At 51.8% G+C, this 62,448-nt stretch overlaps 1 pseudogene across 1 annotated transcript; it reads left to right on the top strand.

Annotated features, from left to right (window-relative positions):
* The first annotated feature begins 16,505 nt into the window (after positions 1-16,505).
* On the top strand, positions 16,506-47,755 carry LOC147096313 (zinc-binding protein A33-like; annotated as a pseudogene). The gene is made up of 6 exons (XR_015074884.1): positions 16,506-18,246; positions 18,338-18,433; positions 18,526-18,759; positions 19,918-19,940; positions 20,038-20,153; positions 45,283-47,755. The product of XR_015074884.1 is annotated as a zinc-binding protein A33-like (transcript).
* The last annotated feature ends 14,693 nt before the right edge of the window (positions 47,756-62,448 follow it).

Here is a 62,448-nt window from a genome sequence, read left to right as displayed (position 1 = left end):
CCCAAGGCCCGCCAGCTTCACTCGCTCTCAGAAGGAACCGCATGAAGGTTCCGTCAATGACCAATTCCTGAGTCTGTTCCGCGACCCGTCTGCGTGCGATTCACAGGCTGAAACAGAAGAGCCCGTGTCCAGTGACAATGACCTGGTCATTGGCCGGAGAGCCTGTCACTCAGTGAGGGGGCGGGTCTCTCCCGGGGGAAGCGGATTGGCCGGAGAGCCTGTCACTCAGTGAGGGGGCGGGTCTCTCCCGGGGGAAGTGGATTGGCCGGAGAGCCTGTCACTCAGTGAGGGGGCGGGTCTCTCGCGGGGGAAGTGGATTGGCCCGAGAGCCTGTCACTCAGTGAGGGGGCGGGTCTCTCCCGGGGGAAGTCGATTGGCCGGAGAGCCTGTCACTCAGTGAGGGGGCGTGTCCAGTGACAATGACCTGGTCAATAGTCAGTTCCAACCCTCAGCTTATCAGCTCCGTCTCATTTTAATCGGGGTTTCACTGCAGAGCAGAGGAGCGCTGCAGAGTGAGTGAAGGCGGCTGGAGAGCGGGGAGGGGGGAGCTCGGGAAACGCCTCAGAGCCCCGGGACAGACCGGCTTTAGAAAGATCCAGAGTCCAAATTCATCGGTGGAGGGTCCGGGGGACACTCGGGGACATTTCCCGATAGTCAGTCCGCCTCTGAGGGCAAGTCCGCGGGCCGGATGAACCTGTTCCAGGGTCTGATCCGACACCCTGCTGAAAACAGATGTTTCCTCTTACGATCCAGATGCTGTCACGTTTTTCCATTTGCTCCTCACAGCAGCGCACATCTGGGGCACTAACAGATGCCTCAGTGGCAGTAATTTACTGACTGAATTCAATCTAGTCTCCTCCTACAGTACTAAAGTCTCTATAAATAGCAGATATTATCACACAGACCGGAGGGTTACAGATTGAATTGACTGATATATTAGATAAAATTAATCAGTGGTGTGAGAAATTCAAATTTGGCAAAGCCTAACGGTGCGATTTATATAAAAATAGTTGCCAGGATAAAGTTACTCACGGCTCAGTTGACTCTGGTAAGATTATCTGGAGATTCAATATATAAACCAGTGTAGTTTAGCATCAAATCCCTGGGCTGGGACCTTCCACCCTCCCTCTGGCAATGAATGGACACAGCTGGGGGGAGTGGGTGGAAATGAGGCTCTGGGCGCAGTCCACCGATTTCACCGCCCATTGGATTTCCTGCCACACACGGGCAGGCCCATTGAAATAATATTCAATGCACAGAATTACTTCAGTTTCAAATACAAAAACAAAATACTGTGGAAGCTGGAAATCTGATGTAGTATCAGAAAATGCTGGAAATACTGAGCAGGTCAGGCGGCATCTGTGGAGACAGAAACAGAGTAAACGTTTCAGGTCTATGAGATTTCAAATATTGGGACTCGGTCTTCATTGGAATGTGACTGCCGAGTTGCATGAACCTTCTGTGCATTGCCGGGTATGTCCTGGGGTCGGGGGATGCAATTTGGAGGGAGCGACACTGATCAGTAGAGGGAGGAACAGTGATCAGGAGAGGGAGGGGGCAGTGATCGGGAGAGGCGGGGCAGAGATCGGGAGAGGGAGGGGCAGTGATGTAAAAGTATCCTCCGGACTCAAAGGAAAACCATAAACAATGCATGCAGGGCAGAACTAGGCCAATATCCACTAATAATTACTATCCAAAAAAGAGCCACCAAATTTTGGAAACACCTAAAAATGAGCAACCCCCACTGCTATCATTATGAAGCCTTGAAATGCCAAGACAGGACCATAAAGAAGAATACCCTCAGTCAACTAGTCCTGGGACTCAGTGAAGCAACCACTAACACTACTAACAATAACCAGCCCCAGGACAGTGACATCGTAGCACAGAGAATTCGACCCAACACAATTGTCACTAAGCAAAAGGAAAAATACCTGTCATATTGGGCAGAAACAACAAAAACCCAAAACAAACTCAATTGCTACTTGGCCCTAAACAGACAATACAACATGACTGAATACCTGACCACGGTAAAGGATAGCAAACTGAGAAAAACCTTGACAAGGTACAGACTTAGTGAACATAGCCTGGCGATCGAAAAAGGCAGACACAGACAGACCCGGCTGCCAAGAGAGGACAGGATATGCTCTCACTGCAGTCAGGGAGTGGTGGAGACAGAGATGCACTTCCTCACAGCTTGTGGAAAATATCAGGGCATCAGGGAGAATTTCTACCAAAAATTCTCACAAATATGCCCTGAATTCAGAAATTTGAATGACGACCAAAAACTCCCATACCTACTAGGGGAACAGAGAAACTGTGTAACCTTAGCGGCACACTATGTTACAGCTTGCCATAAACAGAGGGACAACCAGTAAACCTAAGAAAAGAGTATATACAAATTATACGAAGGTATATTTATACACTCAGGGATATAACTGTTTATACACTGTATGAATAGATCTGCGTTTATGTGTTCAACCATAAATGTTTTTCGATGCTTTGGCAGCATAAGATGTATCTTATCATGCCAATAAAGCGATTTGAATTGAATTGAATTGAATTGATGGGGAGAGGGAGGGGCAGTGATCGGGAGAGGGAGGGGCAGTGATCGGGAGAGGGAGGGGCAGTGATCGGGAGAGGGAGGGGCAGTGATGGGGAGAGGGAGGGGCGGTGATGGGGAGAGGGAGGGGCGGTGATGGGGAGAGGGAGGGGCGGTGATGGGGAGAGGGAGGGGCAGTGATGGGGAGAGGGAGGGGGCAGTGTTTTGCAGAGCCAGGGGGCGGTCAGGATGTGCTGAGCAGGGCTGGCCCAATCTCTGCCGTTGAGCCGGAACATAGGAACTTGGGGACAGGAGTGGGCCATTCAGCCCCTCGACCCTGATCGATCATTTAATGAGATCATGGCTGTTCGGTATTCCATCTACTGCCTTGGGTCCATATCCTTTCATAACCTTGGTTAGCAAAAATCTACCGGCCTCAGAAGTGAAATTATTAATTGAGCGAGCATCTACTACTGTTTGTGGGACAGAGTTCCACACTTCTGCCTCCCCTTTCCATGAAGAAATGTTTCCTGACTTCTCCCCTGAATGGTTTGACACTCAGGTTACATCCCCTTGTCCTGGACTCCCCACCGGTGGAAACATTTTCTCTCAATCGACCCTATTAATTCCTTTCAAAATCATAAAAACCTCAATCAAATCAGCCATTAACCTTCAATATTACAGGGAATACAAGCCTAGTTTCTGTAATCTCTCCTCATCATTTAACCTCTGGGGCCCTGGTGAATCTCCGCTGCCCTCTTTCCAAGGCCAATATCTCCTTTCTAAGGTGCGCGGCCCAGATAAGACTGGAGTCCTGTCTTATCAAAGGCATCAAAACTTCCTCCACTTTATATTCTAGCCCTCTACTTATAAATGATCACATTCCATTAGCTGTTTGATTAATGTTTGTACCTGACCTGCGACATTTTAGTGATCTGTGTGCATGGACCCCGAAATCTCTTCGGACCTCCACTGCGGGAGATTCTGGTCAATTCACTTGTTAAGTTCTCCAGTAAAACTTATTTTCTTTATACGCAGTTACTGATTTGTTTATTAATACTGATACACAACATATATACAATTAGAATTAGCTTACAAGGTAAAGTAAACAGCTCAGCGAGAAGACTGATGGGAAAAGCACTGATCAGTTTGACATTTTATCGCAGTCGACTATCGCTGAATAAAACACAGTGAAAAAACAGGAAGTGACAGAAGTTGAAAAGCGAGGAGTTTAATAACTTGAGTAAACAAGGCACAGCTGGGGCTGGAATTCATGCAACCACAGAAACTCGACTGATAAGAAGGGGCCCGTGTGCCACAATAATATCTCCTGTAATCGGTGTTGTTCAGTGGACAGGAACAGAAGGTGAGGGACGGTGTGAGATCAGAGGAGGAGAAAGAGGGCCTATCAGGGGAGGGAGAGAAATTGTGTGACAGATCCGAGGGACGCTACATAGGTTTGAATTGAAAGAAATGGTTTAAGAAAGGGACACCAGCAGTGGTTAAATGTAGAAGAAGACAGGAGGATTCATATAATTCTCAGAGATGTTCAGAGGCGAAAAAGGTCCTGACGCACGGCCAGACAACACTTAATGTGACTTTTTTCCAAAGGGTTAAGCGGGGTTGTATAACTCTTAATTATACCTTGTAAACTGCTGATTAATTTTATTGTTTCTTGCTTGTGCTGAATAAATGTTTAACCACTGCCACCAATCCGGGTCAATGTCGAATCATTTGGAATCAAAGATCTCACAAAGAGATTCTTGCAACTGTTCCAGCTTTTCACCATTTAAAAAAATCGGATCTATAATTTTTTGGTCCAGAATTGATGATCTCATTGAAATCCATCTGCCACAGTTTTATCCACTCACTTACTCTTTCAATGTCTCTTTGTAATTTTAAGTTCCCATCTACACGACTTACTGCACCAACAATCTTTGGATCGTTGGCAGAGTTAGATAAATGGCTCTCTATTGTGTTATCCAAGGCATTACTAAATATAATGAATAGTCGAGGCCCCAGCACCGAACCTTGTGGGATACCCACAGTCACCTCCTTCCCATTCGATTACATATTCTTTATCCCTACTCTCTGTATTATCCCGCATAACCAATCTTGAAACCAGGTCAATAATTTGCCTTCAATTCCATGCATTCTCCTTTTTGCTAACAGTCTCTTATGTGGAACATTATCGAACGCCCTCTGATGTCCACATGAACTACATCCATACACATCCCCCTATCTACTTCTTTAGTTACTTTCTCAAAAAATCAATCAGCTCCGTTAGACATGGCCTACCCTTTACAAATTCATGTTGGCTCTCTCTAACCAGCTCAGAGTTCTCTAACTGCTCAGCCACTCTGTCCTTAATTATAGATTCCAATAACTTGCCCACAGCGGATTTTAGACTAACAGATCTAATATAAAGGGTGAGCTCCCAAATAACAGGCGCAGTGCAGTCTGGGCAACGTCAAACACTCCTTTCTTATTCAACAGAGGAAGAAGAGACATGAACGGGAATCTGACGTCACAAACGTTAATAAAGGCACAAATACGAGTAACACATACTTCCAAATCTTTTCACTGAAAAATTCTTTCACTTGGTGTAAAAGCTGACTGCGTTGAATCTGATTATGAGCACCGTGGGATATTTTGTTCACTATTGATTCTATGCTCTGTGAGCACCGAAGGAGAGGTTTCCGTAGTGTAGCGGTTATCACGTTTCCCTTACACAAGAAAGGTCCCCGGTTTGAGCCCTGGGAAACATTCCATTTCTCAGGATTTTATTCTGTGCAGTGACCAGTCCTGTTAATTTTAACAAAAGTTGCCCCAGATTTCTGCTTTCATATACAATGAACATTTTAAACAAGACACCTAAAATAAGTTGTGTAAAATGAGATATGGGTAACAGATCATCACATACAAAGGGCAAAATGCATTATTGAAGTGCGTTTCGCCTTTCTTTCATTCTGTAATTTATGGTAATCGTTTATTTAATGGTGATTGTAAATAATTCAACTGCAAGTCCAATAGTGGCGGCAAAATGAGGACTCGTTTGTGATTTGAACCGCGGATTTCTCGGAAATTTAAACAACCACCGAAGCGAAAATCGGACCCCGAGAATGCTGGTTCAAACCTAGCCGAGTGAGCAGGTAACCATTGTAAAACCACTTAGTATGTGGCTATTCTAGATGAGCTGTTAGGAGGTCAATGTATCCGGGCTGCAGGAGGACACCCCAGGCGCAGCAGAGGAGTCTCTGCATTAGTTCTGCGAGGAAACAGTATTTTTCCCTTCTCTCTTCCTCTTCTCTATATCCCTGTGTTTTGATTTCTCTAGTTATTCCCACTGTCTCAGTTTCCTGAATCATAACACGGTGCTGTCATTTTTGGAGACGCGCATTCTTTGTTACTTATTGAAAGGACACCCAGACGGAGCGATTGAAACTGCAATTTGAATCCTGTCGCTGACCCTGTGTTTTCCGATTAATCTGTGTTGTTCTGCTTCCACATTCTCAATGAGAAAGTTCCCAGCCTCAATTTTTAAATAAAATAAGTCCCACCTCTTCAAATAGAGAGACGCGAGCGGGAGATTCCCTAAATCAGCGACACATTTCCCCAAATCCTCCTTAAAGTACCACAAGCCAAACTGTGTCCTATATGGGAAATATCATTGAGAATTACTTCACTCACTGTAATGCTGCCATTTGAATGGCATAATTCGCCTGATAATTCCCATTTTATTTATACTTAAACAAACATGTAAATTATTCCAGTTTTCATATTTACTAATCTTGAATGGGTAAAAGGTATTAAATTGCCTCCACCCACTTTCGAACCGTTGAGTTTTCGTGTGTTAGCGGAATGCGATAACCACTACACACCGCAAACCCTTCAGCACTCGGATGCACTGCAGCGACTCCATAGGATCAGGAGGAGGCCATTCAGCCCCTCGAGCCTGCGCCGGCATTCAATTAGATCAGGTCTGGTCTGTTTCTTCACTCCATCTACGCGCTTTGTTTCCGTAACCCGTAATCACCTTACCCAACAAAAACCTATCGACAATCTTGAGCCTGAAACCAGCTGCACTCCTGGATCCAGAGAGAAAAGGCTTGTTACTGACGGCCACCCTGCAGATCAATTAATTACATTTCTGAACTTCAGGGCTTCAGAGATTCCAGGGTTTAAAAGATGAAATGGGCCTCACTGTGGATCACTTTACTCTCACTGAAAGGTATCTGATTAGTGAAGTGAAATAAAGAACAATTAAGAAGCCGCTGTAGCCCTATTACCAGGAGAATAAACTACACATACATCTCTCTCATTTCCCAGCTCTAATGAAGGGTAATCGAATTGAGACATTCACTCTTTTTTTATCCACAGATACTGCCTGAACTCTTGAGAATTTCCAGCATTTTCCGTTTCTAGTTCACATTTATAGAATTTGCAGTAACTTTCTTCTACTCATGTTGAAGTGAACCCGCTGGTTGTTCATCCACAGCAAGTTTAATCAATAATGTTCCATGCCCAGGATCGAACCGGGAACTTTTACGCGAGTAAAGCGAACGCGATATCCACTACACTACGGGAACCACTTTGTGCACCTTTTCAACAGAGGGGAACTGACCACTGAACTCCCTCTGTGCTGATTGGTTCACCTTAAACAGCATCACACAATATAAAGGATGAGCTCACAAAACCAGCCGCAGTGCAGTCTGGTCAACGACAGCCCTCCTTTCTTTATCAACAGAGGAAGAACAGACATGAACGGGAGTCAGACGCCACAAACTTTAAGTAAAGGTACAAATACGAGTAACACATACTTCCAAATCATTTCACTGAAACATTTTTCACTTGATGTAAAAGCTGACCGCGTTGAATCTGAAAATGAGCACCGTGTGATATTTTGTTCACTATTGATTCCATACTCTGTGAGTAGTGATGCAGAGGTTTTCGTAGTGTAACGGTTGTCACTTTCGCCTCAAGACGCGACAAGTACCCGGTTCGACACCTGGTGGAAAAGTTACATTTGCCAGCATTTTTAAAAAGAAAGTTGCCCCAGATTTCTGCTTTCATAAGCAATGAATATTTTAAACGAGGGACGGATGTTGCCTGACTTGCTGAGTTTTTCCAGCATTTTCTGTTGTTATTCCTAAAATACAATGTGCTAAATGAAAAGTGGTTAACAGTTCATTACTTACAAAGGGCAAAATGAGTTATTGAAGTGTGTTTCGCCTTTCTTTCATTCTGTAATTTAAGGTAACCGGTTATTTAATGGTGATTACAAAAGATTCAACTGCAAGTCCAATAGTGGCGGCAAAACCAGCGCTGGTTTGTGATTTGACCCGCGGATTTCTCGGAAATTTAAACAACCACCGAAGCGAAAATCGGACCCCGAGGACGCTGGCTCAAACCTAGCCGAGTGATGAGGTAACTATTGTATAACCATTTTCTGTATGTGTCTATTCTTAATGAGCTGTTAGGACGTTAATGTATCCGGGCTGCAGGAGGCCACCCCAGGCGCAGCAGAGGAGTCTCGCCATTAGATCTCCGTGGAGACAGTATTTTCCCCTCCTCTCTTCCTCTTGTCTATATCCCTGGGCTTTTATTTTAGTATTTATTCCCCCTGTATCAATATCTTGAAATATAACAAGGTGGGGACATTTTAAGAGACGCGATTTCTATGTTACTTATTGAAAGGACAGGCAGACGGACCGATTGAAACTGCAATTTGAATCCGGTCACTGACCCTGTGCTTTTCTATTAATCTGTGTTGTTCTGCTTCCACATTCTCAATGAGAAAGTTCCGAGCCTCAAGTTTTAAATAAAATAAGTCCCACCTCTTCAAGGAGCGACACGCGAGCCGGAGATTCCCGAAATCAGCGCCAACATTCTCCTGTTCCTGGGACTAGGGACAGGGTCACTGGCAAGGCTTGGAAGCTAAGCAGAGCCAGGCCTGGTTAGTACCTGGAGGGGTGACCATCAGTGGAAGACCAGGTGCAGAAGGTCACGGAAGGAGCCCCGAGGAGGGGCGGTTGGTGAGAAGGTCACGGAAGGAGGAGCAGCTGGTGAGCAGGCCCGGGCGTTGGGCTGAAGATTGTCGGACAGGAGGAATGGTGGAAATGGAATGGCGGCGCGCACCAACGCAGCGGCTTTGCTTCTCCCAGTCATGGGAGCTTGCAAGATTACATTTCATTGTTCATGTACTTGTGCAATGACAATAAAGTTGAATTATTATTATTATTACAGTACCGCAACCAAAACTGTGTCCTATATGGGAAATATCATTGAGAATCACTTCACTCACTGTAACGCTGCCATTTGAATGGTCTAATTCGCCGGCCAATGCGTATTTTATTTATACTGAACCAAACATGCAAATTATTCCAGTTTTCATATTTACTAAACTTGAATGGAGAAAAGGCAGTAAATTGCCTCCACCCACTTTCGAACCGTTAAATTTTCGTGTTTTGGCGGAGTGCGATAAACACTACCCACCGGAAACTCTCCAGCACTCGGTGCATTGCAGTGCAGCGACTCCATAGGAACAGGAGGAGGCCATTCAGCCCCTCGAGCCTGTTGCACCATTCATAGAAACATAAAAGATAGGAGCAGGAGTGGGCCATTCGGCCCTTCGAGCCAGCTCCGCCATTTAATGAGATCATGGCTGATCATCCAATTTCAGTACCCGGTCCCTGCTTTCTCCCCATACCCCTGGATCCCTTTAGCCTTAAGAAATATATCCAACTCCTTCTTGAATATATTTACTGAATTGGCTTCTACTGCCTTCTGTGGTAGAGAATTCCACAGGTTCACCACTCTCTGGCAGAAGAAATTCCTCCTCATTTCAGTCCAAAATGGCCTACCACTTATCCTTAAACTGTGATCCCTGGTTCTGGACTCCCCGAACATCGGGAACATCATTCCTGCATCTAGTCTGTCCAGTCCTGTCAGAATTTTATAAGTTTCAATGAGATCCCCTCTCATTCTTCTAAACTCCAGCGAGTACAAGCCCAATCGACCCAATCTCTCCTCATACGTCATTCCTGACATCCCAGGTATCAGCCTGGTGAATGTTCACTGAACTCCTTCCATGGCAAGAACATCCTTCCTCAGATAAGGCGACCAAAACTGCACACAATACTCAACATGTGGTCTCACCAAGGCCCTGTACAACTGCAGCAAGGCATCTTTGTTCCTGTACTCGAACCCTCTCGCTACGAAGGCCAACATACCATTTGCCTTCTTAACCGCCTGCTGCAGCTGCATGCTTACCTTCAGCGACTGGTGCACAAGGACAGCCAGTTCTCGTTGCACTTCTCCTTCTCCCAATCTATTGCCATTCATATAATCTGCCTTCCTGTTTTTGAAACCAAAATGGATAACCTCGTATTTATCCACGTTATATTGCATCTGCTATGCTTTTGCCCAATCACCCAACCTGTCCAAATCATCCTGGAGTTTCTCGGCATCCTCCTCACAGCACACACCCTCACCCACAAAAATATTAACCGCAGAATTTAAGCTTGTAATGAAAAGGAGAAAGAAATGCTCACAAACCAATCACTTACCTGCTTCCTGGTGATGTCACACTTGGATTACTTTTTACCTCTCTCCCCTGCTGTTGAATTGGTCGGGCCTCGCCTCGCTGAATCATCCGCCGCTTTTAAACTTCCGCCGGTCACTGCTCCCTCACAGGTCCGATGCTCTGGTCGGGTCTCACCTCGCTGAATCAGCCGCCGCTTTTAAACTTCCGCCGGTCACTGCTCCCTCACAGGTCCGATGCTCTGGTCGGGCCTCGCCTTGCTGAATCAGCCGCCGCTTTTAAACTGCCGCTGGTCACTGCTCCCTCACAGGTCCGATGTTCTGGTCGGGCCTCGCCTCGCTGAATCAGCCGCTGCTTTTAAACTGCCGCCGGTCACTGCTCCCTCACAGGTCCGATGCTCTGGTCGGGCCTCGCCTCGCTGAATCAGCCGCCGCTTTTAAACTTCCGCCGGTCACTGCTCCCTCACAGGTCCAATGCTCTGGTCAGGCCTCGCCTCGCTGAATCAGCCACCGCTTTTAAACTTCTGCCGGTCACTGCTCCCTCACAGGTCCAATGCTCTGGTCGGGCCTCGCCTCGCTGAATCAGCCGCCACTTTTAAACTTCCGCCGGTCACTGCTCCCTCACAGGTCCAATGCTCTGGTCAGGCCTCGCCTCACTGAATCAGCCACCGCTTTTAAACTTCCGCCGGTCACTGCTCCCTCACAGGTCCAATGCTCTGGTCAGGCCTTGCCTCGCTGAATCAGCTGCCGCTTTTAAACTTTCGCTGGTCACTGCTCCCTCACAGGTCCGATGCTCTGGTCGGGCCTTGCCTCGCTGAATCAGCTGCCGCTTTTAAACTTCCGCTGGTCACTGCTCCCTCACAGGTCCGATGCTCTGGTCGGGCCTCGCCTCGCTGAATCAGCCGCCGCTTTTAAACTTCCGCCGGTCACTGCTCCCTCACAGGTCCGATGCTCTGGTCGGGCCTCGCCTCGCCGAATCAGCCGCCGTTTTTAAACTTCCGCCGGTCACTGCTCCCTCACAGGTCTGATGCTCTGGTTGGGCCTCGCCTCGCCGAATCAGCCGCCGCTTTTAAACTTCCACCGGTCACTGCTCCCTCACAGGTCCGATGCTCTGGTCGGGCCTCGCCTCGCTGAATCAGCTGCCGCTTTTAAACTTCCGCCGGTCACTGCTCCCTCACAGGTCTGATGCTCTGGTCGGGCCTCGCCTCGCTGAATCAGCCGCCGCTTTTAAACTTCCGCCGGTCACTGCTCCCTCACAGGTCCGATGCTCTGGTCGGGCCTCGCCTCACTGAATCAGCCGCCGCTTTTAAACTTCCGCCGGTCACTGCTCCCTCACAGGTCCGATGCTCTGGTCGGGTCTCGCCTCGCTGAATCAGCCGCCGCTTTTAAACTTCCACTGGTCACTGCTCCATCACAGGTCCGATGCTCTGGTCGGGCCTCGCCTCGCTGAATCAGCCGCCGCTTTTAAACTTCTGCCGGTCACTGCTCCCTCACAGGTCCGATTCTCTGGTCGGGCCTCGCCTCGCTGAATCAGCCAGCGCTTTTAAACTTCCGCCGGTCACTGCTCCCTCACAGGTCCGATGCTCTGGTCAGGCCTCGCCTCGCTCACAGCCGCCGCTTTTAAACTTCCGCTGGTCACTGCTCCCTCACAGGTCCAATGCTCTGGTCGGGCCTCGCTTCGCTGAATCAGCCACCGCTTTTAAACTTCGGCAGGTCACTGCTCCCTCACAGGTCCGATGCTCTGGTCAGGCCTCACCTCGCTGAATCAGCCAGCGCTTTTAAACATCCGCCAGTCGCTGCTCCCTCACAGGTCCGATGCTCTGGTCGGGCCTCATCTCACTGAATCAGCCGCCGCTTTTAAGCACCCCGGAGAGGTTCGATCTCTGGCCCTGTGTCCTGGGATCGGCGGGATTCACATCAGGGAGACACTACTGGGAGGTGGAGGTGGGTATCAAAATGTTGTGGGGTCTGCGAGTGGCCCGAGTGTCTGCCGAGAGGAAAGGGACATTCACCCTGAGCCCGGAGCTCGGATACTGGACTGTGAGGCTGAGACTCGGAAGTGTCTATTTGGCCAACACCTCCCCCTGACCGACCCCCCTCACCCCGAGTGTGGATCCCTGGAAGATCGGGGTGTACCTGGACTATGAGGGCGGACAGGTGTCATTTTACAATGCGGACAACGTGTCCCATCTCCACACTTTCACCCACCCTTTCACTGAGAGAATCTTTCCCATCTTCAATCCGGGATCGAATGATGGCGGGAAAATCTCCGCCCCACTGACAATCTGCGGGGGTTAAGGTCACTAACAGGTCCATCCCATAATTTCACCCTGCCTCCTGCCAGCTGCAAACTGATGGGTGTCGGTCTCAGTCACAGGTGGTGCGGATGGTCCAAATGTCACCTGAGGTCAGGGCGGCTACAACCAGTGACAATGTCTTGTTGGTGAGATTTGTTTGTTTAATCAGTGCAGGGGAACAAACTCGTGGCAACTGCTCCAGAGACTCCTGTAAAATTAAATAAAAACCTCAAGAACATCGAGAATCATCGGGGCCCAGAGACAGAGGAGAATTAAAACAGGGGCGGTGCTCCCTCAGTACTGCACTGAAGTGTCAGCCTGGATTATGTGCTCAAGTCTGTGAAGTGGAAGAGACAAGAGTGTCCGCACTGAGTGAAGGCTGTCAGTAAGACAAGGCACACTGAGTGAACGGGGCTGAAATAACTGAGGAGAAAGCTGAAAGAGACCTTGGAGAGTAAACACAATGTTAATTATGGCCAAACAATGCAGAGCAACAATCAACAAGTTAACAGGATATTGACCCGCCCGATGTCTGGAGGGGGAAACCAGAGCGGCTGTAGCAGAGGCTGGTTTTGGGGAGTCTGGGGGAGCGCTCCCGCTCCTCCCGGTCCCACAGTAATGAAGGGGAACTTTCCTTTGGGATTCTCTTTGGCCGGGCTGCCAGCTGAGAGTGTTCGGAGTGTGCACGGTGCAATCTCTACCCAGTTCAGTCAAAGTGGCAATCGATGTCTTGTGTACATCTAGAACAGCTGGGCTTGTTCTCCTTAGAGCAGAGAAGGTCAAGGGGAAATTTAATAAGGTGTTCAATATCAGGAAGGGCTTTGATAGAGTAAATAAGGAGAAATTGTTTCCAGTGGCAGGAGGGTCAGTAACTAGAGACCGCAGACTTAAGGTAATTGGTAAAAGAACCAGAGGTGAGATGATTAGAACATTTGTTTACACAACGAGTTGTCATGATCTGGAATGTTCCCTGAAATGGTGGTGGAAGCAGATTAAATAATAACTGTTAAAAGGGAATTGGATAAATCATTGGAGCAATAAAATTACAGGGCTATAGGAAAGAAGAGGATTATGGGTCTAATTGGTTGCTCTTTCAAAGAGCCAGCACAGGCCCGATGAGCCGAATGGCTTCCTGTGCTGCATGAGTCTTTAATTCTATATGATCCTGATTTGCACTTTGAATGAGCCGATCACCTGATTCGGGACTGCACCAGTCCCAGCGATCGGTCTGGGGAAATGTTGCCGTGGCCACAGCACCGAGGTGGTGCATCACTGCCCAGCATTTTGGGGCAAAACCACCTTGTTTCTGCCAGTGGGAGGCCTGAAAACTTTCCCCAAAGAGTCATCAACATGTGGAGTGAAGTTCCAGAGAGAGCAATGGAGACAAAAACCCTGGAATCATTCAAGAAACTATTCAACACTACAATGGCGGGAAGTTAAGATCTCTTGGTGGATCAAGTTGGTCAGAATGGCCTTCCTCATCTGTAATTATCTTGGTCTCTTGGTTCTTCTGTATGTTTCCAAGTGTCAATGGGACTAACTTCATGTCAATGTCCATAACTACACAGAAATGTAACTTTCCAGATGTATCTTGTTTCTGTCATTGTCACAGCAAGAATATTGAGGCGTTGATACTCTTGCAATCACTTTGATATGATTGGTCTTGCTACAACTAGCCTGACAATCTATTAAGCTCAGAACACTCAGTGTGAGCGGAGAGCTGTCTGCATTAGATTAGAAGGCAGCTTATCAGAACAGGAAGCAATACATGCTCTTTGCAGAAGTTTTATGTAACTCAATAATTTACCGACATGATTACTATCCCATTTTATTCTGCCAACTATCTCAAATTAATAATCAGTGACTATAAAAAGAAAGACTCGCATTTCTATAGCGCCTTTCATGACCTCAGGAAGTGCATCACAGCCCTAGATCACTTGATAGGTCACAGAAACAACTGTCCAGTGCTGGTCAGTTCTGCAATTTGACCAGAGGAAACCCATTAATTGGGATTGTGCTTGTAAACGCTCACTGTGAAATTGCAGTGAATAGCAATGACGTTAGTGATAGACTAGTAACCAGCGCTTGGACTCCCTGCTTTAGAGATTTTGCCTGACAAGACTGTTGTTTTCTTTTCATTTGCTTTATTTGAATTGTTAGATTAATGGAAGTAATAAAGATGGTGAGACTGCTCTAAAATCATGTGATCGCAGGTTGAATGCATTTTCATGAAGAACAGAAAAATCCAGGAAGGAATTCTGGGTGAAATTGGTCGTGGGCGGTAATGCAACATTTCCAGAACATTGGGCGGGTGTAAAACTGCCGATTCACCATCGCCTGTTTTATGCTCCCGCCCAAAGACCCATTTTACGCCCGTCCAGTCTGGTTTCCTGGGAGTGATGTGAACTTGAGGTGAAATTTCCAGGAGTCCCTTTCACCAATAGTTCGAAATAGAAGCAGAAAATGCAAACAAAATGCAGAGATATTCGGTATTAAAAATGTGAGCATTCTACAAAAATGGTGCAGTGATGTATGTAAATATAATCAATATTATATCATATAATAGACAGGTTAGCATTTCAGGTCCACACCCCGGAGCGGAACTGGGAGCTGAACGATCAGCAAGGACCTCTGTAGGGCTGGGGGAAAGGAGGGGGGAGAAGAAACAAATGGTAGGAGGAATAAGGAGGCCTCAGACTCCTGGGGAATAAGAATCTAAATGGGTTCGAGGAGCAAAGGGATCTCGGGCTGCAGATTCACAAATCATTAAATGTAGCAACGCAAGTTAATAAGGCCATAAAATGCAAACACCGGGGTTCATGTCCAGAGGAATAGAATTGAAAAGTAGAGAAGTTGTGTTAAACTTGTATAGAAGCTTGGTTAGACCACACTTGCTGTGTACTAAGCACAGTTCTGGTCTCCATATTACAAAAAGGATACAGAGGCCCTGGAGAAATTGTCAAAAAGATTGACCCAGATTATAGCAGATCTGAGCGGTTATACCATCAGGAGAGATTAAACAGGCTGGAGCTCTTTTCTCTAGGAAAGTGAAGACTGAGAGGCGACCTGATAGAGATTGTGGTCGAGGACGCTGTGATGGTCAGTAACAGAGGGGAGGTAATGTGTGGGACTATTATTGATGGGGAATTGGGGTTGTGTTCACTGGTACCTCAGTCGGATGATTCTATCACGGGGAGCCCGGGAAGAAAGGAGCTGTCTGGGTTGCCTCTTCCCTTCCGCTTCCTCCTCTTCTGCTTCCTCCTACATCTCTTCCTCCTCCTCAGCTGGTCGCTGTATGGCTGGTGGAAAGGCTGTGCCCTCATGATACCGAGATTGTGGAGCATGCAGAAGACCATGGCGAATCTTGAGACCCGCTCTGGTGAGTACCGCAGGGCTCCTCCAGAGTGGTCCTGACAGCGGAAGCGTTGATGAAGGACACCAATGGTCTGCTCTATCAGATTCCGTGGGGCAGCATGGCTCACATTATATACACGCTGCCCACGTGTAGTGTAGCAGAGTCAAGAGCTGGGTGTTCAGTGGATAGCCCTTGTTGCCCAGTAGCCACCCTCTGCTTTGTCCTGGTGGCTCAAAGGCTGATGGTACAGCAGACTGCCGCAGAATGAAGGCAACATGGCTGCTGCCAGGATACCGAGCATTGCCTTGCATGATGCGCTGAGTATGGTCGCACACCAGCTGGATATTGAGGGAATGGTTGCGGTAAATATCCAAATTGAGATGCGCTGCCCGCAGAGTGACGTGTGTGTCAGTCACTGGCACCCTGCACCATGGAGCCTGTTATCCTGGGGAAGCTGCATGCTCGCTCCGCCTGCTTCTCTCTGGAAAGACAGAATGAAATGTAACTGCCCAGCTGTGGAAACCAGCTGTGCATTCCCAGGTAGCTCCTAGGGTCGGGGAATTGATTCGGAGGGAGAGGGCCAGTGATCAGGAGAGGGTCGCTTGGACACAGCACAGGAAGGAACATGTGGTGCAGTGGAACATACGCTGATAACAGAACCAGTCTGAGTTTCCTGACAGTGATTTCAATAGTAATATATTTTGGGTTCCGCTTCTGCCCTCCTCCTTTTTCCCTCTCCCGATTCCCAGACTCAGTTAAAATTCCCGTTAGTCTCTCAGTCTGATGATGGGTGCACCCCGAAACATCACAGACTGTCTTTTCTCTTTGTAAATGCGATTCTATTTCATTCAGATGTGAACAGCACTTGCAGGGACTCGAGTGATCTGTGACTGGGAACCGGGTCTGGATCCACCCACAGAACCATGACACCAGCAGATTGAATCAGCAAGTACTGAAACTGATCCAGACAGCTCCTTGACATTTATGGCACTTTGTGTTTCAGGGTGAGCGGCTGCAATCATTAACACAATTCAGTTTATGGATCCATATCTCACACCGTCTGTCACCAGAGTGAGTTTGGTCTGGATCAAAGTGCCCTGGAATCTCGATCCTTGTGCACCAGTCGCTGAAGGTAAGCATGCAGGTGCAGCAGGCGGTTAAGAAGGCAAATGGTATGTTGGCCTTCATAGCGAGAGGGTTTGAGTACAGGAACAAGGATGTCTTGCTACAGTTGTACAGGGCCTTGGTGAGACCACATCTTGAGTATTGTGTGCAGTTTTGGTCGCCTTATCTGAAGAAGGATGTTCTTGCCATGGAAGGAGTTCAGCGAAGATTCACCAGGCTGATACCTGGGATGGCAGGAATGACATATGAGGAGAGATTGGGTCGATTGGGCTTGTACTCGCTGGAGTTTAGAAGAATGCGGGGGGATCTCATTGAAACTTATAAAATTCTGACAGGACTGGACAGACTAGATGTAGGGAGGATGTTCCCAATGGTCGGAGAATCCAGAACCAGGGGTCACAGTCTAAGGATAAGGGGTAGGCCTTTTAGGAAAGAAATGAGGAATTTATTCACCCAGAGAGTGGTGACAGAAGGCAGTAGAGGCCAATTCATTAAATATATTCAAGAAGGAGTTGGATATATTACTTAAGGCTAAAAGGGTCAAGGGGTATGGGGAGAAAGCAGGTTCCGGGTACTGAACTTGGATGATCAGCCATGATCGCATTGAATGGCGGAGCAGGCTCGAGGGGCCGAATGGCCTACTCCTGCTCCTATCTTCTATGTATGTTTCTATCCCCGCCCATCTCCGGCTCCTCCCTCCTCGCTCCCTCCCCCCACTGCCAACGCCTCACGGACCTGCAATCTCCAGGCCAAGGTTCAATTATTCCCCTCCGCCCTCTAACACTGTTTGTCCTTTATACTGCTCTAGGTTTTATCTCCCTGAGTAAAAGTCGATTGGACAGAGACTAGTTTATATTAATAATAATTCCCTGAGTATTGCCGTGAATTTCATTGGGGAAGTCGCTGAACTGAGGCTGTTCGGCAGCGCAGTAAACACGGAGACGGAAAGCGGTTTGAATCAGGAAGTGCTGAGGGTGAACATGGCTTCCAGACAGGAGGCCGAGAGTTTGACCGAGGAGGCAATTCGTCCCATTTGTCTGGATTTCTTCACCGATCCGGTAACACTGGGGTGTGAGCACAACTTCTGCCGCTCCTGTATCACATGTTGGGAAAAGGAGGAGACAAATTCTTGCCCGGAATGTAGAGAGGAGTTTCCGGAAATAAACCTCAAGGTTATTTGGGCCTTAGCGAATCTGGCCGAGAAAGCTCGAAAATTAAAGCTGAATCCGAAAGGGAAGGAAAGTAAACTTCACTGTGAGGAACATCAGGAAGAACTGAAGCTGTTTTGTGAAACTGACCAGAAATTGATCTGTGTGATTTGTAGAGATGCGCGGGAACACAGAGAGCACCGCTTCATGCCCATTAAAGAAGCTGTTGGAATCTACAAGGTAAAAGGGAGCAGATTTGATCACCTGATTATTTTATCACATTTTCATGGTCTAACACTTTTATTCTGTGATTTTTCTCTCCCAATCCCAGGATCAGGTGAAATCTTCCTTAGATTCTCTCACAGAGAAGAAATCGGCGGTTCTAGACACGGAGCGGCGGCAGAAACAGAAGATTTCCGAAATTAGGGTAAATCGTCCTGTGCTGATTTTCGAAGTTTGATTCGTTTTTTTTTGGTTTTAATGCGGAAAACGTGTTATTTTTCCCATTTCATTTGGTAGGAACAGTCGAGCAGTCTGCAGACCCGCATCACATCCGAGTTCGCTAAAATGCACCAGATTCTCAGTGAGAAAGAGCAGCGTTTAATCAGAGATCTCAGGGAACAAGAGGGGAAGATTCTAGAAACAATGGAGAAAAACCTTCGACAGATTCAAGTGAATTTAAATTCTATTCGGGAGAAACTCTCAAAGTTGCAGAAACAGATGGAGCAAAAAGACGGGCTGACATTTCTGCAGGTGAGGATTATATTTCAGTTTAGTTCAGTGAAAGTTCACAGTCACAAGTTGACGGGTGAGAATTTTGACACAAATGCAGCATTTTCCCAATAATTCGTCACTGATTTAAACCGATCGATTGTTTTGTCTATCCGGGGCGGATCTGCTATTTTCACCGAACTAATCGACCTCCCACAAAATCTACAGGATCCCGGGAATACCTGCAACCTCCCCGGGAATGAGTTGCCGTGATCTTGATATTTAGTCTGTAATTATTTCTGTGGTGCCCAAGTTTAATAATCTCCTGAAACTCCCATTCCAATCCAGTTCCAGTCCCATGTTGTGAGTGTGTGGGTGTGTCTGGTAGGGTGGGTGTGAGAGGCACTGTGTCTGTGAGTGACACTGATGTTGATTTCTAGTATCTGATACTCTAATGAGATTTTTCAACTATATCCTGTTTCTATCAGAAGCATTTAATAATTTTTCGTGTAATTTCTGATGGCCTGTTTTCAAATATGCCGCTCATAGAATTACACAGAATTTTACAGCACAGAGACCGGCCATTCAGCCCATCAGATCAATGTCAGTGTTTATGCTCCACACGAGCCCCCTCCCACCTTACTTCATCTCACCCTATCAATATATCCTTCTGTTCCTTTCTCCCTCATGTACTGATCTCGCTCCCTTTTAAATACATCTGTGCTATTCTCCTCAACTTGTGGTAGCGAGTTCCACATTCTAAACACTCTCTGAGTAAAGAGATTTCTCCTCAATTCTCCTTTGGATTCATTACTGACTCTCTTATATTTATGACCCCTCGCTTTAGACTCCCCACAAGTGGAAACATCTTCTCTACATCTGCCCCATCGAATCCTTTCATAATGTTAAAGACCTCGCTCAGGTCTCCTCTCAGTCTTCCCTTTTCTAGAGAATAATCTTTCCTGTTCACTCTTTCCTGTTAGTTGTACCCTCGCAGTTCTGGTATCATTCTTGTAAATCTCTTTTATACGTTCTCCTGTGCTTCTGTATCCTTTTTGTAATATCCTCTTTCTACCTGTGTGTGGGCAGCAGTGAGAATTGGGAATTATCAGCAGCTTGTAACAATCTGGGTGTAATTTCTGCTGTCCGGATATAGACGCTCAGTCTCTGTCAACTCAGATTGTGTTTTATTTATTTCAGGAAGAAACTCGTCAGAAGAGGAGGTAGGCCATGCTCTTTACTGAAACTCTGCACAGTTTGGTGAAATAGCTCAGAAAAGTGTTTATGGTCAATTTATAACCAATTGTTTGATATTTGCAGGATTAGTGAGGACGAGAATAAACTGACATTAGCAGATGCCGCCCTGTCTATCGAAAAATTCAACGGCCCTTTACCGTACGCAGTGTGGAGTGAAACGCTGGATTCCATTAACACCGGTAAAGCTCATATAAGTTCCTTTGGCCTGATTTATATCTCATAATTTGATTCGTTATACATAAAAATATCATAGACAGCATCTTTTAGTACTAAGTAGTTGCAAATGAACGTGGTTAAAAGCGGGCCTGGATGGAGTTAAAGTGTTATTCATGCACCAAATCCATCTTCTAAAAAGCATCAACTGGTCAGCTGAAAATGTCAGCTCCCCGAACATGACCAACACAGGGACCCGCAGATGAACCACAGCCTCCAGAACCCATCGATACTTTGCACACTTCAGCAACAGGAAACACCGCCCTTCCCAGCTGAACCTTTCCTCCTCTACAATACTCATCTCCTGATCCATCTCCATCTTGTGTGTCAAACTCATGTCCGTGACCAAGGTCTGGACAGGAAGCCTGGGAGCGAGGCTTTCTCTGCCTGTTGAGGGAGGAGTGGTGAGGGGTTTGGAGTTAGCTGGTGCTCACTGTGGACCTGGGGAGCAAGCACTGGATTGCAATCCACTTCCTGAAAGTGTCACCAAGGCTTATTCTCTCAATTGTCTTGAGGAATCAGTCCAGTCGCCCCAGACAAATGTCTCTTACACATTCAGGGAGAGTATCAGGGTAGAGGTATGACAATGGTGCATCACATTGAATAACCGCTGGTGTTTTGCCTCCATATGCGGCCCCGTATAAAGCCTGTAGGTTCAGATGGACCAGGCCAAAGATATCTGGAGTTTATGATATTGGCCAGTATTTTCTACTCTGCATCGAGGAGAGATTTATTTTGCTATGATTAGCAATGGAGATGACCTTTCTGTCCATATGTATTAACCTGATTGTGACTAAGTTAAGTGTGTCTGTGTCCTTGTCTCCAGCACATGGTGCGGGGTTTCAGTAGGGGGAGAGTAAGCTCCGCGATTAGGGCCTTGTAAAACCCGGTAGGGTACCTATTAGTTGGTGTGGGACCAGGTCACTACTTTACCCCCAAATTGCTCCGGCTGCTTGTCCTAGTGCCCTGAGTCCACTGGAAGCTTGTCCCGTTGGGAGTGAAGAGCACAGTTTAGGTCTCCACTCATGGTTACTGTGCTATCCATACATGGGGCGAGTGTGGGGATTGCTGATGTGGGGAATGTGGGGACACCTCATTCAGAATCTCTTCTCTCTTAGGCATTCCCTCGGAACCGAGGATGACTCGCTTCCACATTAAATATTAGTTCTCAGGTGACTGATGATTCCAATGCGGGACCTACAGACTCTGTCACAGGTGGGGCAGACGGTGGTTGAAAGGGCTGGTGGGTGGGGTGCTTGGGTTGATGTGCGCTCCTTGCGCTGCCTGCGCTTGGCTTCCGCTTGCTCCTGGTGAAGAGACTCGAGGTATTCTGCACCTTCCCTGATGCTTCTCCTCCACTTTGTGCGGTCTTGGGCCAGGGATTCCCAGGTGTCGGTGGGGATGTTGCACTTTTTCAAGGAGGCTTTGAGGGTGTCCTTGGAGTGTTTCCTCTGCCCACCTGGGGCTCTCTTGCCATGTCAGAGTTCTGAGTAGAGTGCTTTTTTGGGAGTCCCGTATTGGGCATGCGAACAATGTGACCCGTCCATCAAAGCTTCGATGCTGGGGATGTTGGCCTGAGCGAGAACACTGACGTTGGTGCGCCTATCCTGCCAATGGATTTGCAGGATCTTGCGGAGGCAGCGTTGGTGGTACCTCTTCAGTGCTTTGACGTGCTTGCTGTACATGGTCCATGTCTCTGAGACATACAGGAGGGCAGGTATCACTACTGCTCTGTAGACCATGAGCTTAGTGCCGGGTTTGAGGTCCTGGTCTTCAAACACTCTCTTCCTCAGGTGACCGAAGGCTGCACTGGCACACTGAATGCGGTGTTGGACTTCGTCATCGACATCTGCCCTTGTTGACAGTAGGCTCCCGAGGTAGGGAAAGTGGCCCACGTTGTCCAAGGCCTCATCGTGGATTTTGATAATTGGGGGGCAGTATTGTGTGGCGGGGGCAGGTTGGTAGAGGACGTTTGTTTTACGGATGTTTAGTGTAAGGCCCATGCTCTCGTACGCTTCAGTGAAGGTGTTGACCTCCGAATGTGCACAGACGTAAGCGTCGTCTGCATACTGTAATTCGATGACAGAGGATGGGACGAACTTGGATCTGGACTGGAGGTGAAGGAGGTTGAACAGTTTCCCGAAAAGTTTACAGTACTGAAGCATCACTTTGTGTTCTCCTGTTATTTGAGATTCTTTAGGATGGAGCGGCCTCCTTCTCCAGGAATGCCTGTCTCAGAGTAATGGGAAGGTTCCTATTGATTAGTGTGACTATCCTCTGCACTTGGGTCAGTAGAAGGCGGCCAGCATTGGTCCCACCCACTCACTCACAAACTTGGTGTGTTCTGAGGGCGGTGAGGAGGACCTCCTGTAGAAATGGTGCTTCCACCTATTCTTTTATGTCGATCAGTTTTGTTTTGTCTGATTATGTGCTGGAGTCTGTTGAGATTCGTGGACATAATTTTGTTGATGGACTGTATTCAGGGTGATGTCGGTTTGCTGTTTCCTCTTGTGGGTGTCTCTGAATCTGGGGCCTGCCCAGTTGTACCAGTTTTGCTTCAGTTCCTCTCCAAGCTGTTCATCCTGATCGAGTTGTGGGCCGCAGCTCTACTTTTTCACTTGAATTATTTATTCACTGCCCTGACTTACCTTTTCCCCTGTGGCAGCTCTTTTCCTCCCTGCATCTGCGGGATGTGTTCCTGATCCTCTTAGGTGTTTGTCCCCAAATACGCTAAACATACATTGGCTTCTTACAGAATAATCTGTATCCAGACACCTTTAAACGAGCTTGAAAACTTGGAAATAATGAAAGGTCGGTTTAATACGTTTCAATCATATTAAACCACCCACCACATACAGTGACTAAAATTACTGGTACAGACAGATCATACAGTGACCGTGAGATTGCTGGTACAGACAGATCATACAGTGACCGTGAGATTACTGGTACAGACAGATCATACAGTGACTGTGAGATTACTGGTACAGGCAGATCATACAGTGACCATGAGATTACTGGTACAGACCGATCATACAGTGACTGTGAGATTACTGGTACAGACCGATCATACAGTGACCGTGAGATTACTGGTACAGACAGATCATACAGTGACTGTGAGATTACTGGTACAGACCGATCATACAGTGACTGTGAGATTACTGGTACAGGCAGATCATACAGTGACCATGAGATTACTGGTACAGACAGATCATACAGTGACCGTGAGATTACTGGTACAAACAGATCATACAGTGACCATGAGATTACTGGTACACACAGATCATACAGTGACTGTGAGATTACTGGTACAGACCGATCATACAGTGACCGTGAGATTACTGGTACAGACAGATCATACAGTGACTGTGAGATTACTGGTACAGGCAGATCATACAGTGACCGTGAGATTACTGGTACAGACAGATCATACAGTGACCGTGAGATTACTGGTACAGACAGATCATACAGTGACCGTGACATTACTGGTACAGACAGATCATACAGTGACCGTGAGATTACTGGTACAGACAGATCATACAGTGACCGTGAGATTACTGGTACAGACAGATCATACAGTGACCGTGAGATTACTGGTACAGACAGATCATACAGTGACCGTGAGATTACTGGTACAGACAGATCATACAGTGACCGTGAGATTACTGGTACAGACAGATCATACAGTGACCGTGAGATTACTGGTACAGACAGATCATACAGTGACCGTGACATTACTGGTACAGACAGTTCAGTTCAGCTTTCAGTTCAGTTCAGTTCAGCTTTATTTGCCATATATAACCAGTACAAGTACAAGTACAATGGAATGCTTGTTCCCCGTAGGGATGCGTCAGCTATACATACAGCGCCGCGTTCAGAGTCAATACGATGTCCCTCAGCCGCTCCGTCCTCCTCCTCACCGCGGCCTCCTCCTCACTGTTGCCGGCTCCACGTGAGACTGTGAGATTACTGGTATAGACAGATCACATTTTCTGGAATGGCTCCCACGATTGGAAAGTAGGTAATGTTTCCACACTATTTAAGAGGTGGGAGAGAGAAAACGGGGAATTACAGACCAGTTAGCCTGACGTCAGTAGTCGGAAAAATGCTGGAATCTATTACTAACGACGTGGTAACAGGGCAGTTAGAAAATAATAATAGGGTTGGTCAGACTGAATATGGATTTATTAAAGGGAAATCGTGTTTGACAAATCTGTTATAGTTTTTTAATGTTGTAACTAGCAGAATAGGAAAGGGGGAACTGGTGAATGTGTTGTATTTGGATTTTCAGAAGGCATTCGATAAGGTGCCACACAAGAGGTTATTAACCTAAATTGGGGCTTATGGGATTGGGGCTCATATACTAGCATGGATTGACAGAAAACAGTGAGTAGGAATAAACGGATCATTTTCGGGTTGGCAATCTGTAACTAGTCAGGTACCGAAAGGATCAGTGCTTGGGCCTCAGCTGTTCACAATCTACATCAATGATTTGGATGAGAGGACCAAATGCAATATATCCAGGTTTGCTGATGATACAGAGCTGGGTGAGAATGTAAGTTGTGAGGAGGATGCAAGGAGGCTTTAAGTGGATATAGACAAGCTAAGTGAGTGGGCAGCAACATGGCAAATGAAATATAATGTGGACAAATGTGAAGTTATTCACTTTGGTGGGAAAATAGCAAAGCAGAGTATTTTATAAATGGTGATTGATTGTGAAATATTGGTGTTCATTGGGACCTGGGTGTCCTTGTACACGAATCACTGAAAATTAACATGCAGGTACAGCAAGCAACTAGGAAAGCAAATGGTATGTTGGCCTTTATTACAAGAGGATCTCAGTATAAGAATAAAGATGTCTTACTGCAATTATATAGGGCCCTGGTGAGACCACACCTGGAGTATTGTGTACAGCTTAGTTCTCCTTACCTAAGGAAGGATATACTTGCCATAGAGGTAGTGTAGCGAAGGTTCACCAGTCTGGTTCCTGGGATGGGGGGATTGTCCGATGAGGAGAGATTGAGTAGACTGGGCCTATATTCTCTAGAGTTCAGAAGATTGAGAAGTGATCTCATTGAAACATACAAAATTGTTACAGGGCTTGACAGGGTAGATGCAGGGAGGAGGATTCCCCTGGATGGGAGTCTAGAACCAGGGGTCACAGTCTCAGAATAAGGGGTCGGCCATTTCAGACTGAGATGAGGAGAAATTTCCTCACTCAGAGGGTGGTGAATCTTTGGAATTCTCTACCCCAGAGAACTGTGGAGGCTCAGTCGTTGAGTATATTCAAGACAGAGATCGATAGATTTTTCAATATTAGTAGAATCAAGGGATATGGGGATAGTGCAGGAAGGTGGAGATGAGGGAGCTAATCAGCCATGATCTTATTGAATGGTGCAGCAGACTCGAAAGGCCAAATGGACTACTTCATCAGGGAGGGGGCGAGTTACCTGGACGCAGTGTTCCAGGAGGCAGTCACACCCCTTAGATTAATTCATTCAAATTTGGTCCGTGGTCAGTGACAGTTGGGTGTGACTATGAGCGAGGCAGGTATGGGGAACCAGGAGTTAGTGGTGGATGAGACTCAGCCCTTGTTCTTGTCCAATAGTTATGAGGTTTTACTCTCTGTGTGGGTGAGAGCAGGGACTGCAGTGAGGATGAGCAAACTGACCACAGCACCATGGTACAGGGAGCCATTCAAGTGGGGGGAGCAAAAAGAAATGTGGTAGTGGTAGGGGACAGTATAGTTAGGGGGATAGACACTGCTCTCTGCAGACAAGAGCGTGAGTCCCGAAGGCTTTGTTGCCTGCCCGCTGCAAGGGCCCAGGACGTCTCCTCTGGGCTAGAGAGGAACTTAGAGTGGGAGGGGACAGATCCAATTGTCGTGGCCCATGTAGGTACCAATGACATAGGTAGGACAAAGAAAGAGGTTCTGCTGAGAGAGTATGAGCAACTAGGGGCCAAATTAAAAAGCAGAAGCACAAAGGTAATAATCTCTGGATTACTACCTGAGCCACATGCAAATTGGATCAGCGAGATGAACGAGTGGCTCGAACATTGGTGTGGGAGAAATGGGTTTCTATTCTTGGGACACTGGCACCAGTACTGGGATAAGAGGGAGCTGTTCCGTCGGGACAGACTTAATTTGAACCAGGCTGGGGCCAGTGTCCTGGCGAATCAAATAACTAGGCTGTAGATATGGCTTTAAACTAAATAGTGTGTTGGGGGGGGGGGGAGGCTGGTGGGGTGCATACGCTGAGCAGAAATTTAAAAAGTCTGTAAAAAGAAAAATGAGAAGGCGAAAGTGCAGGGTAGCGATAGGGGTAATGATAACCAGAGTGTGACAGGAAGGGACAGAGCGTATACACATAAGAGTGCATCAGAAAGTGGGGTCAAAGTAGGGAAAAATGGTAAAAAGACAAAATTAAACGCTCTATATCTGAACGCACGCAGCATTCGTAACAAGATAAATGAGTTGGCAGCTCAAATAGAAATAAATGGGTATGATCTGATAGCCATTACAGAGACGTGGTTGCAAGGTGTCCAAAGCTGGGAACTGAATATTCAGGGGTATTTGCCATTTCGTAAGGATAGGCAGAAAGGAAAAGGAGGTGGTGTAGCTCTGTTAATAAGGGATAAGATCAGTGCAGTAATGAGAAATGATATTGATTAGAAGATCAAGGTGTAGAATCAGTTTGGGTGGAGATAAGAAATAATATGGGTAAGAAGTCTCTGGTGGCAGTGGTCTACAGGCCCTGAAACAGTATCCACACTGTAGGACACAGTATAAATGAAGAAATAATAGAGGCTTATAAGAAAGGTATGGCAATAATTATTGGAGATTTTAATCTTCATATTGATTGGGCAAAGCAAACTGGCAAAGGTAGACTTGAGGAAGAGTTCTTAGAGTGTATACGGGATGGTTTCTTGGAACAATACGTTGTGGAACTAACCAGGGAGAAGACTATTTTATATCTGGTAATGTGTAACGAGGCTGGATTAATTAATGATCTCGTAGTGAAGGATCCGCTTGTGAAACATAGAAGCATAGAAGATAGGAGCAGGAGTAGGCCATTCGGCCCTTCGAGCCTGCTCCGCCATTCAATGAGATCATGGCTGATCATCCAAATTCAGTACCCTGTCCCTGCCTTCTCCCCATATCATAGAAACATAGAGATAGGAACAGGAGTAGGCCATTCGGCCCTTCGAGCCTGCTCCGCCATTCAATGAGATCATGGCTGATCTTCGTCTGAGATCATAGCTGATCTTACCAGTTCAGTACCCCGTCCCCGCCTTTTCTCCGTAACCCTTAATCCCCTTAGCCTTCAGAAATATATCCAATTCTCTCTTGAAAATATTTATTGAATTAGCCTTCGCAGCCCTCTGTGGCAGGGAATTCCACAGGCTCACCACTCTTTGAGTGAAGAAATTCTTCCTCATCTCTGTTTTAAATGATTTGCCCGCTATTTTTAGACTGTGGCCCCTGGTTCTGTGCTCCCCGGCCATTGGAAACATTCTCTCTGAATTCAGCCTGTCCAGGCCTGCCATAATTTTATATGTTTCGATGAGATCCCCTCTCAATCTTCTAAACTCCAGTGAGTACAAGCCCAAACTATTTAATCTCTCTTCGTAGGTCATTCCCGCCATTCCAGGTATCAGCCTGGTGAATCGCCGTTGCACTCTTTCCATGGCAAGAACATCCTTCCGCAGATGGGGCGACCAAAACTGTACACAATACTCCAGATGCGGTCTCACCAGCACCTTGTACAGCTGTAGTAAGGTATCCCTATTCCTATACTCGAACCCCCTTGATATGAAGGCCAACATACCATTTGCCTTCTTAATCGCCTGTTGCACCTGCATGCTCTCCTTCAGTGACTGGTGCACAAGAACACCCAGGTCCCTCTGCACTTCCCCATCTCCCAATCTATTGCCATTTAGATAATAATCTACCCTCCTGTTTTTACCCCCAAAGTGGATAACCTCGCATTTATCCACATTATAGTGCATCTGCCACGTATCCGCCCATTCCCCCAACCTGTCCAAATCGCACTGTAGCCTCCTGACATCCTCATCAGAGCCCACCCCTCCTCCTAGTTTAGTGTCGTCAGCGAATTTGGAAATATTGCATCCAATTCCCTGATCCAGATCATTTATATATATTGTGAACAGCTGGGGTCCCAGGACAGATCCTTGCGGCACCCCACTGGTCACTGCCTGCCACTCCGAAAACGAGCCGTTTATTCCAACTCTCTGTTTTCTATCCGCCAGCCAGTTCTCTATCCACGTTAATACTTTGCCCCCAATCCCATGAGCCTTAATTTTGCATGATAATCTTTTGTGTGGAACTTTATCGAAGGCTTTCTGGAAGTCAAGGTACACCACATCCACTGGCTCTCCCCCATCTATTTTACCAGTTACTTCCTCAAAAAATTCCAGCAGATTAGTCAAACACGATTTACCCTTTGTAAATCCATGTTGACTCTGTCCGATCCTTTCCCCATTTGTCAAGTGCTCCGCTATTTTATCCTTAATAATGGACTCTAGCATTCTGCCCACAACCGATGTAAGGCTTACTGGTCTATAATTCCCTGCTTTCTCTCTACCCCCCTTTTTAAATATTGGGGTAACATTAGCTACCCTCCAATCCACGGGTACTGTTCCCGAGTCAATGGAGTTCCGGAAGATGATCCTTAGAGCATCTGCTATCTCCAGGGCCACCTCCTTAAGTACCCTAGGATGTAGTTTATCAGGCCCCGGGGATTTGTCGGCCTTCAGTCCCCTCAACTTACCCAGCACCATATCCCTAGAGATACTAATTTCTGTCAGCTCCTCCCTCTCATTAGTCCCTATGTTTGCCGATATTCCTGGGAGGTTATTTGTGTCCTCCTTTGTGAATACAGAACCAAAGTATGAGTTTAATTGGTCTGCCATTTCCTTATTCTCCATTATATATTCTCCCGAATCGGACTGCAAGGGACCGACTTGGGATTTTACCAGTCTTTTCCTCCTGATATACCGATAAAAGCTTTTGCAGTCTGTCTTTATGTTTGCTGCAAGTTTACTTTCGTATTCTATTTTCCCCTTCCTGATTAATCCCTTTGTCCTCTTTTGCTGTATCTTGTACTGCCCCCAATCTTCCGGTCTGGTGCTTTTTTTTGCCAGTTGATATGCCCTTTTTTTTGATTTTATGCTGTCCCTAATTTCCCTCGTTATCCACGGTTGAGTCACCTTTTTAGGTTTATTTTTGTGCCAAACCGGTATATCCCTTGATCCATTTAGCCTTAAGAAATATATCCAACTCTTTCTTGAATATATTTAATGAACTGGCCTCCACCGACCTCTGTGGCAGAGAATTCCACAGGTTCACCACTCTGGGTGAAGAAATTCCTCCTCATTTCAGTCCTAAATGGCTTACCCCTTATCCTTAGACTATGACCCCTGGTTCTGGACTCCCCGGCCATCAGAAACATCCTTTCTGCATCTAGTCTGTCCAGGCCTGACAGAATTTTATAGGTTTCGATGAGATCCCCTCTCAATCTTCTAAACTCCAGTGAGTATAAGCCCAATCGACACAATCTCTCCTCATACTTCATTCCTGCCATCCCAGGTATCAGCCTGGTGAATCTTCGCTGCACTCCTTCCATGGCAAGAAAGTCCTTCCTCAGGTAAGGCGACCAAAACTGCACACAATACTCCAGGTGCGGTCTCACCAAGGCCCTGTACAACTGTAGCAAGACATCCTTGTTCCTGTACTCGAACCCTCTTGCTACGAAGGCCAACATACCATTTGCCTTCTTAACCGCCTGCTGCACCTGCATGCTTACCTTCAGCGACTGGTGCACAAGAACACCCAGGTCTCTGCACTTTCCCTTCTCACAATCTATTGCCATTCAAATAATAATCTGCCTTCCTGTTTTTGCCACCAAAGTGGATAACCTCACATTTATCCACATTATAGTGCATTTGCCATGTTTCTGCCCAATCACCCAACCTGTCCAAATCGTACTGGAGTTTCACTACATCCTCCTCACAGCATACCCTCCCACCCAGCTTTGTGTCGTCTGCAAATTTGGAGATATTACATCCAATTCCCTCGTCCAGATCATTAATATATATTGTGAACAGCTGGGGTCCTAGGACCGATCCTTGCTGTACCCCACTAGTCACTTCCTGCCACTCGGAAAACGACCAGTTTATTCCAACCCTTTGCTTTCTGTCCGCCAACCAGTTCTCTATCCAAGTCAATACCTTGCCCCCAATCCCATGTGCCTTAATTTTGCACGCTAATCTCTTTTGCGGGACCTTATCGAAAGCCTTCTGAAAGTCCAAATACACCACATCCACTGGTTCTCCCTTATCTATTTTACCAGTTACGTCCTCAAAAAATTCCAGTAGATTAGTCAAGCATTATTTACCTTTTGTAAACCCATGTTGACTTTGTCCGATCCTGTCACTGCTTTCCAAGAGTGATCATAGCATGGTAGAATTTCAAATTCAGTTTGAGGGTGAGAAAGCTAGGTTCAGACTAGTGTCCTGAACTTAAATAAAGGTAATTACAAAGGTATGAAGGCAGACTTGGTTAAAGTGGACTGGGAAAATATATTACAGGGTAAGACTGTAGAAAAGCAGTGGCAAACATTTAAGGAGATATTTCATAACTCTCAGCAAAGATATATTCCAGTGAGAAAGAAAGACTCTAAGAGCAGGATGAACCATCCATGGCGAACTAAGGAAGTAAAGGATGGTATCAAATTGAAAAAAAAGCATGCAATGTTGCAAAGAATAGTGGAAGGCCAGAGGTTAGGGAAATTTAAAAAAATGAGCAAAGGACGACTAAAAAGCTGATAAAGAGAGACAAGATAGCTTATGAGAGTAAGCTAGCAAGAAATATAAAAACAGACAGTAAGAGCTTCTACAGGTATATAAAAAGGAAGAGAGTAGCTAAAGTAAATGTTGGTCCCCTAGAGGATGAGTCTGGGGAATTAATAATGGGAAACAGGGAAATGGCAGAGACTTTGAACAAATATTTTGTATCGGTCTTCATGGTAGAAGACACTACAAGCATCCCAATAATGGATAATCAAGGAGCTATTTGGGTGGGCGGGGGACTTAAAACAATCACTATCTCTATAGAGAAAGTACTAGGCACACTAATGGGACTAAAGGTGGACAAGTCCCCTGGACCCAATAGCCTGCATCCTAGAGTCTTAAAAGAGGTGGCTGCAGAGATAGTGGATGCATTTTTTGTAATCTACCAAAATTCCCTGGATTCTGGAGAGGTCCCAGCGGACTGAAAAATCGCAAATGTAACGCCCCTATTTAAGAAAAGAGGGAGACAGAAAGCAGGCAACTATCGACCAGTTAGCCTAACATCTGTCATTGGGAATATGCTGGAGTCCATCATTAAGGAAATGGTAACAGGAAAATTAAAAAATCATAATATTGTCAAGCAGAGTCAGCATAGTTTTATGAAAGGGAAACCACGTTTGACAAATTTTTTGGAGTTCTTTGAGGATGTAACGAGCAGGGCTGATAAAGGGGATGTCGTGTATTTGGATTTCCAGAAGGCATTCTATAAGGTGCCATACAAAAGGTTACTACATAAGATACGAGCTCACAGGGTTGGGATTATATATTAACATGGATAGAGGATTGGCTAACTAACAGAAAACAGACAGTCGGGATAAATGTGTCATTTTAAGGTTGGTAAACTGTAACTAGTGGGGTGCCGCAGGGATCAGTGCTGGGGCCTCAACTATTTACAATCTATATTAATGACTTGGATGACGGGACCGAGTGTAATGTAGCCAAATTTGCTGATGATACAAAGATAGGTGGGAAAGCAAATTGTGTGGAGGACGCAAAGAATCTCCAAAGGAATATAGATAGGCTAAGTGAGTGGGTAAAAATCTGGCAGATGGAGTATAATGTGGGAAAATGCGAGGTTATCCACTTTGGTAGGAAAACTAAAAAAGCACATTATTATTTAAATGGGGAGAGATTACAAAATGCTGAGGTACAGAGGGATCTGGGGTCCTTGTACATGAATCACAAAAAGTTAACATGCAGATACAGCAAGTAATTAGAAAGGCAAATGGAGTGTTGGCCTTTATTGCAAAGGGAATGGTGTATAAAAGTAGGGAAGTCCTGTTACAACTGTACAGGGCATTGGTGAGACCACACCTGGAGTACTGCGTACAGTTTTGGTCTCCTTATTTAAGGAGGGATATACTTGCATTAGAGGCAGTTCAGAGAAAGTTCACGAGGTTGATTCCTGAGTTGAAGGGGTTGTCTTATGAGGAAAGGTTGAGCAGGTTGGGCCGATACTCATTGGGGTTTAGAAGAATGGGAGGGGATCTTATAGAAACATATAAGACGCTGAAGGGGCTTGACAGGGTAGATGCAGAAAGGATGTTTCCCCTCGTGGGGGAATCAAGAACTAGGGGGCATAATTTCAGAATAAGGAGTCCCCGATTTAATACTGAGATGAGAAGGAATTTCTTCTCTCAGAGGGTCGTAAATCTTTGGAATTCTCTTCCCCAGTGAGCTGTGGAGGCTGGGTCATTGAATATATTTAAGGTGGAGATAGACAGATTGTTGAACGAGAAGGGAGTCAAGGGTTACGGGGAGTGAGCAGGGAAGTGGAGTTGAGGCCAAGATCAAATCAGCCACGATCTTATTGAATGGTGGAGCAGGCTCGAGGGGCCAAATGACCTCCTCCTGCTCCTATATCGTATGTTCTTATGTTATGTTCAGAGGGACCCTGGTTCCAAATGATTCGAGGTTGACCCGTATTGGGGACAGTGATTTAACTTTATTCAGCACAAGCAAGACTTCATTCACTACAGTATTCAAGCAGCAGTTACAGTGTATAATTGAGACTTATATTACCACTCATACTCTGGGTACAAGCCGCAACTGTGAGTAAGCTGCACCCTGTGTCTCTTGTCTCTCATCTCTTCTCGTCTCCCGGGTGTCTCCTTGTTTCTTCCTGAAATCTTCTACTGTGTCTCTGAAACGTCCTACTCCTGGAATCTCCTACTCCTGGAATCTCCTACTCCTGGAATCTCCTACTCCTGGAATCTCCCACTCCTGGAATCTCCTACTCCTGGAATCTCCTACTCCTGGAATCTCCTACTCCTGGAATCTCCTACTCCTGGAATCTCCTACTCCAGAAATCTCCTACTCCAGAAATCTCCTACTCCAGAAATCTCCTACTCCTGGAATCTCCTACTCCAGAAATCTCCTACTCCTGGAATCTCCTACTCCTGGAATCTCCTACTCCAGAAATCTCCTACTCCAGGAATCTTCTACTCCTGGAATCTTCTACTCCTGGAATCTTCTACTCCTGGAATCTTCTACTCCTGGAACCTTCTACAATTTGAGGCTGTTAAGAACTCCTTCTTATACCCATACTCTCATTCAAAACCCATGGCGCCCTCCTGAACCAATGATTGACTGACACCCAAGCCCAAAATCCAATCATGAAGATGCAACGTTGGTAGCACCCTGGCTTACTCAGGCTTTTGGTCTGATGACACTCTTACATCATCTGTTTCTGACCATCAAGACTCTTTTTAAATTTCTCTTATGCAATGTGGGCATCGCTGGCAAGGCCAGCATTTATTGCCCATCCCTAATTGCCCTTGAGTAGGTGGTGGTGAGCCGCCTTTTGAACTGCTGCAGTCCGTGAGGTGAAGGTACTCCCACAGTGCTGTTCGGTCAGGAGTTCCAGGATTTTGACACAGTGCCGATGAAGAAACGGCAATATACTTCCAAGTCAGGATGGTGTGTGACATGGGTGGTAACTTGGAGGTAGTGGTGTTCGCATGCGCCTGCTGCCCTTATCCTTCTAGGTGGTAGAGATCGCGGGTTTGCGAGGTGCTGCCGAATAAGCCTTGGTGAATTGCTCCAGTGCATCTTTCATATGGCACACACTGCAGCCACGGTACGCCGATGGTTGAGGGAGTGAATGTTTAAGGTGGTGGATGGGGTTCCAATCAAGCAGGCTGCTTTGTCCTGGATGGTGTCGAGCTACTTGAGTGTTGTTGGAGTTGCACTCATCCAGGCAAGTGGAGAGTATTCCATCACACACCTGATAGATGCTGGAAAGGCTTTGGGGAGTCAGGAGGTGAGACACTTGCCGCAGAATACCCAGCCTCTAACTTGTTGCCACAGTATTTATGTGGCTGGTCCAGTTAAGTTTCTGGTCAAGGGTGGCACTCAGGTTTTGATGCAGGGGGGATTCGGCGATGGTAATGACATTGAATGTCAAGGGGCGGTGGTTAGACTCTCACTTGTTGGAGATAGTCATTGTCTGGCACTTGTGTGGCGCGAATGTTACCTGCCACTTATCAGCCCAAGCCTAAATGTCGTCCAGGTCTTGCTGCATGCAGGCATGGACTGCTTCATTATCTGAGGAGTTGCGATTGGCACTGAATACTGTGCATCATCGCTGTGAATATCAGCGAACATCCACATTTCTGACCTTATGATGGAGGGAAGGTCATTGATGAAGGAGCTGCAGATGCCCTGATGATCTCCTGCAGCGACATCCTGGGGCTGTGATGATTGACTTCCAACAACCACAACCATCTTCCTTTGTGCTAGTTATGACTCCAGCCAGTTGAGAGTTTTCCCCCCGATTCTCATTGACTTCAGTTATACTAGCCCTCCTTGATGCCACACTCGGCCAAATGCTGCTTTGATGTCAAGGGCAGTCACTCTCACCTCACCTCAGGAATTCAGCTCCCTTGTCCATGTGTGGACCAAGGGTGTAATGAGGTCTGGAGCCGAGTGGTCCTGGCGGAACTCAAACTGGGCATCAGTGAGCAGGTTATTGGTAAGTAAGTGCTGCTTGATCGCACTGTCGATGACACCTTTCATCACTTTGCTGATAATTGAGAGTAGACTAATAGGGCGGTAATTGGCCGGGTTGGAGTTGTCCTGCTTTTTGTGAACAAGAATTACCGGGGCAGTTTTTGACATTGTCGGATAGATGCCAGTGTTGTAGCTGTAATGGAACAGTTTGGCTAAAGGCACGGCTAGTTCTGGAGCACAAGTCTTTAGCACGACAGCCGGGATGTTGACAGGGCCAATAGCCTTCGCTGAATTTAAAAAAAATCATTTTTATGGGATGTGTGCGTTGCTGGCAAGGGCGGCATTTATTGCCCATCCCTAATTGCCGTTGAGAAGCTGGTGGTGAGCCGCCTTCTTTAACCGATTCAGTCCTTGGTTGGGGGAGTGAATGTTTAAAGTGTTAGAGGGGGTGCCAATCAAATGGGCTGCTTTGTCCTGTATGGTGTCGAGCTTCTAGAGTGTTATTGAGCTGCAGTCCTCCAGGCAAGTGGAGAGTATTCCATCACACTCCTTACTTGTGCCTTGTAGATGGTAGAAAGGCTTTGGGGAGTCAGGAGGTGAGACACTTGCTGCAGAATACCCAGCCTCTGACCTGCTCTTGTTGCCACAGTATTTATGTGGCTGGTCCAGTTAAGTTTCTGGTGAATGGTGACCCCCCCAGGATGTTGATGGTGGGGGATTCGGTGATGGTAATGCCATTGAATGTCAAGGGGCGGTGTTTAGAATCTCGCTTGCTGGAGATAGTCATTGTCTGGCACTTCCATGGCACGAAAGTTACCTGCCACTTATCAGCCCAAGCCTGAACGTCGTCCAGGTCTTGTTGCATGCGGGCATGGACTGCATCTGCGACAGGTAGTTCGGTGAGGACGAGGTCAAGTAGGTTTTTCCCTCATGTTGGTTCTCTCACCACCTGTCACAGGCCCAGACTGGCAGCTATGTCCTTCAGGACTTGGCCAGCTCGGTCAGTAAAGGAGCTACCGAGGCACTCTTGGTGATGGACATTGAAGTCCTCCACCCAGAGTACATTCTGTGCCCTTGCTACTCTCAGTGCTTCTTCCAAGTGGTGTTCAACATGGAGGAGAACTGATTCATCAGCTGAGGGAGGGCGGTAGGTGTTAATCAGCAGGAGGTTTCCTTCACCTTGCTTTACCTAAAGCCATGAGACTTCAGGAGATCCGGAGTCAATATTGAGGACTCCCAGGACCGCTCCTTCCTGACTGTATACCACTGTGCCGCCACTCCTGGTGGGTCTGTCCTGCCGGTGGGACAGGATCTACCCAGGGATGGTGATGGAGGAGTTTGGGACAGTGACTGAAAGGTATGATTCTGTGAGTATGAGTATGTCAGGCTGTTGCTTGACTTGTCTGTGGAACAGCTCTCCCAATATTGGCACAAGTCCCCAACTGTTCGTGAGGAGGACTTTGCAGGGGCGACTGGGCTGGGTGTGCCATTGTCATGTCTGTAGCTGGTACCGATGTCAATGCTGGGTGGTCCAAGCGGTTTTATCTGGGGTATTTATGGCAATACTAAAGGAATATGTCTCCACAGGTTGAGATACGGCCCTTTGCTGTTGGCCTTTGTTTTTATAATTCACTGTGGATGTTCTAACATTTCAGCACAATGGTAACTGCACCTGACCTTGGTTCCCAGGGTAACTGCAGTCTATTCGACCGTGGAAATCTCTATCTCACCCCAGGCTGTCTGGTTACAGCTTCCTCACAGACTTTTAAGCATAAGAAAAAGGGTTACATGTTACACATCATTCAGGTTATCATTGCATACAGTTGATGATTACAAACTTCTACATTTAATCCTTACACACGATTATGGATCTCTTACTGACGATTATAAGATATTATTGGTTATAAGATATTAAAACAAGAATTCAAACAAAACAGCTAACATGTAATTCATAACAATCTTACAGTCCCTGCCTCGTATCTCAGTCTCTGGAATTCCATTAATTCTCTCAGCTTTTCTCACAGACTGACTGTCGCTTTGCTAACAAGGCTTGTTAAAGTCTGCACCTTTAATATTTGGTCAAGCAGGCCCAAGGCCTCTTTCTTCCATTTTAAAATCTAACCAGGTCTATCCAAGGCGTATTACACTGGTTTATAAACATGATTATTCAAGAATTGGCGAGCATTGACTAACAGTTACCTAATACCAACCTAAACCTACAACTAATAATGTTTATTTCATGCCGTCCATGTTAGCTGGTGGGAATCTGAAATGGGGATTTCTCAGGATTCTTACACTGGGACAGACAGATACTCACTGGAGGACTTATCAGGAACAGTTGTAAGCATGTAGCTCTCATCTCCTTACACTGCTCGAAGTCCAAGTCCCTCTGAGCTTTTGGGTGTTGTTCCATTTATCGACCCCGCCCATAAAACTGGCCCCGCCGCCAGATCGGGATAATGAGCCTGGCGAGTTTCCGCTGATTGTGCCCGTTTGAGGAAGCTCTTCAAATTGAACCCATTTTTAGGGGCACAGGCACTAGTAGGCACGTTTTAACAGTTTTATTAAAAATATTTAATTTATACAGAAATTCACGAGTGCACACCAGTGAAACTAGTAAATGGTTCAATACAGTTTTAAAGTCATTTTCAGTGAATTTAATTCAGATTAAGCGCGGTGGAGGTCTGGACACTCTTAATAAAATGCTTATTTTTTGTGACCATAGAATGATACAGAACAAAAGGAGGCCATTCGGCCCATCTTTGGTAGAGCTATCCTATTAATCCCAGTCCCCTGCTCATTCCCCACAGCCTTGTCAATTTTTCCCTTGGAATTATTTATCCAATACTCTTTGGAAGGTTACTATTGAATCTGCTTCCACCGCCCTTTCAGGCAGCGCATTCCAGATCACAACAACTCGCTGTGTAAGAAATGTTTCCTCATGTCACCTCTGGTTCTTTGGCCAATCACCTTCAATCTGTGTCCTCTGGTTACCAACCCTTCTGCCATTCGAAACAGTTTCTAATTATTTACTCGATCAAAATCATTCATGATTTTGAACACGCCTGTCAAATCTTCTCTTAGTCTTCTCTGCTCTAAGGCGAACAATCCCAGTTTCTCCAGTCTATCCACATAACTGAAGTCCCTCATCCCTGGTACCATTCTACTAAATTTCTCCTGCACCCTGTCCAAGGCCTTGACATCCTTCCTAAAGTGCGGTGCCCAGAATTGAACATAATCCTCCAGCTGAGGCCTAACCAGTGATTTATAAAGGTTTAGCATAACCTCCTTGCTTTTGTACTCTATTCCTGTATTAATAAAGCCAAGGATCCCATATTATTTTAACAGCCTTCTCAACTTGTCCTGCCACTTTCAAAGATTTATGTACATACACCCCCAGGGGTCTCTTTGTTCCTGCACACCTTTAAAATTGTACCATTGAGATCATATTGCCTCTCCTCATTCTTCCTACCAAAATATCACTAAACACTTCTCTGCATTAAATTTTGTCTATCATTTGTCTGACCGTTTCACCAGTCTGTCTCCTTCTGAAGTCTGTTACTATCCTCCTCATTATTTACAACATTTACAAGTTTCATATCGTCTGAAAACTTTGAATTGATGCCTTGTATACCCAAGTCCAGGTCATTAATAGATATCAAAAGGAGCAGTGGTCCTAATAAGGACCCAGGGATCACCACTGTATACTTCCCTCCAGTCTGAAAAACAACCATTCACCACTACTCGCTACTTTCTGCCCTTTAATCCTGTGGGCTTTAATTTTGATAACAATAGAAACATAGAAACATAGAAAATAGGAGCAGGAGTAGGCCATTCGGCCCCTCGAGCCTGCTCCGCCATTCAATGAGATCATGGCTGATCATCCAAATTCAGTACCCTGTCCCTGCCTTCTCCCCATATCCCTTGATCCCTTTAGCCTTAAGAAATATATCCAACTCTTTCTTGAATATATTTAATGAACTGGCCTCCACCGACCTCTGTGGTAGAGAATTCCACAGGTTCACCACTCTCTGGGTGAAGAAATTCCTCCTCATTTCAGTCCTAAATGGCTTACCCCTTATCCTTAGACTGTGACCCCTGGTTCTGGACTCCCCGACCATCAGGAACATCCTTCCAGCATCTAGTCTGTCCAGGCCTGACAGAATTTTATAGGTTTCGATGAGATCCCCTCTCAATCTTCTAAACTCCAGTGAGTATAAGCCCAATCGAAACAATCTCTCCTCATACTTCATTCCTGCCATCCCAGGTATCAGCCTGGTGAATCTTCGCTGCACTCCTTCCATGGCAAGAACGTCCTTCCTCAGATAAGGCGACCAAAACTGCACACAATACTCAAGGTGCGGTCTCACCAAGGCCCTGTACAACTGTAGCAAGACATCCTTGTTCTTGTACTCGAACCCTCTTGCTACGAAGGCCAACATTCCATTTGCCTTCTTAACCGCCTGCTGCACCTGCATGCTTACCTTCAGCGACTGGTGCACAAGAAGACCCAGGTCTCTTTGCACTTCCCCTTCTCCCAATCTATTGCCATTCAAATAATAATCTGCCTTCCTTTTTTGCTACCAAAGTGGATAACCTCACATTTATCCAGATTATAGTGCATTTGCCATGTTTCTGCCCAATCACCTAACCTGTCCAAATCGTACTGGAGTTTCATGACATCCTCCTCACAGCATACCCTCCCACCCAGCTTTGTGTCGTCTGCAAATTTGGAGATATTACATCCAATTCCCTCGTCCAGATCATTAATATATATTGTGAACAGCTGGGGCCCTAGGACCGATCCTTGCGGTACCCCACTAGTCACTGCCTGCCGCTCGGAAAACGACCCGTTTATTCCAACTCTTTGCTTTCTGTCTGCCAACCAGTTCTCTATCCAAGTCAATACCTTGCCCCCAATCCCATGTGCCTTAATTTTGCACGCTAATCTCTTATGCGGGACCTTTTTCGAAAGCCTTCTGAAAGTCCAAATACACGACATCCACTGGTTCTCCCTTATCTATTTTACCAGTTACATCCTCAAAAAATTCCAGTAGTGTAGTCAAGCAGGATTCACCTTTTGTAAATCCATGTTGACTTTGTCCGATCCTGTCACTGCTTTCCAAGTGCTCTGCTATTACATCTTTTATAATGGACTCTGGCATTTTCCCCACTACCGATGTCAGGCTTACCGGTCTATAATTCCCCGCTTTTTCTCTGCCACCTTTTTTGAATAGTGGGGTAACATTAGCTACCCTCCAATCCATGGGTACTGTTCCAGAGTCTATCGAGTTCTGGAAGATGACCAGCAATGCATCTACTATTTCTAGGGCCACTTCCTTAAGTACCCTAGGATGTAGATTATCAGGCCCTGGGGATTTATCGGCCTTCAATCCCATCAATTTTCCTAACACCATTTCCCTACAAACACTGATTTCTTTCAGTTCCACCCTTTCATCAGACCCTGTGTTCCCTGGCATTTCTGGGAGGTTATTTGTGTCCTCCTTTGTGAAGACAGAACCAAAGTATGTATTTAGTTGGTCTGCCATTTCTTTGTTCCCCATTATAAATTCCCCCGATTCTGACTGCAAGGGACCTATGCTTGACTTCACCAATCTTTTTCTCTTCACATATCTTTTAAAGCTTTTACAGTCAGTTTTTATGTTGCCTGAAAGCTTACCCTCATATTCTATTTTCCCTTTCTTAATTAATCCCTTTGTCCTCCTTTGTTGAATCCTAAACTGCTCCCAATCCTCAGGTTTACTGCTTTTTCTGGCCAATTTGCAAGTCCTCTCCTTGGATCTTATGCTATCCCTAATTTCCCTTGTTAGCCACGGTTGAGTCACCTTTTTTGTTTTATTTTTATGCCAAACTGGGATGAACAACTTCTGTAGTTCATCCATTCAGTCTTTGAATGTTTGCCATTGCCTATCCACTGTCAACCCTTTGTGTGCCATTCCCCAATGAATCCTACCCAACTAGCTCCTCAGACCATCGTAGTTTCCTTTATTTAAATTGAGGACCCTAGTTTCTGAGTCAACTACTTCATTCTCCATCTTAATGAAGAATTCGATCATATTATGATCACTCCGACCCAAGGGGCCTCGTACAAGATTGCTAATTAATCCTTTTTCGTTACATAATACCCAGTCTAAGATGGCCTGATCTCTGGTTGGTTCCTCGACATATTGGTCCAGGAAACCATCCCGTAAACACTCCAGGAATTCCTCCTCCACAGTATTGTTACTAATTTGGTTAGCCCAATCTATATGTAGATTAAAGTCACCCGTGATGACTGCAGTGCCCTTATTGCACGCTTCTTTAATTTCCCTTTTAATGCCATCCCCAACCTCCACCTTACTGTTTGGAGGTCTATATACCACTCCCACTAACATTTTCTGCCCCTTAGTATTTCTCAATTCTACCCATACAGATTCCACATCATCAGAGCTAATATCCTTCATTACAAGTACCTTGTTTTGAAAGTCTATGTACACCACATCCACCTCACTACCTTCATCAACTCTCCTCGTTACTTCATTAAAGAACTCGATCACATGAGTCAAACACGATCTGCCTTGAACAAATCCGTGCTGACTTCCATTTACTCGCCCATACTTTCGCAAACGCTGATTAATTTTGTCCCAGATTATTGTCTCTACAACTTTCCCCACCACCGACGTTAGGCTGACTGGCCTGTAGTTGCCAGGTTTAGCCCTCTCCCCTTTTTAAAAGAGCGGTGTAACATTTGCAATCCTCCGGTCCTCTGGCACCACCCCCAGATCTAAGGAGCATTGGAAGATTGTGGCCAGAACCTCCACAATTTCCACCCTTACTTCCCCCAGTAACATAGGATGCATCCCATCCAGACCGGGGACTTTTCTACTTTGAGGAACACACACACACACATCTACCCATATACACCCAGTCCCACAGAGTGACTTTCCTCAGTGAGTAATCTGGTAAGGAGTATGGAATGTGTTCAACCCCCAGGTATTTTAACCCCAGTTTGTGGTGCATTAAACTGGGAACAGTATTTAGTTGTACAGTGAGGCTCCAGTTCCAGCTTTTGTTCATTTTAGTATTTATATCCCCACAGAATCCCACAGTGCGGAGGCGGGTGTAATGTTTGATATTTTCAGAAGCTGTGACCTCCCTCCCTGGAAGTCCCGGTGTTTTCTGCTGTTGTCAGATCCTCGTTTCCTCCCCTCAGGGCGGCTCTTTTCTCGAGTTGAAAAACAAAAAAATCAGTCAGAAAGGGGGATCTCGGTGAGAACATCTCCCCCCGATCCTCGGCCAGTCTCTCCCCCCGATCCCCGGCCAGTCTCTCCCCCCCGATCCCCGGCCAGTCTCTCCCTGATCCCCAGCCAGTCTCTCCCCGATCCCCGGCCAGTCTCCCCCCGATCCCCGGCCAGTCTTTCCCCGTTCCCCCGCCAGTCTCTCCCCCCGATCCCCGGCCAGTCTCTCCCCCCCGATCCCCGGCCAGTCTCTCCCCCCGATCCCCGGCCGGTCTCTCTCCCCCCGATCCCCGGCCAGTCTCCCCCCGATCCCCGGCCAGTCTCTCCCCCAGATCCCCGGCCAGTCTCTCCCCGATCCCCGGCCAGTCTCTCCCCCCGATCCCCGGCCAGTCTCTCCCCGTTCCCCGGCCAGTCTCTCCCCCCCCGATCCCCGGCCAGTCTCCCCCGATCCCCGGCCAGTCTCTCCCCGATCCCCGGCCAGTCTCTCCCCGATCCCCGGCCAGTCTCTCCCCCCGATCCCCGGCCAGTCTCTCCCCCCGATCCCCGGCCAGTCTCCCCCCGATCCCCGGCCAGTCTCTCCCCCCGATCCTCGGCCAGTCTCTCCCCCCGATCCCCGGCCAGTCTCTCCCCCGATCCCCGGCCAGTCTCTCCCCGATCCCCGGCCAGTCTCCCCCCGATCCCCGGCCAGTCTCTCCCCGATCCTCGGCCAGCCTCTCCCCCCGATCCCCGGCCAGTCTCTCCCCGTTCCCCGGCCAGTCTCTCCCCCCCCGATCCCCGGCCAGTCTCTCCCCGATCCTCGGCCAGCCTCTCCCCCCGATCCCCGGCCAGTCTCTCCCCCCGATCCCCGGCCAGTCTCTCCCCCCGATCCCCGGCCAGTCTCTCCCCCCGATCCCCGGCCAGTCTCTCCCCCCCGATCCCCGGCCAGTCTCTCCCCCCGATCCCCGGCCAGTCTCTCCCCCCGATCCCCGGCCAGTCTCTCCCCGATCCCCGGCCAGTCTCTCCCCGATCCCCGGCCAGTCTCCCCCCCGATCCCCGGCCAGTCTCTCCCCGATCCCCGGCCAGTCTCCCCCCCGATCCCCGGCCAGTCTCTCCCCGATCCCCGGCCAGTCTCTCCCCGATCGCCGGTGAGTCTCTCCCCCGATCCCCGGCCAGTCTCTCCCCGATCCCCGGCCAGTCTCTCCCCGATCCCCGGCCAGTCTCCCCCCGATCCCCGGCCAGTCTCCCCCCAATCCCCGGCCAGTCTTTCCCCGTTCCCCGGCCAGTCTCTCCCCCCGATCCCCGGCCAGTCTCCCCCCGATCCCCGGCCAGTCTCTCCCCCCGATCCCCGGCCAGTCTCTCCCCCCGATCCCCGGCCAGTCTCCCCCCGATCCCCGGCCAGTCTCTCCCCGATCCCCGGCCAGTCTCTCCCCCCGATCCCCGGCCACTCTCTCCCCGATCCCCGGCCAGTCTCCCCCCCGATCCCCGGCCAGTCTCTCCCCGATCCCCGGCCAGTCTCTCCCCGATCGCCGGTGAGTCTCTCCCCCGATCCCCGGCCAGTCTCTCCCCGATCCCCGGCGAGTCTCTCCCCGATCCCCGGCCAGTCTCTCCCTGATCCCCAGCCAGTCTCTCCCCGATCCCCGGCCAGTCTCCCCCCGATCCCCGGCCAGTCTTTCCCCTTTCCCCCGCCAGTCTCTCCCCCCGATCCCCGGCCAGTCTCTCCCCCCCGATCCCCGGCCAGTCTCTCCCCCCGATCCCCGGCCAGTCTCTCTCCCCCCGATCCCCGGCCAGTCTCCCCCCGATCCCCGGCCAGTCTCTCCCCCAGATCCCCGGCCAGTCTCTCCCCGATCCCCGGCCAGTCTCTCCCCCCGATCCCCGGCCAGTCTCTCCCCCCCCGATCCCCGGCCAGTCTCTCCCCCCCCGATCCCCGGCCAGTCTCCCCCCGATCCCCGGCCAGTCTCTCCCCGATCCCCGGCCAGTCTCTCCCCGATCCCCGGCCAGTCTCTCCCCCCGATCCCCGGCCAGTCTCTCCCCCCGATCCCCGGCCAGTCTCCCCCCGATCCCCGGCCAGTCTCTCCCCCCGATCCCCGGCCAGTCTCTCCCCCCGATCCCCGGCCAGTCTCTCCCCCGATCCCCGGCCAGTCACTCCCCGATCCCCGGCCAGTCTCCCCCCGATCCCCGGCCAGTCATTCCCCGTTCCCCGGCCAGTCTCTCCCCCCGATCCCCGGCCAGTCTCTCCCCCCGATCCCCGGCCAGTCTCCCCCCGATCCCCGGCCAGTCTCCCCCCGATCCCCGGCCAGTCTCTCCCCGCGATCCCCGGCCAGTCTCTCCCCCCGATCCCCGGCCAGTCTCTCCCCCGATCCCCGGCCAGTCTCTCCCCGATCCCCGGCCAGTCTCCCCCCGATCCCCGGCCAGTCTCTCCCCGATCCCCGGCCAGCCTCTCCCCCCGATGCCCGGCCAGTCTCTCCTCGATCCCCGGCCAGTCTCTCCCCGATCCCCGGCCAGTCTCTCCCCGTTCCCCGGCCAGTCTCTCCCCCCCCGATCCCCGGCCAGTCTCCCCCCGATCCCCGGCCAGTCTCTCCCCCCGATCCCCGGCCAGTCTCTCCCCCCGATCCCCGGCCAGTCTCTCCCCCCGATCCCCGGCCAGTCTCTCCCCCCGATCCCCGGCCAGTCTCTCCCCCCGATCCCCGGCCAGTCTCTCCCCAATCCCCGGCCAGTCTCTCCTCGATCCCCGGCCAGTCTCTTCCCCCCCGATCCCCGGCCAGTCTCTTCCCCCCGATCCCCGGCCAGTCTCTTCCCCCCGATCCCCGGCCAGTCTCTTCCCCCCGATCCCCGGCCAGTCTCTTCCCCCCGATCCCCGGCCAGTCTCTTCCCCCCGATCCCCGGCCAGTCTCTTCCTCCCGATCCCCGGCCAGTCTCTCCCCCCCGATCCCCGGCCAGCCTCTCCCCCCATCCCCGGCCAGTCTCTCCCCCCCGATCCCCGGCCAGTCTCCCCCTGATCCCCGGCCAGTCGCTCTCTAATCCCGGGTGAATCTCTCTAATTCTCTGCTTTTTCTCCCAGTCTCTCTGACCCTGGATGTGGAAACAACGAATCCAGAGCTCGAGGTGTCTGAGGATCTGAAGAGTGTGAGACGGACCGAGACCGAGAGGAATCCCCCTGACACCGGGAAGAGGTTTATATACTGGCCCTGTGTGCTGGGTTCGGAGGGATTCACATCGGGGAGACATTACTGGGAGGTGGAGGTGGCGGGGAATCGGGGCTGGAGCCTGGGAGTAGCCGCAGAGTCTGTGGAGAGGAAGGGAGAGGTCACACTGAGCCCGGAGACTGGAGTCTGGACCATCGAGCGGTATGGTGATGGGTTTTATGTAAACTCCTCCCCTCAATCCCCTCTCCCCGCGGGTCGGATCCCCGGGAAGGTGGGAGTTTATCTCAGTTATGAGTCCGGGACAGTTTCATTTTACAGTGCGGACACCAAGTCCCATCTCCACACCTTCACTGGGAATAAATTCACGGGGAAACTTTATCCTTTCTTTGGGCCTTGGGTTGTGAACCAGTGGCTGAGAATCTGCTCCGGCTCCGATCCGGGTCTGTAAAAGGGGCGGGGCCTCGGGCCGGCCCGCATCATCCATGACGTCACAGTGATTTGACCCCGCGCCATTCGGGTCAGTAGCAGAGGTCAGGGGTCAGGAGTTAGAAAATGTAATTTCCAAATTACACATTGTAAAATTCCAATGAGACTGTAAATACAACCAATAAAAATATAAAATGTCAGAAGAAGAAAGAAAGACTTGCATTTCTATAGCGCCTTTCACGACCACCGGGCTTCCCAAAGTACTTTACAGCCAATGAAGTACTTTTTGGAGTGTAGTCACTGTTGTAATGTGGGAAACGCGGCAGCGAATCTGCGCACAGCAAGCTCCCACAGACAGCAATGTGATAATGACCAGATAATCTGTTTTTTGTTACACTAATTGAGGGATAAATATTGGCCAAGGCACCGGGGAAAACTCAAACACAAAAGCAAAATACTGCAGATGCTGGAAATCTGAAATAAAAACAGAAAATGCTGGAAATACTCAGCAGGTCAGGCAGCATCTGTGGAGAGAGAAACAGAGTTAACGTTTCAGGTCGATGACCCTTCGTCAGAACTCTTCCCTGAAATAGTGCCTTGGGATCTTTTACATCCACCTGAGAGAGCAGACAGGGCCTCGGTTTAAGGTCTCATCGAAAAGACCCCTCCGACAGTGCGGCGCTCGCTCAGTACTGCACTGGAGTGTCAGCCTAGATTGTTGTGCTCATGTCTCTGGAGTGGGATTTGAACCCACAACTTTCTGACTCAGGAAGCGAGAGTGCGACCAACTGAGCCACTGGCTGACACTGTAATAAAAACAAAGACTAAAATAAAAAGTAAAACCGACACCAACTCCATCCCAGCCCTTTCTCATCACTGCCCCACTCCTTTATATTAAAAAGCAGGTATAAGTTGTGCTCTCAAAATGAGGACATTCCTCAGTTCATCAGCACCATTAGTGATGAGAAATACACAAACTATCTCTCTTCAAGATGACGGGCAGTTTGCAAATCTTCGGTTTAACGGGCTGAATGTTCACTTTTACTGCGGTGCGGGCTGTAAAACGGGCGGCCGATCCGCTAACGCTTGTTGTGGTAAAAGTGAAAATTCACCCCAGAGTGTTTGACGTTCCCTCGCAGTTGATTGTAGTGCCACTTTCAGCCAGGAGATGGTGATGGCGAGCTGTACAAAGAGCTGTAAAGTTTTACAGTGCAGTATCACCGCCTGCTGGTGGAAACCGGTACTGAGGGAATATCAAAAACAGCAAATGCTGAAACACTCGGCTGATCAGACAATTCAGGCAGGACCTTCCTTCAGAACTAAAAGACGATGGGATCAGAAAAAAGAATGGAAAATAAACACGAGCCTAGAGTCCCTGTCGGGAAAATCCGCATTCCCGGTTTGTCCAATGTTCAAAAAAGCACAGGTTGGGATTGTGGAATTTCCCAACATGGGCTCTTGCTGTGTGTCAGGAGAGCGGAATTCCAAAATCTGGGCCTGTATTCCGAGTACAGAGAGGAGATTAATCAGTTAAAAAATCTCTGAAGTGGGTGCTGAAGACATGAAATTCATTTCCAGAGGGTGCCTGGGAGATACTTTGGTCAAAAGTGAATGGAAACTAGTTACTGGATTATCCTAGGCAGCGCCCTAGGAATGTGTCAGACCGTTACTTCACCCCTTGGTCCTGGATTTGAATCAAACAACAACAACAAATTGCATTTATACAGCACCTTAAACATAGTAAAATGACCCAAGGTGCTTCACAGGAATGTTATCAAACCAAATCTGATACTGAGCTTGGTCAAAGAGGTAGGTTTAATGTAATGTCCATGTAATGTAATTAGCGCCACAGTCACTCGGAGGTATGCCATGGTTCGATGAACAGACTGGGACAATCTTCTTGTTCAGTATTACTTCTTTGTACTGGATGTTTAATGCTTAATAAACCTGTTTTACTGATACACAATATACCTGGACCCAGAGTGGTTTGTGTAGTCACAGAGAAATTATTCTGAAGAACTTTTAAAAGCAACATCATCCCTCAGTCTTCTCTTATCTAGAGAAAAGAGTCCCAGCCTGGGTGCTCTCCAGTGACTCCTCCCGCTGGACGTGGCCATCAGGTGAGGACACAACTGAGCTCAGCTCTGCTGTTCCCGAGACTGGAGTTAGTGCCTTCAGGAGAAGAAGCGAGGAAATTGAGGTTTGAGGGACTTCTACAAAGAAAGCCACATTATAAAAAGGCGATTGGCTGTGCTGGTGCTCAGCTCACTGTGCCACGGTGCTCGCTGCACTCCACACATGGTGATCTCCCAGTCTGAGCTGTGCTGCCCTATAAGCTGCAGTGAAATCTCTTTTACAGCCCTCAGTGCATTGAGAAATATTGTGGTTTTCAACTTATTTTTTTCATGAGTAAGCTCTGTCACTGTAGTGTGGCAAATTTAGTTGCCCCCTTTCCCCCCGCCCCTCCAGTGCCACACATCTGTTCCCAGCTGATGGGGCTCACTGGCAAACTGTTCCTACCGGATATAAAACACAGAGTGCCGGCAGTGCATGGCAGACCAGTCAGTATCTGTAAAGAGAAAAGAGCCGATTGATGGTTTGAATGTGAATCTTTTCATCAGATCTCGTGATGAGGCATTATACACCTGAAACACCTTTTCCAATTCAGGTTTATTGTATTAGTAGGGCCGGCTGCGGGAGCGCAGTAGGGGCGGGACGGCTGCGGGATCAAAGTAGGGGGCGGGCCGGCTGCGGGAGCGTAGTCGGGGGCGGGCCGGCTGCGGGATCAAAGTAGGGGGCGGGCCGGCTGCGGAATCATAGTAGGGGGCGGGCCGGCTGCGGGATCATAGTAGGGGCGGGCCGGCTGCGGGATCAAAGTAGGGGGCGGGCCGGCTGCGGAATCATAGTAGGGGGCGGGCCGGCTGCGGAATCATAGCAGGGGGCGGGCCGGCTGCGGGATCATAGTAGGGGGCGGGCCAGCTGCGTGATGAAAGTAGTGGGCAGGCCGGCTACGGGAGCATAGTAGGGAGCGGGCCGGCTGCGGGATCATAGTTGGGGGCGGGCCGGCTACGGGAGCATAGTAGGGAGCGGGCCGGCTGCGGGATCATAGTTGGGGGCGGGCCGGCTACGGGAGCATAGTAGTGGGCGGGCCGGCTGCGGGAGCATCGCAGGGGGCGGGCCGGCTGCGGGATCAAAGTAGGGGGCGGGCCGGCTGCGGGAGCGTCGTAGGGGCGGGCCGGCTGTGGGAGCATTGTAGGGGGCGGGCCGGCTGCGGGCTCAATGTAGGTGGCGGACGGCTGCGGGAGCATAGCAGAGGGCGGGCCGGCTGCAGGGTCAAAGTAGGGGGCGTGCCGGCTGCGGAAGCATCGTAGGGGGCGGGCCGGCTGCGGGAGCATCGTAGGGGGCGGGCCGGCTGCGGGAGCATCGTAGGGGGCGGGCCGGCTGCGGAATCAAAGTAGGGGGCGGGCCGGCTGCGGAATCAAAGTAGGGGGCGGGCCGGCTGCGGAATCATAGTAGGGGGCGGGCCGGCTGCGGGATCATAGTAGGGGGTGGGCCGGCTGCGGGAGCATCGTAGGGGGTGGGCCGGCTGCGGGAGCATCGTAGGGGGTGGGCCGGCTGCGGGAGCATCGTAGGGGGCGGGCCGGCTGCGGGAGCATCATAGGGGGTGGGCCGGCTGCGGGAGCATCGTAGGGGGCGGGCCGGCTGCGGTAGCATAGTAGGGGGCGGGCCGGCTGCGGGAGCATCGTAGGGGGTGGGCCGGCTGCGGGAGCATCGTAGGGGGCGGGCCGGCTGCGGGAGCATCGTAGGGGGCGGGCCGGATGCGGGAGAATCGCAGGGGGCGGGCCGGCTGCGGGATCAAAATAGGGGGCAGGCCGGCTGCGGGAGCATCGTAGGGGGCGGGCCGGATGCGGGAGCATCGCAGGGGGCGGGCCGGCTGCTTGATCAAAGTAGGGGGCGGGCCGGCTACGGTAGCATAGTAGGGGGCGGGCCAGCTGCGGGAGCATAGTAGGGGGAGGGCCTGCTGTGGGAGTGTGGTAAACCACTGTAGTTCACTGTGTTCACTTGTTGCTGTTGTTGTTGTCGTTCACTCTTGTTTCACTGTTATGTCTGACTATGCCTCAGCTGACTCCGCCCTCGGCTACCGTGTATAAGGACGGCCGCATGGCAGCTCCAAGCATTCGGTCGTCCACTAGAGGCATAGTCCTGATCTGTCTGAAGTGCAATTCAGTCGTTAATAAAAGCCTGTCGTTCTGAACTCTGCTCAGCCTCTTATTAGAATTGATAGCGCATCAATTTTATTAACTACTGAAAAAAAAAAATAATAATAGTAACGATGCTGCAGATACTTAAGATCAAGTGCCTGGAACTCGACCCGCAAGAACCGGACTCGACTGCTAAGTTCTCGCACTGGCTGAACTGTTTTGAGTCCTTTCTGGCTGCATCCGGCGAGACCGTCGCCACCGACGCCGACAAGCTCTGGGTGCTGAATTCTAAAGTAAACCACCGAGCTTTTGCCCTTATCCGGGACGCTACGAGCTACCAGGGGGCTATCGACATTTTGAAGGAGCAATACGCACGCCCGGTCAACTATGTTTACGCAAGACATCTCCTGGGGTCTCGCAAACAACAGCCCGGGGAACCCACAGAAGCATACATACGGGCGCTGAAGGAACTCGGCCGAGCCTGCGAATGCAAGCAAGTATCAGCCACGGAACATACGGAGGAGCTCATCCGTGACGCCCTCGTTGCGGGCCTCAGGCCCACTCACACACGGCAGCGACTGCTGGAAAGTAGCAAGCTCGACCTGAAGAAGGCGATTTCACTCACCCTTTCGTTGGACGTAGCCCACCGGAACATGGAGGCCTACTCCCCGGACCGCGCGGCCGCCTCATGGATGCCGCAGCCGCCGCCATCTTGGGACGCGGCGCCGCCACGGGCCCCGGCCTCAACTGCTGCAGCGATGTCCCGCCTGAGCCAGAAATGTTATTTCTGTGGCCAAACCAAACACCCCAGGGCGCGCTGCCCGGCGAAAAACGCGGTCTGCTCTGCCTGCGGTAAGAAGGGACACTACGCTGGCGTCTGCAGAAGTCAGAAGACCCCTACCTCCAGCAGCGCCGCGTGCGATTCGTGGGAGCGGCCATCTTGCCTTCCTCCAGCCTCGTGGGGATCGGGATCGTCATGGGCGCCGCCATTTTGTCCTTCTTCTCCGACGCCATTTTGTCCGCCATTTTGCCAACGGGCCCCCGACTCACCCACCGCCGCCTCACCGGGGTTCTACAGCGACGCTCCCGACTCCACAGCGGCCTCCATCACGCTGGATCAATCCAGACCCCATCAGCTAGCCAGGTCCACGATGGACATCCAGGTAAATGGCCGCGCCACAACTTGCCTTTTTGATTCCGGGAGCACGGAGAGCTTCATACACCCTGATACGGTACGGCATTATTCCCTCTTGGTCCGGCCAACGCGCCATCGGATCTCCATGGCCTCAAAATCTCACTCAGCAGACGTCGGCGGCTACTGCGTAGTGACCCTCTCGGTGAAGGGCTCCGTTTATAAAAATGTAAAGCTATTCGTCCTGCCACATCTCTGCGCTGCCGTTCTGCTGGGGTTGGACTTTCATTGTCACTTTAAGAGTGTCACCTTGACATACGGTGGACCTCTTCCCCCGCTCACTGTCTGCAACCAGCAGTTTTTAAATTGCCCACCGCGCCCCACCTGTAGTCTCTCCACCCTCAAAATTACACCCCCCCCCCCTGTTCGCCAACCTCACCCGTGACTGCAAGCCTATCGCCACAAAGAGCAGGCGATACAGCACCGGGGACAGATCCTTCATAAGATCTGAGGTGACGCGGCTCCTGAAAGAGGGGATTATTGAGGATAGCACCAGCCCCTGGCGAGCTCAGGTGGTAGTCATTAAGACTGGCAACAAGCAGCGCCTGGTCATTGACTACAGCCAGACTATCAACAAGTACACCCAGTTGGATGCATACCCTCTCCCCCGCATAGCCGACATGGTTAATAAGATAGCGCAATATCGCGTTTTCTCGACCATTGACCTCAAGGCAGCATACCACCAAATCCCTATCCGCCCCGAGGACCGCCAGTACACAGCTTTCGAGGCAAACGGCCGTCTTTTTCACTTCCTCAGGGTTCCTTTCGGCGTCACCAACGGTGTCTCCGTCTTCCAGAGGGAGATGGACTGGATGGTCGACGAGAATGCGTTACAGGCCACGTTTCCCTACCTGGACAACGTGACCATCTGCGGCCATGACCTGCAGGACCATGACGCCAATCTTGATAAGTTCCTTTGCACGGCCCAACTCCTAAACCTCACGTACAACAAGGAAAAGTGCATATTCCGCACAGTCCGCCTCGCTATCCTTGGTTGCGTGGTGGAACACGGAGTCATCGGCCCTGACCCTGACCGGATGCGCCCATTGATGGAACTTCCCCTGCCCCACTGTCTCAAGGCCCTCAAAAGGTGCCTGGGCTTCTTTTCCTATTACGCCCAGTGGGTCCCTCATTATGCGGACAAAGCCCGTCCACTTATCAAGTCCACCTCCTTCCCCCTGACGGCGGAGGCCCGCTCAGCCTTTCACCGTATAAAAGACGACATTGCCAAGGCCACCATGCACTCGGTAGACGAGTCCATCCCCTTCCAGGTGGAGAGCGATGCATCCGACTTTGCCCTGGCCGCTACCCTTAACCAGGCGGGAAGACCCGTGGCCTTTTTTTCACGAACCCTCCAGGGCTCCGAACTCAGACACTCCTCTGTGGAAAAAGAGGCCCAGGCCATTGTGGAGGCGGTGCGCCACTGGCGGCACTACCTGGCTGGAAAACGATTTACCCTGCTTACTGACCAACGTTCAGTCGCTTTCATGTTCAACAACAAGCAGAGGGGCAAAATCAAAAATGACAAGATTTTGAGGTGGAGAATTGAACTTTCCACCTACAATTACGACATCTTGTACCGGCCCGGGAAACTCAACGAACCCTCAGATGCTCTATCGCGAGGCACATGCGCCACCGCGCAGATCGATAGACTACGGGGCCTCCACAACGATCTCTGCCACCCGGGGGTCACCAGGTTCTTCCATTTCATTAAAGGCCGCAACCTGCCTTACTCCATCGAGGAGGTCAGGACCATGACCAGGAGCTGCCCAGTCTGTGCAGAGTGCAAGCCGCGCTTCTATACGCCTGACAGAGCAAACCTGATCAAGGCCACCCGCCCTTTTGAGCGCCTGAGTGTCGACTTTAAAGGGCCCCTCCCCTCCTCTGACCGTAATGTGTACTTCCTCAACATAGTTGGAGTACTCCCGTTTCCCTTTCGCCATCCCCTGCCCGGACACGACCACCGCTACGGTCATTAAATGCCTGCACAACCTCTTTGCTCTGTTCGGTTTTCCCAGCTATATTCATAGCGACCGGGGCTCGTCCTTCATGAGCGACGAACTCCGTCAGTACCTGCTCATGAGAGGTATTGCCTCAAGCCGGACCACCAGCTACAACCCCCGGGGGAACGGACAGGTTGAAAGAGAAAACGCGACGGTTTGGAAGGCGGCCCTCCTAGCCTTAAAATCTAGGGGCCTTCCGACCTCCCGTTGGCAGGATGTCCTACCTGATGCGCTCCACTCCATCCGGTCACTGCTGTGTACGGCCACCAACGCCACCCCCCATGAGCGAATGTTCGTTTTTCCCCGGAGGTCCACATCCGGTACCTCACTACCACACTGGCTGACGTCCCCAGGGCCCGTCCTGCTGAGGAAGCATGTAAGGTCCCACAAAACGGCTCCCCTGGTAGAGAAGGTTCACCTCCTCCATGCCAACCCCCAGTACGCCTACGTGGCATACTCGGACGGGCGGGAGGATACAGTCTCCATTAGAGATCTGGCACCCTCGGGGTCCACTGACCCGTCACCATTGCCCTCCACCACGACCCCCTTCGACACGGCCCAAAATTCAGTAGACCAAATTCTCACCCCTATCCATTCCACCCCAGTAGACGGCATGCCGCGACCCCAGGACCAACCGGAGTCCACTCGCCCACCCAACACCAAAGGGGACGATACACCGGTGCCCGACCCCGCTCAAGACGCGTCGTTGGAAGCTGCAACATCGCAACCGTCGCCACGAAGATCTCGACGGCAAACGAGGCCGCCCGACAGACTCGCCTACTCGAAATTTTGATACACTTCACCCCGCCGGACTTAATTTTAAACGAGGGGTGAATGTGGTAAACCACTGTAGTTCACTGTGTTCACTTGTTGTTGTTGTTGTTGTCGTTCACTCTTGTTTCACTGTTATGTCTGACTATGCCTCAGCTGACTCCGCCCTCGGCTACCGAGTATAAGGACGGCCGCATGGCAGCTCCAGGCATTCGGTCGTCCACTAGAGGCATAGTCCTGATCTGTCTGAAGTGCAATTCAGTAGTTAATAAAAGCCTGTCGTTCTGAACTCTGCTCAGCCTCTTATTAGAATTGATAGCGCATCAGGGAGCATAGTAGGGGGCGGGCTGGCTGCGGGAGCATAGTAGGGGGCGGGCTGGCTGCGGGAGCATAGTAGGGGGCGGGCCAGCTGTGGGAGCGTAGCAGGGGGCGGGCCGGCTGCGTGATCAAAGTAGGGGGCGGGCCGGCTGCGGGAGCATCGGAGGGGGCGGGCCGGCTGCGTGATCAAAGTAGGGGGCGGGCCGGCTGTGGGAGCATCGGAGGGGGCGGGCTGGCTGCGTGATCAAAGTAGGGGGCGGGCCGGCTACGGAAGCATAGCAGAGGGCGGGCCGGCTGCGGGGTCAAATAGGGGGTGGGCCGGCTGTGGGAGCATAGCAGGGGGCGGGCCGGCTGCGGGAGGATAGGAGGGGGGCAGGCCGGCTGCGGGAGCGTAGTAGGGGGCAGGCCGGCTGCGGGAGCGTAGCAGGGGGCGGGCCGGCTGCGGGAGCGTAGCAGGGGGCGGGCCGGCTGCGGGAGCGTAGCAGGGGGCGGGCCGGCTGCGGGAGCGTAGCAGGGGGCGGGCCGGCTGCGGTAGCATAGTAGTGGGCGGGCCGGCTGCGGGAGCATCGTAGGGGGCGGGCCGGCTGCGGGAGCATCGTAGGGGGCGGGCCGGCTGCGGGATCAAAGTAGGGGGCGGGCCGGCTGCGGGATCAAAGTAGGGGGCGGGCCGGCTGCGGGATCAAAGTAGGGGGCGGGCCGGCTGCGGGAGCATAGTAGGGGGCGGGCCGGCTGCGGGATCAAAGTAGGGGGCGGGCCGGCTGCGGGATCAAAGTAGGGGGCGGGCCGGCTGCGGGAGCATAGTAGGGGGCGGGCCGGCTGCGGGAGCATAGTAGGGGGCTGGCCGGCTGCGGGAGTATCGTAGGGGGAAGGCGGGCTGCGGGAGCATAGTAGGGGGCGGGCCGGCTGCGGGAGCATCGTAGGGGGGGTGGGCCGGCTGCGGGAGCATAGTAGGGGGCGGGCCGGCTGCGGGATCAAAGTAGGGGGCGGGCCGGCTGCGGGAGCATCGTAGGGGGGGCGGGCCGGCTGCGGGAGCATAGTAGGGGGCGGGCCGGCTGCGGGAGTATCGTAGGGGGCAGGCGGGCTGCGGGAGCATAGTAGGGGGCGGGCCGGCTGCGGGAGCATCGTAGGGGGGGTGGGCCGGCTGCGGGAGCATAGTAGGGGGCAGGCCGGCTGCGGGATCATAGTAGGGGGCGCGCCGGCTACGGCAGCATAGTAGGGGCCGGGCCGGGCCGGCTGCGGGAGCATAGGAGGGTGCGGGCCGGCTGCGGGATCAATGTAGGGGGCGGGCCGGCTACGGGAGAATAGTAGGGGGGCGGGCCATCTGCGGGAGCATAGTAGGGGGCGGGCCAGCTGCGGGAGCATCGTAGGGGGCGGGCCGGCTGCGGGAACATCGTAGGGGGCGGGCCGGCTGCGGGATCAAAGTCGGGGGCGGGCCGGCTACGGGAGCATAGTAGGGGGCGGGACAGCTGCGGGAGCATCGTAGTGGGCGGGCCGGCTGCGGGAGCATCGTAGGGGGCGGGCCGGCTGCGGGAGCATAGTAGGGGGCAGGCCGGCTGCGGGATCATAGTAGGGGGCGCGCCGGCTACGGGAGCATAGTAGGGGGCGGGCTGGCTGCGGGATCAAAGTAGGGGGCGGGCCGACTGCCAAGGCATAGTAGGGGGCGTGCCGGCTGCGGGAGCATAGCAGGGCGTGGGCCGGCTGCTGGAGCATAGTAGGGGGCGGGCCGGCTGCGAGATCAAAGTACGGAGCGGGCCGGCTGCGGGAGCGTAGCAGGGGGGGCGGGCCGGCTGCGGGAGCATAGTAGGCGGCGGGCCGGCTGCGGGAGCGTAGCAGGGGGCGGGCCGGCTGCGGGAGCATCGTAGGGGGGGCGGGACGGCTGCGGGAGCATAGTAGGGGGCGGTCCGGCTGCGGGAACATAGTAGGGGGCGGGCCGGCTGCGGACATCAAAGTAGGGGGCGGGCCGGCTGCGGGAGCGGAGTCGGGGGCGGGCCGGCTGCGCGAGCGGAGTAGGGGGCGGACCGTCTGTGGGAGCATAGTAGAGGGCGGGCCGGCTGCGGGAGCATAGTAGGGGCGGGACGGCTGTGGGAGCATAGCAGAGGGCGGGACGGCTGTGGGAGCAGAGTAGGGGGCGGGCCGGCTGCGTGATCAAAGTAGGGGGCGGGCCGTCTGCGGGATCATAGTAGGGGGCGGGCCGGCTGCGGGAGCGTAGCATGGGGGCGGGCCGGCTGCGGAATCAAAGTAGGGGGCGGGCCGGCTGCGTGATCAAAGTAGGGGGCGGGCCGGCTGCGGGAGCATCGTAGGGGGCGGGCCGGCTGCGGGAGCATAGTAGGGGCCGGGCCGGCTGCGGGAGCATAGTAGGGGGGCGGGCCGGCTGCGGAAGCATAGTAGGGGGCGGGCCGGCTGCGGGAGCATCGTAGGGGGCGGGCCAGATGCGGGAGCATCGCAGGGGGCGGGCCGGCTGCTTGATCAAAGTAGGGGGCGGGCCGGCTACGGTAGCATAGTAGGGGGAGGGCCGGCTGCGGGAGCATTGTAAGGGGCAGGCCGGCTACGGGAGCATAGTAGAGGGCGGGCCGACTGCGGGAGCGTAGTAGGGGGCGGGCCGGCTGCAGGAGCATCGTAGGGGGCGGGCCGGCTGCGGGAGCATAGTAGGGGCGGGCCGGCTTCGGGAGCATCGTAGGGGGCGGGCCGGCTGCGGAAGCAGAGTTGGGGGCGGGCCGGCTGCGGGAGCATCGTAGGGGGCGGGCCGGCTGCGGGAGCGTAGCAGGGGCGGGCCGGCTGCGGGAGCATCGTAGGGGGCGGGCCGGCTGCGGGAGCATCGAAGGGGGCGGGCCGGCTGCGGGAGCATCGTAGGGGGCGGGCCGGCTGCGGGAGCATAGTAGGGGGCGGGCCGGCTGCGGGAGCATCGTAGGGGGCGGGCCGGCTGCGGGAGCATAGTAGGGGGCAGGCCGGCTACGGGAGCGTAGCAGGGGGCAGGCCGGCTGCGGGAGCGTAGTAGGGGGCGGGCCGGCTGCGTGATCAAAGTAGGGGGCGGGCCGGCTGCGGGATCAAAGTAGGGGGCGGGCCGGCTGCGGGATCAAAGTAGGGGGCGGGCCGGCTGCGGGAGCATCGTAGGGGGGGCGGGCCGGCTGCGGGAGCATAGTAGGGGGCGGGCCGGCTGCGTGATCAAAGTAGGGGGCGGGCCGGCTGCGGGAGCATCGTAGGGGGGGCGGGCGGCTACGGGAGCATAGTGGGGGGGCAGGCCGGCTGCGGGATCATAGTAGGGGGCGGGCCAGCTGCGGGAGCATCGTAGGGGGCGGGCCGGATGCGGGAGCATCGTAGGGGGCGGGCCGGCTGCGGGAGCATCGTAGGGGGCAGGCCGGCTGCGGGAGCATCGTAGGGGGCGGCCAGCTGCGGGAGCATCGTAGGGGGCGGGCCGGCTGCGGGAGCATCGTAGGGGGCGGGCCAGCTGCGGGAGCATCGTAGGGGGCGGGCCGGATGCGGGAGCATCGTAGGGGGCGGGCCAGCTGCGGGAGCATCGTAGGGGGCGGGCCGGATGCGGGAGCATCGTAGGGGGCGGGCCGGCTGCGGGAGCATCGTAGGGGGCGGGCCAGCTGCGGGATCAAAGTAGGGGGCGGGTCGGCTGCGGGAGCGTACTAGGGGGCGGGCCGGCTGCGGGAGCGTAGTAGGGGGCGGGCCGGCTGCGGCAGCAGAGTAGGGGGCGGGCCGGCTGCGGGATCAAAGTAGGGGGCGGGCCGGCTGCGGGATCAAAGTAGGGGGCGGGCCGGCTGCGGGAGCATAGCAGAGGGCAGGCCGGCTGCGGAAGCATCGTAGGGGCCGTGCCGGCTGCGTGATCAAAGTAGGGGGCGGGCCGGCTGCGGGAGTATAGCAGAGGGCAGGCCGGCTGCGGAAGCATCGTAGGGGCCGTGCCGGCTGCGTGATCAAAGTAGGGGGCGGGCCGGCTATGGGAGCATAGTAGGGGGCGGGCCGGCTGCGGGAGCGTAGTAGGGGGCGGGCCGGCTGCGGCAGCAGAGTAGGGGGCGGGCCGGCTGCGGGATCAAAGTAGGGGGCGGGCCGGCTGCGGGATCAAAGTAGGGGGCGGGCCGGCTGCGCGAGCATAGTAGGGGGCGGGCCGGCTGCGGGAGCATAGCAGAGGGCAGGCCGGCTGCGGGAGCATAGTCGGGGGCGGGCCGGCTGCGGGAGCAGAGTAGGGGGCGGGCCGGCTGCGGGAGCATTGCAGGGGGCGGGCCGGCTGCGGGAGCAGAGTAGGGGGCGGGCCGGCTGCGGGAGCATAGTCGGGGGCAGGCCGGCTGCGGGAGCATTGTAGGGGGCGGGCCGGCTGCGGGAGCGTAGTAGGGGGCAGGCCGGCTGCGGGATCATAGTAGAGGGCGGGCCGGCTGCGGGAGCGTAGCAGGGGGCGGGTCGGCTGCGGGAGCATAGTAGGGGGCAGGCCGGCTGCGGGATCATAGTAGGGGGCGGGCCGGCTGCGGGAGCATAGCAGGGGGGTTGGGCCGGCTGCGGGAGCATAGTAGGGGGCAGGCCGGCTGCGGGATCAATGTAGGGGGCGGGCCAGCTGCGGTAGCATAGTAGGGGGCGGGCCGGCTGCGGGAGCATCGTCGGGGGCGGGCCGGCTGCGGGAGCATAGCAGGGGGGGTGGGCCGGCTGCGGGATCAAAGTAGGGGGCGGGTCGGCTGCGGGAGCGTAGTAGGGGGCGGGCCGGCTGCGGACATCAAAGTAGGGGGCGGGCCGGCTGTGGGATCAAAGTAGGGGGCGGGCCGGCTGTGGGAGCGGAGTAGGGGGGGTGGGCCGGCTGCGGGATCAAAGTAGGGGGCGGGCCGGCTGTGGGAGCGTAGCAGGGGCCGGGCCAGCTGTGGGATCAAAGTAGGGGGCGGGCCGGCTGCGGGAGCAGAGTAGGAGGCGGGCCGTCTGCGGCAGCATAGTAGGGGGCGGGCCGGCTGCGGGAGCATCGTAGGGGGCGGGCCGTCTGCGGGATCATACTAGGGGGGCGGGCCGGCTGCGGGAGCAGAGTAGGGGGCGGGCCGGCAGCGGGATCAAAGTAGGGGGCGGGCCGGCTACGGGATCAAAGTAGGGGGCGGGCCGGCTGCGGGATCAAAGTAGGGGGCGGGCCAGCTGTGGGATCAAAGTAGTGGGCGGGCCGGCTGCGGGAGCATCGTAGGGGGCGGGCCGGCTGCGGGAGCATCGTAGGGGGCGGGCCGGCTGCGGGAGTATAGTAGGGGGCGGGCCGGCTGCGTGATCAAAGTAGGGGGCGGGCCGGCTACGGGAGCATAGTAGGGGACGGGCCGGCTGCGGGAGCATAGCAGAGGGCAGGCCGGCTGCGGGAGCATCGTAGGGGGCGGGCCGGCTGCGGGAGCATCGTAGGGGGCGGGCCGGCTGCGGGAGCATGGTAGGAGGCGGGCTGGCTACGGGAGCGTAGCAGGGGGCGGGTCGGCTGCGGGAGCATCGTAGGGGGGGCGGGCCGGCTGCGGGATCATAGTAGGGGGCGGGCCGGCTGCGGGAGCATAGTAGGGGCCGGGCCGGCTGCGGGAGCATAGTAGGGTGCGGGCCGGCTGCGGGATCAATGTAGGGGGCGGGCCGGCTACGGGAGCATAGTAGGAGGCGGGCCGGCTGCGGGAGCATAGTAGGGGGCGGGCCAGCTGCGGTAGCATAGTAGGGGGCGGGCCGGCTGCGGGAGCATCGTAGGAGGCGGGCCGGCTGCGGGAGCATCGTAGGGGGCGGGCCGGATGCGGGAGCATCGCAGGGGGCGGGCCGGCTGCGGGATCAAAGTTGGGGGCGGGCCGGCTGCGGGAGCATCATAGGGGGCGGGCCGGCTGCGGTAGCATAGTAGGGGGCGGGCCAGCTGCTGGAGCATTGTAGGGGGCGGGCCGGCTGCGGGCGCGTCGTAAGGGGCGGGCCGGCTGTGGGAGCATAGTAGGGGGCGGGCCAGCTGCGGGAGCATAGTAGCGGGGGGCAGACGGCTGCGGGAGCATTGTGGGGGGCGGGCCATAGAAACTTAGAAGGTTGGAGCAGGAGTTGGCCATTCGGCCCTTCGAGCCTGCTCCGCCATTCAATGAGATCATGGCTGATCATCCAAATTCAGTACCCTGTCCCTGCTTTCTCCCCATACCCCTTGATCCCTTTAGCCTTAAGAAATATATCCAACTCCTTCTTGAATATATTTAATGAACTGTCCTCCACCACCCTCTGTGGCAGAGAATTCCACAGGTTCACCACTCTCTGGGTGAAGAAATTCCTCCTCATTTCAGTCCTAAATGGCTTACCCCTTATCCTTAGACTATGACCCCTGGTTCTGGACTCCCCGGCCATCAGAAACATCCTTTCTGCATCTAGTCTGTCCAGACCTGACAGAATTTTATAGGTTTCGATGAGATCCCCTCTCAATCTTCTAAACTCCAGTGAGTATAAGCCCAATTGACACAATCTCTCCTCGTACGTCATTCCTGCCATCCCAGGTATCAGCCTGGTGAATCTTCGCTGCACTCCCTCCATGGCAAGCACGTCCTTCCTCAGGTAAGGTGACCAAAACTGCACACAATACTCAAGGTGCGGTCTCACCAAGGCCCTGTACAACTGCAGCAAGACATCCTTGTTCTTGTACTCGAACCCTCTTGCTACGAAGGCCAACATACCATTTGCCATCTTAACCGCCTGCTGCACCTGCATGCTTACCTTCAGCGACTGGTGCACAAGAACATCCAGGTCTCTTTGCACCTCCCCTTCTCCCAATCTTTTGCCATTCAAGTAATAATCTGCCTTCCTGTTTTTGCCACCAAAGTGGATAACCTCACATTTATCCACATTATAGTGCATTTGCCATGTTTCTGCCCAATCACCCAACCTGTCCAAATCGTACTGGAGCTTCATGACATCCTCCTCACAGCATACCCTCCCACTCAGCTTTGTGTCGTCTGCAAATTTGGAGATATTACATCCAATTCCCTCGTCCAGATCATTAATATATATTGTGAACAGCTGGGGTCCTAGGACCGATCCTTGCGGTACCCCACTAGTCACTGCCCGCCACTCGGAAAACGACCCGTTTATTCCAACTCTTTGCTTTCTGTCCGCCAACCAGTTCTCTCTCCGAGTCAATACCTTGCCCCCAATCCCATGTGCCTTAATTTTGCACGCTAATCTCTTATGCGGGACCTTATCGAAAGCCTTCTGAAAGTCCAAATACACCACATCCACTGGTTCTCCCTTATCTATTTTACCAGTTACATCCTCAAAAAATTCCAGTAGATTAGTCAAGCATGATTTACCTTTTGTAAACCCATGTTGACTTTGTCCGATCCTGTCACTGCTTTCCAAGTGCTCTGCTATTACATCTTTCATAATGGACTCTAGCATTTTCCCCACTACCGATGTCAGGCTTACCGGTCTATAATTCCCCGCTTTTTCTCTGCCACCATTTTTGAATAGTGGGGTAACATTAGCTACCCTCCAATCCATGGGTACTGTTCCAGAGTCTATCGAGTTCTGGAAGATGACCAGCAATGCATCTACTATTTCCAGGGCCACTTCATAAGTACCCTGCAATGTACATTATCAGGCCCTGGGGATTTATCGGCCTTCAGTCCCATCAATTTTCCTAACACCATTTCCCGACAAATACTGATTTCTTTCAGTTCCACCCTTTCATCAGACCCTATGTTCCGCTGCGGAGGCATAGCAGGGGCCGGGCCGGCTGCGGGAACATAGTAGGGGGCGGGCCGGCTGCGGGAGCATAGAGGGGGGGGGCCGGCTGCGGGAGCATAGTGGGGCGGGGGCGGCTGTGGGAGCATAGAGGGGGGGGGGACGGCTGCGGGAGCATAGTGGGGGGGGCCGGCTGTGGGAGCATAGTGCGGGGGGGGAGCGGGCTGGCTGCGGGAGCATAGTTGGGGGGGCCGGCTGCGGGAGCATAGTAGGGCGCGTGCCGGCTGCGGGAGCATAGTGGGGGGGGGGGGCGGCTGCGGGAGCATAGCGGGGGGCGGGCCAGCTGCGGGAGCAAAGCGGGTGGGGGTGGATAGAGAGAGCGGGTGAGAGAGGGGAGAGAGAGCGGGAGGGGGAGGGGAGAGAGAGCGGGTGGGGGAGGGAAGAGAGAGCGGGTGGGGGAGGGGGGAGAGAGCAGGTGGGGGGGGAGAGAGCAGGTGGGGGAGGGGAAAGAGAGCGGGAGGGGGAGGGGAGAGAGAGCGG

This window comes from Somniosus microcephalus, unplaced genomic scaffold (genome assembly GCF_052327205.1).
Source record: "Somniosus microcephalus isolate GS21.2 unplaced genomic scaffold, FLI_Smic_1.0 unresolved_chr1, whole genome shotgun sequence".
NCBI classification, from domain to species: domain Eukaryota; kingdom Metazoa; phylum Chordata; class Chondrichthyes; order Squaliformes; family Somniosidae; genus Somniosus; species Somniosus microcephalus.
The sequence above is the reverse complement of the archived record's forward strand: the minus strand, read 5'-3'. Positions and strand labels throughout refer to the sequence as shown.